Below are 72,089 nucleotides of genomic sequence, written 5' to 3'. Positions count from 1 at the left end.
ACCCGATAGTATTTATCATGAACATAGAACCTTAAACAAATAGCATGCTATCAGAACCTCAACATCATCTGGTATGCCGATTACACTCTGCTCATCCTTTATTTCACCAAGGAGCTGTATACCATTAAAAGAAACCTCTATAAAGGAATAAAAAATGTCACCAACATCTCCAACAAACAAAACAAATCTAAAAAACCACTGCCTCCCTCATGATCAACATTTCCTGTAATACTCATATCACTCACTATATGATACACTTACACTACCTCTATGACAAGTTTAAGTTTTTTTTCATCATAATCACCCTGACTTACAAAGTAATTCTCAGCATCAGATTAACCTTTTTTTACAGCACTAATCTTCCTAGGCCAATTGTTTTCCCTAAAATTTCGGTTCTAAAAACACTAGGTAAGAATTTGGTAAGTCAAAAGGCAAACGTTGTTTAAAAGTTAATTGAGTGTCATTACAATGAGTCCAGCCTTTTGCATATTTTAAGTAAGCTGTATAATGTCCTGATGTTGTAGAAGAACCATCATGGAAAATAATTGCTACAGTTACAAACGTTTTTACTGAAATTGATAATTGAGAAACCACAAACTTTTTAATTAAAGTTGTCAATTTTGTTCCATCAGGTCTGCATCGTTGGAGCATTAAAATTACATACTGTCCATATCTTTGTATAAATAATGTTGATAACATTTCTGAGTTAAATTGGGTACAAACCATGTTTTGATTTGCTTCTCTAACTAGGGGCATATTGCCAACGAGTAGCGATATTTATCGCCAACTAGGCTTTGCAACGATTTTTTTCTCGCTAAGCATCGCCGGAAATTATTGCTGAGATAACTTGCTATTAGCAACGTTTATCTCAGAAGTGATCAAAATCCTCACGCTAACTGCCAAATGAGAGATTATCACTGGAAAACCAACGATAATCTCTGGAAGTTTGGCATTAGCTTGATGATAGGGGCTCACAAACTTAGCCATGATTTCCACCTTCCATAGGATATCATGGCTAAGTCAGGATAATACCAGGTGTAAAAAAAGCAGTGCTAACCGCGGTTAGCGCTGCTTTTTTTTATCGCTAACAGGGTTAACGATATCCTTGATAATAGGAGAAATGTCGCTTAACAACATTTCTCCTATAATTTTTCCCTAGAACGCCCCCTTGGCATCTCATTAGAGATGCAGGGGGAAGCGTAGAGAAAAAGGGTGCTAACATGCAAATTTGCGTGTTAGCACCCTGTTGCTGATAGGGAGATAATTTTATCTCCCCTTTCTTGGCTTTTAAAGCCAAAAGAGCAGAGATAAATCCCTTGATAATATTCCCCTAGATTATTAAAAGTCACTGATTTGCCGTCTGGTAATGTCAAATATATAAATCTTTCTGTGTCTATTTGAGTACTACTTAAAAACGAACAATTATCTCAGTCATGTTGCCATTTATAAAATACACCAAATATATTTTCAATATCTATACCTTCATCTTGCAATACAACAAGCATATACATTAGAAATTCCTGACAATCTTGCTGAATATTCCGTGAAAATTGATTTACTCCAGAACATATGTCTAAAACATTTCGAATATCGGAAACACTTTCTATTTTTGTTTTATCACAGCTACATTTCTCAAAGACAGAATTCAACAAATAACAAAATCTTTGATCCCGATTTTCAACAATCTGCTATTGTAAAGTTTGAAGAAAAAAAACAACATTAACCACTACATTAGTATAGCAGTTGCCACCAGAACTGTTTTCAAACTGAAATCATCCAACAACCTCTTTAATACTATCCTTTTTCTTTTTGCTTACAATTACTGGTTCATCTACTTTTTTTCTTTTCTCTACAACCTCACTACAATTTTTCTCATATCTTCTTTTTTGACCTACCACACGCTTTTCAAACAAAGAATATTGAGGTAAATTTGGAGCATATTCTCTTCTTAACCTATTATACTCTTTCACACAATTTAGATCTGCACTAATCTATGTCTCATCAAAATCAATCAAGAATAATCCAGATAAAGTTCTGACTCGAGATAAAGCAACATATGCCATACCCTCCTTGAACACAGTACTTCCAATTCACCAAAGCACTATCTACACTTAAACCTTGAAATTTATGAATAGTCACCAAACATGCCAAACAAACAGGAAGCTGTTTTCGGCGGACATATAAATCTTTTACAAGCAAAAATCGAGCTGAACAATGACTCAATTGTTGTACTTCTTCAATATCATCAAATTTGATTTTCAAAAATTCAATGTCATCTCTATTTGGGTAATTCACAAAATCAACAACATGACCCATTGCTCCATTTACTAAACCTCTTTCCACATGTAAATTACGTCATAAAATTATCCGACAATTTATACATTCATATAGATTCTTTTCTAAACCAGCAGTTTTAGATATTGGTTACTCTATGAATCCAATTTTGACTTCAACTTTTGTGACAAAATAATAGTAGCTCTTTCATGCTCTATTCTATCAATAGCTTCTAGTTTTATAATTTCTTGTTTTCTAAGTTTAAAATATTTTCATTGAAGATTGAACATTCTTTTTTTTTTTTTTTTGAAGATTGAACATTCGTGCAGAGTTGGCATCAAGCATATCACTATTTTGTTTCTGCAATTTTTCTATATATATATTCTCTGCAGCAACATTATCATTTGGAAACAAATTTGAAAGTAATTGTGCCTGTAAAGCTTCTTTGCCATGTTCACTCACTTTTCCAATTCTTATATCTTGAAGAATACGTTTATAATCAGCATCCTTTGCTTGTCGCATATTTTGAATGAGGTCTGAATATTCAAAATATGACCAAATATTAACATTTCCAATGCTTCCCAGGCACTTCCTGGTATCTTCATGTGTAAGGGTTTTAAACACTGGTTGTCCTTTTACAGAAGTTATCTATAGTAGATCTCCAAAAACAATGACGTGTTTGCCTCCAAATAACACATCATACTCTGTTTTCAGAATTTGTTGCATTCTTAAATGCACAAAGGCAAGCATTAAATTTGATAGCATGCTTACCTCATCAATAATGAGAAGTTTCATTTTTTTCAGGACTCTGGAAACTTCACAACAAGCTTCTCCAGATAGCTTGTGGTATTCTAATTTATTTTTGTGCTCTACCGGCAGCATCAATAAACAATGTAAAGTAATCCCTTTAATGTTATGTGTTGCCAACCCAGTTGGAGCGGTAACAACACAAGAGAGTGACAATTCAGTTCTTTTCTGTAGATAAGTTGTAATTGCTTTATTTAGAAAACTTTTTCCAGTTCCTGCTTCTCCACTCACGTACACTCGGATAGGTTTAAATGACGTACATGAGCACTCTTTTTTCTCATGACATAAACCATGCTCAATCTGCTTTGTCACTTCATCGTATGTTTGTTTTTGCTCAACATTTAGTTGTTTTTCCAATTCTTCTAAGTTTATTACATCCTCCTGAGCTTGTTCCATTGCTCTTTCCACCTCATCCATGGCAGTGGCTGCTTCATTTTGGATAATTGGTTTTCCTAGTGGATCCTGACTCAACGAAGCAGAACTTTGACTGTCTTGAGAACTGTCTCTAGCAATCTCTGCTGCAATTGTAGCTTCTTGCTGTATTTCCTAGTTCAACATTTGGAGATAATTAGTAAAAACAGGACATTCTATAGTATTTTTGATTATGTTGAATGAATCTTCTTAACTGAGAAAATCTCCAAGTAGTTTCTCTTCTGTACGCCATGGCTTAAAGAGTTGCGAAAGAGCTAAATAGTAAAATTCCCTTTTGTCAGGAGTTTCGCAACTCAGTTTTCGATGCATAATCAAATGCCCTTTTCTTTGTTTCGCCAGACATCCTTCAGATCCAATCACAGCATATACTCCTTTATTGATATCTTCTGTAATGTTCTTCTTAAAAGTATAGCTTTGCAGTACTTCATAGAGACAAACATTCTCAAGATGATTACTTCTATTTGGATAGTATATATCCAACATATTTGTCTACAAAATATCTGTACTGTTTGGTTCTCTCTCTGCTAAATACTCAATTTCTTGTACAGATTTCAAAAGTCGGTTTCATGTTCTTGCAAGACCTAAACTCATTCAAATGATTGTTCTAGATTTGGCATATAGACTTGCAGATGATAAGCGATCTGAACATTCGTATGCTCCGATTTCTCGATGAGACAACATCTTCAAACTGTAGCTGTACAATTTCTTGCTTAGGCTCTTTTCATGAGAAATTTCTTCCCACATTTCCTTTAGTTCTGTCTTTTCAGATTTCGTAATGTAAGAAGTTACATATCGAGCCACAGCAATGGAATTGTCTGCAACATATTGAATATCCATGTTTGCATTCCACATGGACAAAATGACTGGGTTATAGTCATTTATATATGTTGACTCTTCATTTCTTCTTAAGTTGTAGGTATTTTTCGGTGATTTTCTTGTCACAGTATGTCGCAAAGATGACATAAAATTGTTCACTCTTCCTTTTGATATTAATGGTTGTGGAAATCCAAAACAACATTTTGTGTAGAACTTGTCCTTTGATTTGTATTTTCGATGACAGTATTTTCCACAATGATGGGTTTGAAACCGCAAGACTTGATGTTTTAAATTCTTTTGTTCTGTGTTTTTAGGAACAGCACATGTAGAATACTGTTCAATAAAACTCATCACTGTCTCATCCAAATCTGTTCCAAATTTGGGGGCATCTTTGATCCATATCAGCATATGTATGTGAGGAGCACCTCTTGCTTGATACTCCTTTCTCCAAAAGAAATCCAGAACCTCTGCAAGAGGAGGATTTTTTGTGTTTGTGATAAAAGACATCATAGCTTCAAATCTATGATTGAAATACCTGCATACATTAACTGGATCCAAAGAGCGCAATTCTCCAGGTGTCTTGTATTCTATATTTTCTATGTTTGCATTTGCCTCTCGAAGAAATTGAAGTAAAGGTTCCCAAGCATACTCAGCACAGCTTAGAGTAAGGAACCATGTAGGAGTTACTAAGTTTCTTAGCATACATTTCAATTCCCCATGACGACGGTACCAACACTCGTTAGTACCACGCTGACATGCCATGAGAATAATCAGCTGAGATTCCAAAACAGTGTCTTTCTCTTGGACTTTATTCATAACTAGCAGCCCGTCCCGACGTTGTCCGGGTATGAATTGCTGCCGGCCAGTACTATATTGTTTTGTAGGATTTCGTTTAGATAGCATTTCTTATCTGTGACAGGCCTGTAAAATGCTCCGATTCACAGTGCATTGCTGATGCACTTAAGAGTGCGCGTTCAGTAGTGTGTGAACTCGAGTTTCCCCACTTTATTTTTCCTTGCAATATTATATAGCGCGAACTCGACAACATGGCATGAGCACAATTTATATTACAGAAGAACACATTCATTTGAGGTAGGCACGTGGAGACAAAGCGATTTCCCTGGAATCACAGGATGTTGAGCTGATGCCGAGATTCGAACGTAGCTCCCCAGCTCTAAAGTTCGCACTTCTAGAACTTTTGGTGGAAGGTGTGTCTAAAAGTGTAAGTCGGTGCTGGCCATCAATGAGAGAGACCTGTGCATTTTTCAAATGGGTGGTGAAAAAATATGAGTATGTTGCTGGAGATGTGGGCCGCCGTGCCACCAATGTACTTACCGGGGGAGGGTAAACACCCATTATTCCGCAACTTTCTTTCCGCATACCACCACTCCGCATACTTTCATTACGAAAGTACCATGACTCCGCAATGCCATTATAACGCATGGCATTATAGTTTATATGCTTTTACCACGCATACATTTACAACAAAATTTGTTGTAAATGCATGAAAGGTATAAGCATGTTTTTTATGTTTGGATACGGTAAGTATGGGTATAGGGGTATATGTTTTGGGGTACTGAGGTATATGTTTTGGGGTGTTTGGGTATTTTAAGGGTTCAGATATAGTTTTGGGTTTTGGGGTACAGGGATAGTTTTAGGGTTTAGGGATAGGTATGGGTTTTGGGGTACAGGGGTATTTTTAGGGTTCAAGGCTAGGTTTGAGTTTTGGGGTATAGGGGTATTTTTAGGGTTCAGGTGTAGGTTTGGGTTTTGGCGTACAGGGGTATTTTAAGGGTTCAGGGCTAGGTTTGGGTTTTGGGGTACAGGGGTATTTTTAGAGTTCAGGGCTAGGTTTGAGTTTTGGGGTACAGGGGTATTTTAGGGTTCAGGGGTAGGTTTGGGTTTTGGGGTGCAGGGCTATTTTTAGGGTTCAGGTTTAGGTTTGGGTTTTGGGGTACAGGGGTATTTTTAAGGTTCAGGGGTAGGTCTCGGTTTTGGGGTACAGGGGTATTTCAAGGGTTCAGGGCAAGGTTTGGGTTTCGCGGTACAGGGGTATTTTAGGGTTCAGGGTAGGTTTGGGTTTTGGGGTACAGTGGTATTTTTAAGGTTCAGGGCTAGGTTTGGGTTTTGGGGTACAGGGGTATTTTTAGGGTTCAGGGCTAGGTTTGGGTTTTTAGGTACAGGGGTATTTTTAGGGTTTAGGGATAGGTTTGGGTTTTGGGGTACAGGGTATATTTATAGGGTTAAAATGGGTTAGTGTTTAAGGGTGTTGGGGTATTTTAAGGAGTAATGGTGGGTTATGATTATGGGGTGCAGGGGTATTTAAAGTGGCAGGGTGGGATTAGCACACTATATGAGACATGGCATAAAGGGCGGAATGTACCACATGCCCCCAGCGTTTTTCATGCCCCCCAGAACACGCCACACAGCACAACGCAGACACGCCCACAAGGGACTACTTTGCTGGCACGGTTCTTTTACCTTTTAAATGTATATGGTGGGCGTCTGCATACCCTATGTCTTTCTGCTGCAAGTGCCCTTTCCAACGCTGTATTGGATTTTGTGATTGGTGCTGTGGTTACCGGCCTCAAAGGTTTGGGCTCTCTCTTGATTATATTAGTATGGAAGTCCCTTGCCGAAACATTCTGCAGATATACTCCACTCTTTATTATGTGGTTCACTGCATAAGAAAGTCCAGACAAATCACTCTCAAACAGAAGATGAAGCAAATATGGAATACATTGTCGAAATCTTGGATCTTCTGCATACAATCTTGATGTCCGGTATTCAGATGCTGGTATTTGCACAGGTCGGTCATCATATCGTCCACCTTGACCTGTTGGAAATAACTGAGGAAAACAACGAGCTTCCAAGCTTTCTTCCCATACACTAATAGGACTTCCTTTTGCTTCTTTCATTTGGAATAACTCAATAGCATTCCCCATTACTTCTTTTGAATGCCGTGGATGAACACTATAATGTTCATACATTTGTTCACTTCTGGATACATCCACTTTTTCAAATTCAGCTGACAAATCACTGTCTTCTTCTATAGTTGTTTCCTCTTCTCCTACATATACATTTTTGTAGAATTGATAGTTTTTTTACAAAATACAACGTTGCCTTTTTGACTTTCCTAACATCCACTAATTCTTGCCAGATTCTCTTACTCTTCAAAGGTACGCCATTAACTAGAATAACTAGAGGTTCCTCTTCCACATTTTCAACACCAATTGTTTCAATATTTTTCTTTAAATCTAGAGGCAAGTATACAACTCTTCCCTTTAATCCTCTCTGTAAATCAGAAGGAGACAATTTCCCTGCCTTAGCTCCATATGAACAAGAGCCTGAAATGGATGCACACATTGAATCAGAATAGACTTATAAATATTTAACTCCATCAGTTCAGAAGGAATATTTACCAACTCAAGATTATTATGTACAGCTCTAGCTGGCATTTTGTTTTCATTTAATTTATTATAACAATATTTACAAATACGTTGATCAGGACCCAAATCTAAACAATCCTCTACCAACAAATAAGTTGCAAATTCCTTCCACTCATTATTATTCTCCTTTTCACTTTTTAAATATAGATCAACTAATCTGGTCTGATTTTTATAATGAATTTGTCTACAACAAATACAAGAAAAATTGGGCCTTTCTTCTGAAATGACCTTAAACCTTGCATTTCTTGGTCATAATTTTCGGTACTAAAATTTTTTACATTTTCGTCCACATTTACTTCTATTACTGTATAAGTTTCTGCACTGTCCTCTTTTTCACAAAAGTAACTAACCTCAATTTCTTCACAAATGTTCTTTACATCTAATACAGATCCATGTAAAAGAGCACAGTTTAACTGTTTTAGTGTAAGTGCTGGACTTTTTTGCATAATACATCCTTCTCACTAATTTCCTCACTTCAGTATGATGCACTGCTAACATCCTAAAATGGTGAAAAACACTCTGGCATACTTTTTTAGAAAGACAGCCAGAGAATGACCTTGCAAACCCATTTTTTCTCTCACTTGGCAGGGGTCTAATTCTTGCAACATCTTAATCTTCTGTTTAATACTTTTCTTAGTATACTTACATAAGAAATTGCAGAAAAAATCAATTGAATCCTGTCGTACACTAGAAATAGTACTACAATTCCAAGTGTACACTGGAGCCTTAGGACGTCTCCCTAAAACTTCATCAGCTAACACCTCTTCTGCATTTCTTGGGACATTTTTCTCTTTTTCAATCGGACAACCATACTTCACCTCATATGCTCGACCACTGGTGTCAACTGCATGCAACAAATCATTAGTGTGAAAGTAAGCCTCTTCATTAAAAAATGGCTCAGAACTTGAACTATTACTTTTCGCTTTCAAAAGATTAATTGTCTTGTCTAGTGTACAAAGTCTATTGATTACTAAAATAAACAATTTCTTTTTTAATTCAAACGCCTGATCAACAGTACTTTCTATTCTTTTTTTTGCTTATAAAAAGCTGTTTTCCTTTTAGAAGTCTTTCCACTTTTCAATAAAGTTAATACTACTCTGTTATAAAACATTCTCTTACCAATTTTAACAAACTGATTTTTGCGTCTATTACTATAGCCATTTTGATCGCCAGACACTTTTGCAACATTTTTCTTTTTACTTCTTTTTTCTTTGTACTTACGGATGTTTTTTTATCTTTTCCACATTATCCACATTTATTTTTCTTTCAGTTAATTTCCTTCTAAAATCCTTTGTTGTCTTACCAGGAGCATTTTTCTTTTTCTCTGTACAATGTTGTTTAGATACATCTTGTAATTGTGTTGTCTTGGAAAACTAAGCCTGTTTATATTTTCTTCTTTTAGCATCCTTGGTAGGCATCTTGGTTTTTCTTTCTGTAGATAATAACAATCTATTGTGAAGAAAAAAAAACATGTTGTAGACCACTACTAACATACTGCATAGCATTTAGAACAACTATATGATGTAAACACTGATTCACTTCATAAGTAAGATGAAGGTACGGCAACAGTGTCTGAGCAGAGTAGGAAATCATGCAGTGAGTGCTGTTTCTGAGTTTATGGCAGTGCAGTAGTGTTTTAACATTGTAGGGTAATTTGCTAAGAATGGTGTTTCAGGGTTCAGAACAGTGCAGTAGTGTTTAGACAGTGTAGAGAGTCATGGTGGGATTGATATTTCTGACTTTAGAGCAATACAGTTGTGCTTCGGCAGTGTATGGTATCATGCAAGGGCTAGGAGTATAAAGCACTGCATGTCCTAAAGTCTAACTCACTCCATGAGTACATGTATTCAGATGTCTTAAAACACATACACCGAGGAAGTGAAATTATTACTACATGCTACAGAGAGAGTTGCTATGGCATTTCTACAACACAGCCAGGATCTTCAGTATACAGCATGGAGACTATTTGCAAATTAAGAGACCTGACAGTCATACTGCATAGCAGTTTCTAGTACTACATACCCTAAACCCTAACACACTTCATCAGAACATGTATTCCCATATTTTTAAACACATCAACGATCCAAATTATTACAATAGTACAAAAAGACTCACTCGAATAATTTTTAATTATAAATGTATTCATCAAACATTTCGTATTCCAATAAAACCTCACACATCACTTCATCCGGTATTTCATTTTGATTTACCTCAATTTCGAAATTTTGATCTTCAAATACAATATCTTGCACCACTTCTAGAAATTCACTGTCCAAAGTCTCATCAAAGAAATCTGTATTTTCTTTATTCATTTCCTCTGCAGAAGGTCCATTTAACTCCTTTATTAGTTTGTTTGAGATGTCAACATTTAAAGCAAAGTTCTCCTGATGCTGTTCCAATGCATCAATATGATAATTTTGTTGCACCTTGCAAAAAAATATAAACACTTAATTATATCATTTTCACTAATAGATAATAAAAACTACTTTTATCAATTTTATAGGTACATCTATTCTCATATTTTTAAACACACTAACTATGCAAATTATTCTGCCACATTCCTCTTAAATGAAAACAGACTCACACTGTGATCTTATACACATAACACTATCCCTTCCAATTCAGTAAAATGATTACTACAATGAAAGGGAGTCTTGCTGGCAATATTCTTTCAGGGTTTACAACACTGCAGTTGTGTTGCAAGAGTTTACAATCTTTTTCTACAAATGGAGTTTCATGATTTAGGATAATGAAGTGAATTTAAAGCAGTGTAGTGAATCAAGGTGTGACTGAGAATGTACAATTGACATTCATTGAAATGATTACTACATGCTACAGACACAGTTGCTTTTGCATTTCAACAGCATGCCAAGCATCTAAATTGCACAGCATAAACACAATTTGAAAATTAAGAGGCCTGAAACTCATACTGCATAGGACTTTCTACAACTACATCACCTCCATGTCACTGCTTCAACTATTTCACCCTCTCTCTGCACCATCTTTTCTGTGACTGCACCATCTGTCCCTCTGTCTGCAGCCCTACACCATCTATCCTCTGATTGTACCAGTTTAATCTCTGCCTGCATTATCTAATTTTTTGTCTGCACCTGCCCTTTCCCACTACCTGCACCCTCTCATCTGCATCTACACAGGCCTATTAAGATATAGCTGCTGGTGTGTATTACATAGCACTAAAATGTTAAATCCTTTCCTTGTCCGCCTATAGTCTAACACCCCCTGCATGTACCATTTCATCGCTGTCTTCACTATTTCCCCCACCTGTGTGCTCAATCACCTCTGCATGTAACATTTCTCAAACTGTTTCCAGCATTTCTTCTCTGTGTGTACCATGACTGTGTCTGCTTGTACTATCTGTGTCTCTGCTTGAACCATCTCGCCCTCTCTCTGCAACATATTTTCTGTGCCTGCACTATCTGTACCTCTGCCTGCAGCCCTGCACCATCTATCCTCTGATTGTACCATGTATGTGTCGACTTGCACCATCTATGTCTCTGCCTGCAGCCCTACACATCTATCCTCTGTGTGTACCCTGTCTGTATCTGCTTGCACTAGCTGTGTCTCTGCCTACGGCCCTCCACCATCTATCCTCTGTGTGTACCATATCTGTATCTACTTGCACTATCTCTCCCTCTGCCTGCAGCCCTACACCATCTATCCTCTGTGTGTACCATGTCTTTGTCTGCTTGCACTATATGTGTCTGCCTACAACCGTGCACCATCTATCCTCTGTGTGTACCATGTCTGTGTCTGCTTGCACTATCTGTGTCTCTGCTTGAACCATCTCACCCTCTCTCTGCAACATATTTTCTATGACTGCACCATCTGTCCCTCTGCCTACAGCCCTGCACCATCTATCCTTTAATTGTACCATGTCTGAGTCTGCTTGTATTATCTGTGTCTCTGCCTGCAGCCCTGCACCATCTATCCTCTGTGTGTACCATATCTGTATCTGCTTGCACTATCTGTCCCTCTGCCTGCAGCCCTACACCATCTATCCTCTGTGTGTACCATGTCTGTGTCTGCTTGCACTATCTGTCCCTCTGCTTGAACTATCTCATCCTCTCTCTGAAACATCTTTTCTATGACTGCACCATCTGTCCCTCTGCCTGCAGCCCCGCACCATCTATCCTCTAATTGTACCATGCCTGAGTCTGCTTGCATTATCTGTGTCTCTGCCTGCAGCCCTGCACCATCTATCCTCTGTGTGTACCATATCTGTATCTGCTTACACTATCTGTCCCTGTGCCTGCAGCCCTACACCATCTATCCTCTGTGTGTTCCATGTCTGTGTCTACTTGCACTATCTGTGTCTCTGCTTCAACCATCTCACCCTCTCTCTGAAACATCTTTTCTATGACTGCACCATCTGTCCCTCTGCCTGCAGCCCTGCACCATCTATCCTCTGATTGTACCATGTCTGAGTCTGCTTGGATTATCTGTGTCTCTGCCTGCAGCCCTGCACCATCTATCCTCTGTGTGTACCATATCTGTATCTGCTTGCACTATTTGTCCCTGTGCCTGCAGCCCTACACCATCTATCCTCTGTGTGTACCATGTCTGTGTCTACTTGCACTATCTGTGTCTCTGCTTCAACCATCTCACCCTCTACATGTTTTTTCTAAACTCCAAGTTTTCAAACTGCCATTTCATTTCCAGAGACCATCTGAGTACAACCAGATCTGCCTTCAAGATGCCTAGAGTCTGGATTGTAGGACATAGCTATATTTTCTGGAGTGAAAGGTATGTAGCAAATGCTTTCTCAACCTTGATTTACCAAATGTGGATATTATGTGTATTGGCCAGAGAGGATTGAGATGTCACCAATTGATGCCATTGGTAAAATCCTTTATGCATCTCCCACACCCAGACTTCATAATTGTGCACTGTGATGGCAATGACCTAGGCACTTTGACTGGGGCAGGTCTGGAAATGCTTTTAAAGGATACCTTTGGGCAATGGATGTCACTTTTTCCACAAACTGCCTTGGTATATTCTAATATATGCTAAAAGCAAAAATGGTACTTGTCCAACCAATATTGTCCACAGATTGAGAAAGCAAGGAAACATGTGAATAAGTCTGTTTCTGCTTTCCTCAGAGACTATGGTATCAATCAATCAATCAATCACAGCATTTGTATAGCGCGCTACTCACCCGGAAGGGTCTCAAGGCGCTTGGGGAAAGGGGTCCGCTACTGCTCGAACAGCCAGGTCTTGAGTTGTCTCCTGAAGGCGAGGTGGTCTTGGATCAGCCGGAGGTGGATGGGGAGGGAGTTCCATGTCTTGGCCGCCAGGTAGGAGAAGGATCTGCCTCCGGCGGTGGCTCTTCGGATGCGTGGTACAGTTGTGAGGGCGAGGCTGGTAGACCGTAGCTGGCGGGTGGGCGTGTAGAAGGTCAGGCGGTCGTTGATGTACTTGGGGCCCAGGTCATGGAGAGACTTGTGTGCGTGGGTGAGGAGCCTAAACGTGATCCTCTTGTCAACGAGGAGCCAGTGCAGGTCTCTCAGGTGGCCGGAGATGTGGATGCGTCGAGGGATGTCCAGAATAAGTCGGGCGGAGGCGTTCTGAATGCGTTGGAGTCTTTTCTGTAGCTTGGCTGTGGTTCCGGCGTAGAGGGTGTTTCCGTAGTCCAGTCGGCTGGTGATGAGGGCCTGGGTGACCATCTTCCTGGTTTCAGTCGGGATCCATCGGAAGATCTTGGGAAGCATGCGAAGGGTGTGAAAGCATGATGAGGATACGGCGTTGACTTGTCTGGTCATCGAGAGGGAGTAGTCCAGGATGAAGCCCAGGTTGCGTGCGTGGTCTGTTGGCTTGGGGGCGGTGCCCAGGGTTGGGGGCCACCAGGAGTCGTTCCAGGCGGAGGGTGATGGTCCCAGGATGAGGACTTCCGTCTTGTCTGAGTTCAGTTTCAGGCGACTGTTTTTCATCCACTCTGCGACGTCTTTCATCCCTATGTGGAGGCTGGTTCTGGCGGTGTCGGGGTCTCTGGTGAGGGAGAGGATCAGCTGGGTGTCGTCAGCGTAGGAGATGATGTTGAGGTTGTGTTGGCGTGCGATGGCGGCTAGAGGTCTCATGTAGATGTTGAAGAGGGTGGGGCTGAGTGATGATCCTTGCGGGACTCCACAGATGACTTCGGTGGCCTCGGATTGAAACGGGGGGAGGCGGACTCTCTGTGTTCATCCAGGGAGGAATGAGATGATCCACTTCAGTGCCTTCTCTTGGATGCCGGTGTTGTCGAGTAACCCTGGGCGAAGCACTACGCTACGCTCACGGAGTTTGCAAAGTTTGCGCAACTTCGCACTACGCGAGCTGCACGTAGCACAGCGCGAACACGCGCAGTGCAGCGTAGCGTAGTGCAGCGCTCATTTTTTGCTTGTTCGCAGTCCTGAACGTCATGTTCGCGACCTCGAGCAAGCAAAATTACATCCCGGCGAGATTCTCAACGTGGGGAGGTAAGGTTTCTCATTGTGAGCGGTTGCGCATGCTCGCACCGCTCTTAATGAGAAACTACCAGTTTGCGTCGAGAAAGCTGCAGCTCGAGTAATAATCTACTCGAGCAGCAGAAAGCTACAGCTCGCACTGTGCAAGATGCCATTTTCAATGATTGCACAGTGCCGGATGCTTTTCCGCACTGTGCAATCATTTAAAACGCATCTTGCACAGTGCGAACATGCTACTACGCAGCTCGCGTAGTGCTACGTGAAGTTCGTGTAGTGCGAAGTGCACTTCGCGTAGCTTCGCGAAGCGCTACTTCGCGAACTACGCCCACCCCTATAATGTCGAGGCGTTGGACTAGGGTGCAGTGGCAGACAGTGTTGAATGCTGCGGAGAGGTCCAGGAGGATGAGTGCCGCTGTTTCCCCGTTGTCGAGCAGGGCTCGGATGTCGTCGGTGGCTGCGATGAAGGCGGTCTCGGTGCTGTGGTTGGCTATGAAACTGGACTGCGAGGGGTCGAGGGATCCGTTCGTCTCGAGGAAGGTGGCAAGCTGTTTGTTGACGATCTTCTCAATGACTTTGGCGGGAAAAGGGAGGAGCGATATGGGTCAGAAGTTTTTGAGGTTGGAGGGGTCCGCTGTTGGTTTCTTCAGTAGGGCGCTGAGCTCGGCATGCTTCCAGCTCTCTGGGAAGGTGGCGGTGTTGAAGGAGGTGTTGATGATGTCCCGGAGTTGGGGTGCGATGGTGGAGTCGGCCTTGTTGAAGACGTGGTGGGGCAGGGGTTGGTTGGAGAGCCGGAGTGGATGGTGTTCATCGTGCAGGCTGTGTCTTCGGTGGTCACCGTGGTCCAGATGCGGAGGGTGGCGGTGGGGTTCGTTGGTTCAGTGGTTGGGTGCGTGGATGGTGCGCTGAAACTGTTGTGGATGTCGGCAATCTTGTGGTGGAAGAACGAGGTGAGGGAGTCGCAGAGATCTTGTGAATGGGTGATGTTGTTGTTGCCGGTGCTGGGGTTGGAGAACTCCTTGACGATGCTGCAGAGTTCCTTGCTGTCGTGGGCGTTGTTGTCCAGTCGCTCCTTCAATGATTTCTTCTTGGTGGTGCGGATGAACTGGTGGTGCTTGCGGGTGGGGTGTTTAAGAGCGCTCATGTTGTCAGTGGTCCGGTCGTGGAGCCAGGCTTTCTCGAGGGTGTGGCAGGTCTTCTTGGAGTCTTTGAGTTCGTCGGTGAACCAGGGGGCTTTCTTGTTTCTGGGTCTGCTGGGAGGGTTCTTCAGTGGTGCGAAGTCATCGGCGCAGGCGGTCAGCCACTGCGTGAAGTTGCGGGCTGCTTCATTGGCGTCTGATGTGCTGGCGGGTGGGTTCTGGCTGAGGGAGGTGGTGAGCTGGTCGGCGGTGATCTTGCTCCAGCTCCTGTGAGGAACCTGTTGCGGGTGGTGGTGGGTTGTGGTTTTTCTGAATCTGAAGTGGACGCAGCTGTGGTCGGTCCAGTGGAGTTCGGTGGAGTGGCTGAAGCTGATGTGCTTGCTGGATGAGAAGACGGGATCAAGCGTGTGGCCGGCGTAGTGGGTGGGGGTGTTGACCAGTTGCTTGAGGCCGAGGTTGGCGAGGTTGTCCAGCAGGGTGGCGGTGTTGCGGTCCTTGTTCTCCAGGTGGAAGTTGAGGTCCCCTAAGAGTATGTAGTCGCGGAGGGGAGGGCGTGTGGGCTGATGAAGTCCGTGACCGTCGGCATCGGTCGCGATGCGGATGGTGTTCTTGTGGACGATGGCGATGCCTCCTCCGGTCTGGTTGATGCGGTCCCTCCTGATGATCTTTTATCCATCCGGGATGGCGATGGCGATGTCGGGGGCTGAGGAGGCGTTCATCCATGTTTCAGTGAGGAAGGCGATGTCTGGTGAGGTTGTGTCAAGCAGGTTCCAGAGTTCGACGGCGTGTCTGTGGACGGAGCGGATGTTGAGCAGGATGCACTTGAAGTCGCTGCTGAAGTTTGGCTTGGCGGGTGCGGTGCCTGTTCGGAGGCAGGTGAACTTGCAGGTTGTGCAGGTGAAGGGTCCGTGGAAGCGTTTTGGGGCGGCCCGGCTGCAGGTGGGCCTCCGGTCGGTATTGAGTGCATTGAGGGTGGCAGCATCGTAGGTTTGTCGGGTAGTCTTGTATCAGCGGGGGCCAGGGGTCCTGGCACTGGGCGCGGTCCAGGCGCGGATGGGCACAGACGGGCTTGCCTTTGGCGCGCCTTCGGCGCACAATCGGCGCGCCCGCTGCGAGTGACCGCTGCGCGTACGCGCGGTTGCCAATTATGGCGAAGTGGGAGGAAGGGAGGAGCAGCTGGGAGGCGGGAGCGGAGAGGGCACAAAATGAAAAGGGGCGTGTCTGCTTGGACGGCGGCAGGAAGCGGGGAGTGGGGCGGGCAGGCATAGGGGGACTGAAGGACAAAAAACAATTCAAAACAACAACGTGCAACGATCAGGCAGCTATCATTGGCTACATCTGACTGGCTTAATTCGTCTCACTGTAATTTACTAGCACTGTGAACATTCAGCAATACAGCACATTGTCTGCTTTGCACTTGAAGTAGCAACCTACAGGCAACCAGAGTGCATACTTATTTTCAGTTTCAGTTGTCCCCCTAAAAAAGCCCTCCTTTGGTTCATCATCATCCTGGCTGGGAGCTATCAGGAGCCTAACATGCAGAGGACAATGCAATGAAGAGAAACAAGGGCACACAGCTTGTTATCACTTCGGAAGTACTTGAAAGAAACTTTTATTTGGAAGCAGGTTTTTGACTTTGTTCAACCCTAGTATGTAAGAGACATGTGGGTGCTGTAAGAATTTCAGATGCAATTGTCTATAAGAGCAACTACTGACAATAATAACAATTTAAATATCACTTACAAATTAGTTTTTTAAATTATTTTATAGCGAACTCATTTCAATGTTGGGTGGCAGAATGCTTTACATCTTACACTCACATTCTACAGAGACATTAAATCCTACAAGTGTGTAAATCAATGCACATGAAATGTTAACTAGGACATAGAAGGCTACAAGGTTTTGGAGTCACATATCGCCCATACTAGGAGTCATTATATGTCAAGAGTGCATAGTCGGGAGAAACACAAAGTCAGGATTCAAAATGGAATGCTGAAGCTTATTTACTTTATTAGTACCTAAAGGAACCCTTTTGTGTAAACTTAAAATAACAAACATTTAAGAAAAAACACTATGAGGGTTATTCACAAATTACTTTTTGCAAAACATATTGTAATACTACAAAATGCTATTCAGAAACCTACACGTGGAGTTCACACCTCCTCCTCAACTATACTTAAATGTTCTGAGTTTTCCACCCAGACTGTGGGGTCTGTGCACACATAAGTATGCGTTTAAGTAGTAAATATGGGACGGACACAGAGGAGTGGTGGGAAAAAGAATACGTAGGAATAAACAGAAGGGGATAATAAAAGAGTACAAAGTGGCTCATGGAATGTTAACGAGGGTCAAAGGGTGGTTTGTAGGAGGCACATAAACTCATCCACAAAAGAAAAAGCCTATCATTCACATACTACACTTCTCTAATTACTATAGCCAAAAATGTATCCCAATAAGTAGTGAAGTACTCCATCTCGAAGCTAGAGAAAGAATAGCACCATACATGGCCAACCAGTGGTATTGTGATCCGCCCCCATAGAAAATAATTAAGTTTAGGGCTTAAAATAAAACCCAATAGGAAACAATGGTAAGTTAAAAGAAACCGCTTTAAATAGTAAAAAATTGGAAAAAACATAATTTAATCATAAAAATTATTTATGAATTTTGTACATATTTACCCTTTAATTAACCATAGGGGGACTACCAAGTTCATGTTGAGATCTTTGCATAGTAAGCAAAAAAATTCTTAAACAAAAAAAGATATTAATATATATATATGAAACCTAATAATGTAAATTAATTGTATATGCACATTTATATAAACAGTCAATCTATCAATCAAGGAATTGTGAAGTGTGTTACTTACCCGTGAGGGTCTCAATGCACTGGGGTCGGGGTGTGCAGCTCTGAGTCAGCCGAAGAGCCAGGTCTTGAGGCTCTTCCTGAAGGTGTGCAGAATAGGAGAACATCTGATATTGACCGGGAGCTCGTTCCAGGCCTTAGATGCGAAGTCGGAGAAGGCTCTCCACCCGCTCTGGTTCTGCAGATGCATGGGGTTTCTGCTAAGACGAGGTCGGCAGAGGTTTCTTTTGGGTGCGTGGAAGGAGACTCTTTTGGTGAGGTAATTGGGTCCGGTGTTGTGGAGAGATTTGTAGGCGTGGGTGAGTAGTTTGAAGGTTACTCTCTTCTCGATAGGGAGTTTGGGTTGCAGAGATTTTTTGATTCCAGCATAAAGGCCGCTTCAGTAGTCCAGTTTGCTGGTTATGAGTATATGGGTGACGGTCTTTCTGGCTTTGGGGGGATCCACTTGAATGTCTTGCCAAGTATGCAGAGGATGTTGAAGCAGGTGGAGGCAACAGCGTTGGTCTGGTGGGTCATGGTGAGGGAGGAATCGAGGTTCAGTGCGTAGCCCGTGGGGATTGGGCGGTTGCCGAGGGTCACCAGGTGTGTCTATATCTACATGGAGGCCTTTCATTGAGAGGCATCCCCTTGCACCGCATGAGGTGGATCCATAAGCCTCAGTATGCACAAACACCAAAGGCAGGTCAGTTCACGAAATTCCTGTGAGAGTAGTGATATAAGCCAGTGCCATGTGGTATGAAAGTGTCGCCTTGCCCTGCAAGTGTAAGGGTGAGTCTCTCCATCCCCAGGACCCCCCATAAGTGGTGCAGCCAATTCAGATGTGTCGGAATGGTGGCAGTCCCCGAAAGTGAGAGAATAGTCTGATGTGCAGCCCCCAGCACTATTCTTATTTGACGTCCTCTGTGGGAAGCAAAGGTGTACGTTAGGGGATTAGGGAGGCCCAGTATGATGTAGGATGAGAATATTGGGAGTTACGTTGAGAAGTGGGTGTCGATGTCATTTAACACCGAAGCCCAACTGGTGCCAGTTTTGTACATTCCTAAAGGATATGTGTAAGTGTGCCTTTCTCACAGCATTGTCTCCAAAATGTGTCACTACGGGCTGGGTTCCCCCTACGGAGTCGTACCGGGGTGAGATAGCAATAGGAGGTGATTTTCAGAGCTGTCTCAGTACTTGCTATGTTATAGGTCATGTGTCTAGCGCTTTGATATATATATTTCCAATCTTTTGCAGAGAGCTGTGACCCCAGCTCCATTTCCCAACGTCGCAAGAGGACTTATAATTCAGATAAGAGTTGTTTATTGGATCTTTTGCTCACCAGCCATTTTTCAAAGGGGGTCAGTTTCCACTCGACTCCGCTCCTCATGGCTGAGTGTAAAAGCCAATGCCTTAACTGGGAGTATCTAAAGTGTTCGCTCTCTGGAAGGGTGTAATCTTTTTTAAGGACCTCGAAAGGTATTGGGCCATCCGTGTCAAAAAGTGACCGGCTGCCTTACATGCAGCTTCCCTCCAGGCCCGAAAGGAAGGTCCGGTCCCAGGTATAAAGGCCATGTTATCAACTACTGATGTCAAAGGAGATAGGAAGGTCGTTATTTGTCCCCTATTTGTGCAGCCATCCTAAACCTTCATAAGAGTTTGTGACAGGAGAAATATATAAGCTGGATGCTCGATGACAGTGCTGTAAAAATGGGACTTTCCCAAGGATGACCCCGCTATCGCCCTATCTATAAACCTTTAGTGTTTTTCTAGACCACTCAATCAGGTAACGTAGCTGGGCCACCTGAAAATATCTAAGGAGACAAGGTATCCCAAGTCCCCCTTCTGCTACTTGGGACCAGCTATGCTCTTTACTCATCCTCTGCCTTTTTCCTAAACCGGTGGAAAGCAGTCTGCAGCACCTGTATAGTTCCCGGTGAGGGAATCATATGCAGAGTCTGGAAATAGAAAAGTTTTCTGGCAAGGGCGATCATTTTTAAGGTAGCATTGCGACCCATCAGGGAGAGTGGATAGCGCTTCCATTGCTCTAGATCCATACACACCTTCTTTGTCAATTTCCAGTAATTGGAATCATTTGTGCGCTCCAATGTAGGGCATTGCTGGACTCTTAGGAATGAGAGAGACCCAGTCGACCACACCAGTGGACACGTGCATTGCAGACTAACCACCATGGCCTGAGGAACTGTGATATTAAGGGCCTGAGACTTCTGAACATTAATTTGAAATCCGAAGGCCTCACCAAGGGCCTTAATTTCTCTCAGAAAGTGGGGAAGGTTCTTCTGGGGATCTTCCAGCATGACCATCACATTGTCTGCGTATAAGCTGATTTGGTGCTCCACCCCCCCTAGAGAAATCCCTGCAATGTCTGGATGGTCTCTCACCCGCTGAGCAAAGGGCTCCATATACAGAGCAAAAAGGAGGGGAAAGAGGGGGCATCCCTGTCTGGTACCTCATTGTATAGGGAATGTATCTGAACCATGCCCATTCAACTTCACCCTTGCTATCGGGGATCTGTAGCCACTAAGGAGGCAAGCTCAGAATTGTTCTCCTATCTCAAAGTGTTCCAGTGGCACATCTAGGAAAGGCCAGCGTACCCAATCGAAAACCTTCTCGGCATCGACCAAAAACGCAACATGCTGGCACCCCCTTTGCAGCACGCTTTATCAATGATGTGAAGCAGCTGCTTGGTGTTATCTGAGCACTGCCTCTGCTGGATATAACTGACTTAGTCAGAGCCGATAAGCCCCTGCATAAAGGTATCCAGTCTGGCCGCTAGGATGCTCGTAAAGAGCTTTGCATCCGCATTCTTGAGTGAAATAGGGTGGTAATTAGCATAGCAGAGTTTTTCTTTCCCTGGCTTAGGAATCACAACTATTTCCACTTCTTGCATTGGGGGAGGCTGCCTGTTGATGCAATCTCGTTAAATAGTCGGGTGAGAACTGGAGCTAAGTCAGATCAAAAGGCTTTATAGAATCCTGCTGAGAAGCTGTCTGACCTTGGGGATTTTAGAGATTTCTGCCTAGAAATAGCAGAGATAATCTCTTCAATGTGAATGGGTGCCTCTAAAGAGGCTGCCTGGTATTCAGTCAGGCGGGTTGTCGCCGCTTGTCGAAGATAATGCGAGGTAACATCAGGCGCAGTTGGCTGTCCGGTATATAGTGATGCATAAAAGCCTCTAAACGTGCTGTAATTTGGCTATCACCTTTTATCTCTTTATCATCTCCATTAAGAAGAACATCTACTCTAACTAACTGCCTCTTGGTGCGAAGTCTGGCCGCGAGCAGCCTCCCACACTTATTCCCATGGCATTAACATAATAGGAATGTTTTAGTATGAGAAGCGAGTATTCCATCCTGTTCAAATCCAGGCTGGCCAACTGTTTCTGCGCAGTTTCCAGTTGGCACCATTTTCTCTGAGCCCCTAGCCATTGGTGCACATGCTCTAGCTCTCTGACCTGCTACTGAAGTTCCATTCGCTTAACCTTACGTTGGCGATTTATTTCTGCCACTATTGCTATAAATACCCCCCGAATAACCGCTTTTAGAGCATCCCACAGAGTGGAGGTAGAAATGTCTGGGATGTCATTAAACTGTAGGTAATCATGAATGGCCAACTGGATCTGTGGGACCACCTCAGGTCTTTGTAGAATTGTCTCTCTGAGTCACCATCTACGCTTGAAGTCCACCCGGGATAAATGCTTAAGTTCCAAGATTAAAGCAGAGTGGTCCAAGAGAGATCGAGGTTCAATCTCTACCAAGTGCATTGATGAGAGTACTTCTCGAGTCCCCAGGAAGTAGTCTAGACGGGCATATGTCCTATGAGCATGCGAAAAAAAGAAATAGTCCGTTGTTTGGGGGTGTAGAGAATGCCATAGATAAGTCAGCCCCATCTCCCTCAACCAGTCCAGCCCCTCTCCCGATAGAGCCCCAGAACCTAAGACTAAGACTAAGTTAAAGTCCCCTCGAATTAAAACCAGCTGATTTTGAGGAGCGAGGGATTCATCTATGGCAGCCCTGATAAAGTGTTCCTGCCCTTCATTGGGTGCGTATGGTGAACCCAGGGATAAGGCCAGGGCCCCCAGCTGCACCTGGTGTACCAGGAGGTGGCCTTTGATCGCCACGAGCTTTGGTCCCACAGTTCCCGCAAACGTATATGCTAAAATTATCGCCACCCCTGCAGTTTTATGCCCAGATGAAGAGTAGATCTGGTGGGGAAATGCTTTGGTCTTTAGCCTATGTGTACCTTTTGCTAAAAGTTGGGTCTCCTGAAGGAGACAAATATCGGCTCCAGTGTGCTCTAGAAATTAAAGGATAGCTTTCCTTTTAACCGGGTTGTTCAGACCCTTCAAGTTCAAAGAAAGTATTTTCAAAGTTTCAAGGGCGATTGTCATGCAGGTAGAAGCAAATGTGGTGCGTTTCACAGTTGTTGACCTGGCCAAGGAGGTATGTTACTATGCATGTTAGGGCCTTACCTCACAACAGAATATACACAATCATTACCGAGCCTGCTAGAGCTAAAGACCCAAGTGATCCTTTGCAATGGTACCAAGTAACAAACAACAATACAACAAAAACACAAAGAGAAAACTGCAAAGTCTCAGGAGTGGGTGAAGGTAGACAGTCCGTTCTTACTATCTCCGGAGTAGAGAAAAGGATGGGGTCCATGGTGGCCAGCAGCTTCCATCAGGGTACCCCCGGAAGTTGGTCTTGTAGTGAATGTTCCCTGGTTATTGTGTGCCTTCAGACTCATTGCCACTCTGATCTTGTGGTAGATCTCCAGAAAGGCAATCTATGACTGCTTTCCTCTCTTGGGCTACTGTGGCTATATCCGATTTAGCTAGGCTCTTTCCTTTTACCCTCCTTCCCATCTCAAGTATCTAACAGGCCCAGTATCTGGCTTTGTGTTGCTCCTGGTAGCCCCCTCCGTAGTATCAGAGGCGGGTCGCAGGCTGCCTGGAAAGAGCGCAACTGATGTGTCTTCCCTTCCCAACTAAAAATTAACTGGAAAGGGTGGCCCCAGGAGTATGAAATGTTATGCTCTCATAGAAAGGCCACCACTTGGTGGAACTCCCTCCTTTTCTCCAGCATGATGGCTGAGAGATCCTGAAAGAGCTGGAGAGGGTGACCTCGGAAGTGCACTGAAACAGTGTCTCTCGTCTTCCGAAGGATGCGCTCCATCAGTGGGAAACCATGGACGCATGCCAGGGTGTCCAGTGGAGGCATGTGTGAAGCTCTAGGTAGACCAGTCCGGTGGACCCTGTCTATCTTTATATCTGAGACCTGTACATCTCCCAGTATTTGTGCAAAGAGCTCTGTCACATGTTCTTCCATGTTCCCTGCTTTGGCAGATATCTACGCATTCCGAATCTTGATGTTATTGCGTCTGGACTTGATTTGAGATCCTCTGCATGTGACTGGAGGTCTATTTACCAATCCGTGGGACGGATGAGTCAGTGCGGGGGCTACACCCAAGTCCCAGAAATCCACCTGCCCAAGGGATTTGGTACGAACCTCAAGGGCGGTGCATTCCTCCGCCACGATCCAGTTTCTCACAAGTACCCCCCTTTGTTCCCCCTGCGTCTCTTTGAGTGCATGTCCAGCGCAATCAATGGTCTTCACAACCAGGAAACAGTTCAAAAGCACACAGGCCTCCACAGGCCATCCGAGGGATCTACTAACCCCGGAGTCTTTCTTGACAGTGGTGGGAGAGGGAGATACAGAGGCTCCCCCTCTCGATCTCAGTAGAAATCTCAGCTGCTCTTCCCTGGGACCGGCCCCAGCCTCAGTCTGGGGCGGCAGCCAGGCGGCACCCAGGCTCAATAGGACTTCAGGAGTTTCCACAGGCCCGGCTCAGGCGTCCCCACCCTCTGCCTCCTGGGCAGGTCTCTCAGCGCTGTGCGATCTAAGGGCCAAGGGGGCCCGGGGATTCACTGACCACCCTCAAATACCACCCTTATGCTGCCTGTGTCCGGGCGCCTGTTACTGCCAATCGGGGTCTCCCCCTCCACCTCTTCCCAAGGGAGGGCCTGCACCATGGCCTTCGCTGCTGGTGGGCCCGCTCCTCCAACCCGATCCTCTCCCCTTGTTGCCTTCTCCCAGGCTCTGGCTTTCAGGCCTCCAGGGACCCTGTCTTTCGGGCGCATCTGGATTACGAGACTTCCAGTGTCTTCCGGACCCACGCGGTTCGTCTCTCCACCCCGCGAGCCGGCGCCGCCTATAAAGGATGCGGATAATCTGTGTCCAGCTCCACTTTACACCTCGGCGCTGCCCTCAGATGGTCACGACCTGCCTTTGCCTCCGGGCGAGTCAGGTCTTCACCGAGGAGACTCGCCCTGCCTCTCTGGCCTCCAGCATCTATGCTCAACACAGGCTTCAGGCAGGGGACTGCTCTCGATCAGGCCCCCAGGATTTGCCCTCTGGGCCTCCAAGGTAAAGTTTCATCCAAGCCCTGCTCTGCAGCAAACCAGCCCCCGGGATGAAGCAATTCAATCTAGGCATACCGGGGTCTTGTCCCCAGGGCTGTTTCTGAACCACCAGGCCTCCAGTGTCTACCGTTCCCCCTCGGCATGGCTCTCTGCCTCACCGCAACCTTCACCAGATGCAAGTGTACTACGCCTGGCTCCTCCTTGTACCTTGGTGCTGCTCCAGGTGCTGGCGGCCTCCCGTCACCTCCAGGGGAGTCAAGTTATCGCTATATGGCTGCAGCCTCGCTTTCCAGGTCTCAAGCATCAGCATTCACCACAGACTCTCCGCAAGGGAACCGCTCTCCATCGGGCCTCCAGATGACACCACTGGTATCTCCAATAAGAAGTCCCATCCAGGCACTGCTCTACAGCAACCAGGCTTCTGGGAGAAAGCTAATAAGTCGATGCTGGTGTGGCGGGAGTAATTTCATGTCCTCTCACGTCGCCATCTTGTCCACACCCCCATGTTGAATGAATGAATGAATGAATTTGAATGAATGAATTTATATTTGTACAGCGCATGGCTACCCCTAGGCCTCCCAGGGCTTGTGGATCAAACAGGCAGAGAAACAGCCACGTTAGAGCAACGCCTTGAAGAGATGGGGTTTCAAGAGTTTGCGGAAGTCCAGCAGACTAGTTTCCTTCCGCAAAGTGGAGGGGAGAGCGTTCTAGAGATTAGTTGCATTAAAGGAAAAGGAGGTCCGCCCCATCTAGTTCTTTGTATTTTCTACGGATTAGCCAGAAAGGAGAGGCTTGAACAGAGATTTCTGGGCGAGTGATAGAGAGTGACAAGGTAGTGAGTGATGATCGGACCGGTCTTCCGAATGGCTCCGTGAGCCAAGCACATGGCTTTGAACTGTATCCTGGCCAAGATTGGAAGCCAGTGGAGGCTCCTTAGTGCCGGTTTCGCAGATTGCCTCCAGGGAATCTGGAGAAGTAGGCAGGCCGCACAATTCTGAATCATTTGAAGTTTATGAATAGTGAACAGGGAAACTCCCAGGTACAGGGCATTCCCATAGTCAAGACGAGACTAAGGGCCTGTACCATAAAATTTCTTGCCTGGAAGGGAAGGAGGGGAATGATCTTACGCAGCATTCTCATCAGGCCATAGCAGGTGGCTGAGAGCTTAGTGGCCTCATAAACATGACAACTTTGTTTCCCAAAGATAAAACGTATCTTCAGAGTCGTAGAAACAATAAATAGATATTTCACTCAGTCAATCGTGCATGCTTCGTTTCACTAGAGGTGCAGAGAAAGTAGAAAGACGGGCGTTTTTAATAAAAGGATTTATTGAACAGTCTTCTTTCTCATTCATATGAAATGAACTGCTATAATCGTAACACTGTTTGTAAAATATTGTCGCAGGGTTTCCGTTCTCCCACAGAACTGTGCATAGAGATCTAGAACCTGGGTGAGTTAGGGTGACCCAAAACTCACCTTTGTTTCAGAAATCCCCTTACCAAGCTAGCTACAGTGTCTCATCAGTAGTAATTACTTCCCAATGACTTAGACAATCCAGAACATGAACTTAGGGTACCTCAGGTATCGTGGAACACATGAACACTCTTTCGTTATATAATCATTACAAACCGAAACTGGGAGGCAAAGAACACACGTGCAAGTTTGAAATGTTTATTTTTCAATGCAAAGTTCTCAAACGCAGTATCTTGTATAATACCAACATACATATTATAAAGAGCAGAGTTAGCAGCATAGTCACTAATCCATAATAAGCAAAAGGTGATAGCATGTTATGATGCAAAAATCTATAGAATTCTGTATCACCTATATTTCGCGCACCCTAATTAGCCTATTATATTATATCTAAGAAGGTCTCATTTGGGTTCTAGCAGGGCGGGCCCATACTTCTAATTCTCAGTAGGAGTAGATCACATCAACAGCTACCAGCTCTCTGCATGCGAAGCATCAAGTGTGTTGATTCATTCCCTGTAACTCTTTATTAAACCCGCGTAGAGCCCAATGTTGGCAGCAACATTATTTGTGTTATGTCTAATGTAGTGCGAGGATCAGGCTTTCAGCAACCTTGTGTTAGGTTATTCTTAGAGGGTGCAGTTCTCAGTGTGCAGACAGTTGTACCAAGCACGACTGATATCAGAGCAATAACATATTATTCTCAAATAAATCACATCTTTCGTCTAGGTGGAAAGCTACAATAACAATTAAGTGTTGTGTGCAAACTGAAGCCGAAGGAAAATATGTCGTTTAAACATTTAATAAACTCATGCTAACTTAACACAATATATAGAAACACAGTAACCATATGACACCCCCCCAATGATCCGAGGACGGTTAAAAAAGGAAGAAAATATAAGCCAATACTATATGAGAGGCCAAACATGAAAGCAGAGTTCAACAATATTGAGCCAAGCTAAATGTATGTAAGTGTATATATTTTTTTTTCAATAATAATAAAAAATGTATGAATGCCTATAGTGGCCACACAAAAATATAAAAATTCGAACTTAAGGCCAACTCCAAGTACATAGGCCTAGAACAAATGAAAGTCGAATGTTCGTAATAAAAAAGGCACCATTCAGAATTACTTAAAAGTCACGTGCCATAATAATGAAAGTCTTCAAAGTCACTCATGGGTTGAATGAATATGCAAAATAGGTAGCTACAGCTTCCAACATGAAATCACTGTCATCATCCGAAAACAGTTCAGCCATCCAATTAAGCAATGGGAAAGAACATACGTGCTCCTCCAGCACTGAATCCTCTAGCAACATCAGAGGACAACTCAGTGGGTTCTCGAGAATGCTATGCGCCAGAAAGTCATGCGCTGCTGCGGATATGTCCCACTGACCCATTAGTCCATGCATCGCTGCCACAGCCACAACCCTTTCGCCAGAACAAACCAACTCGTGAGCGACTACGGGGCTCATTAGCTGATCAAAATCGACGTCAGGAGAAGTCGGTAAGCAGAGACACAAATCAATGGCCCAGTCAAAATCACAGCTCAGGCAATGAAACACAGGCTGGACACATGTGAAATGGGAAAATCAGAACGATAATCCAAAAGCCGTGCTTAAAGTCGCAAGCGGCAAGGAGCCATAGTAATCAAGCATCCGGTTGCGAAACTGCATCAGTAGTGGCTGAGCGTTTCCTTGAGCAGGATGGGCATCCATGTTTTAGAAAGCAAAATATCACCAGAACGCCTGCCGCCAAAGCCAGCAAAACAGGAAATCCGCCAAACAGACTTGCGAATATAGAATGAAAGAACGCAGGGATAATACCAAATACTTTTTCAAACGTAGTCACGAGACCACTGCTAACCAATTTAAAAAAATGTGCCAGACCGGTTGTGGAGGAGGCATTGAAGATTTGATGAACCAGCTCGGAGAAATGAAACGGCAAATCAGTATTTAAAAGTGCCTGCACCTCTGTGCGTCTGTTAGCTATGTGAAGGACATAAGTTTCACGGGCAGAGCTCAGGGCCACTTGCTTCTGAGACAATAGGGCTCTTATATGGCTCAAACCATTGAACTCCGTTCTCAAGGTTGGTATTCGTGGCCAAATTGAAACATCTGAATTCCCATGCGTGGGTGGATATAACACATTCTTGCAACAAACCACCTGTTCTGATACAGTAACCACATATGCCATACCGACCATTAACCCACAACACATTTCGTTATTTAAAAGTAAATAACTACCGTTGGATAATAAAGTGAATGTGGGAACTACTGCAGGAACCGGTGTCCCTTTCAAAACACAGGCTAAATTAGGCTTGTCCTGATTACACGAACCATGCAACTGGATGTGTCTGCATATTAGTGAGCGGTCAGGTGACTGTGTACATTCTTCACCATTCAGATTCACTTAATTCCCCTCCTTTAGGCATCTGTATGTGTATGTTAAAGACCATGTCTCATGGAGGAAAGCACTGCCTAATGGTTCATATCGCCCTATAGCTATATATTTCATACAGTTTGTAAATTTATACAGAGCAAAAGGTAAGGTAATAATACCATGGATAAGCCATGTAGCAGCATTCACCTCAGCCACAGAAAAGGGCAAGGATTCTAATTTTTCAATGTGTAACATAGAAAATGATGCATCTCTCATTGAAAGCATGCGCTGTTTTTCAGTCAAATTAAATGGGGCAAATAGTGATGAGACGTTCATATAACTCCAAGGCACTCGACCAGACTTCAGAGTCTGTAGTGTCCAAGCAAACTGCATCACAGAACGCAATTGATTTTGACCATGATATAACACGGACACCTCATCATGTACAATGTCAACAACAGAAGACACAATATTGTTCAACGTGTAAATTCGGGAAGAAAGCGTGTTAATACTGTTATCGACAACTGCAAGCACTTTTTCTAAATTTGCTTGATCAATAGCTCTCAGGCGCTTAGCAGCCTCAATTTGGGAAACTTTCCAAATTTCATTGTAAATCGCATAAAGCCACCGTTTAGATCTACCTCTAGCTGGGCCTTTTATAAAATCGTTCAAATCCACATTATCATTTAATTGAGACAGATGTAGTTTAACTGCAGCTAATGTGGAATGTTGCAACCAATTCTGACACAGCTTCCCCACAGAATAAGTTGTGACAGTATAATCTTCTTCAAAACCGGGATCAGGTCTGACTTCTGTGAACCCTTCAGCCAAACCCAGAAAACGACGTTGGCAAGAATCAGCACTCCTATGCCACATCAGCCAACCCTTGGAATCCAAACTGGAAACGTTAAAGGATGAATTGTGCAATAGAGCTTGCAACTCATGAATGGACAATTCAGTAAAATTACCCCAACCTGAATATTCCTCTAAATCTGGGATGGTCGGTGTATTTAATTTTTTAGAAGTAGCCAATCCAAAGCATGTTGTTTGGAAAATGGATGAATTTAAAAACAACATGTGATTCGGGATGAGACATGCACGGTGCAAAGCCTCAGTGCCTTGTACCTGCCAATCCTTGGTACCCCAAACCGATTTAAGGTCAATTGTTCCTTTCCAAAACTCGTAGCCATCTACAGCCAACCTGTCTAGAAAGGACTTCGAATACAGTAATTTTGTATCGATAAGTCTAACTTTGGACATGGACTTTTGTGTCATTTTGAAATAAAATGACTCAGGATTCGATTGATTAAAGTCTGTGAAATAAGTGTATTTTTTCAGAAACGTATTGGAGCTGCCACCTAATGGAGCAGGGCAATGTTCCCATTGTGTATAATTTACAGCAACCCTCCTTGAATTTGTCTTATGCAAAAAATGATTACCATAATGTTAAAAACAAAACAAATCACCATAATTAATAGAATCTAAATACAGATCCTCAGCATCGAAGGCAGCATAGTATTTCAAATCAGAGAATAATGCTTCTACGGCCTGAATATCCCAATCATCAGAACATATATTTTGTTTAATCACATCTCCCATATTTACTCTAAGCACATTCGGAACATTAATCACTTCAGTGGGCCCATGTATCTGAAACCTAACCGCATCCCACACAATCCCATCAAGGACAGGCCAAGCAGTAATGTTAACTGTATTTAAGTTTCGTTTCAGTCTGTGCGCTGAATGTGAAGAGAAAAGAGGGGCCAATGTTCCATTAAGGTACCGAATTCCTGTTCTTTCTTTAACGTAGTGACCATCGATCAGTCGGAAAAAATAAAACACCAAACCAATTGACATAAAAAGGTAAAATGAAAATAGTATCAACCAAATGTATGTCCAAGGGGGAATTAAAAAATGTTTTTTAAACAACATGGCATATTTTGCAATAGTTGAGGGTTTCTTTGAAGGTTCCGAAACAGAGTCAAAAGAGAATCTGGACTGGTCGGCCAAACGAGTCTGCAAATCAGGCATCGATAAATCAGCAGGATAGGTGTAGTTCAACTCATCAATGTTAGTTACAGGAATAGTATTTACTAAAGGACTGGATATGGCAGGCATCTCGAGGGACACCTCCTGTTCTGCACCAGATGTAATAGCCAGCACAGAGTGCCTCACCATGAAAGGACAGGATACAGCTGGTGTCATGCTATGAAGAATCGGCCACCCTGTGTGTCTTGACATTGTCAATAGAAATAAATCTGTTTTCCTTACGACCTGGAAGTGGTGGTAAAATGACTGTTCTTGTGCCCTTCACTCCAAGAACTCGAACCGGTGCACGATATGAGGGACCAAACTCTTTCTTGTTATCGATCTTCTCTCGAACCAGTTCTCCAACTTGGGGTAGCCAGCCAACTACCGGGATGTGCAGCGCATCATCCGATGTGGAGGGCAAATGTTCCTTTGCAAGACTGTCTCTGGTCTTTTGTAGATTCTGTAAAACATTGCAATGTTCATCTACGTCAAAGGCCGTGGCCTGGGCCTTGCAGTCTAGCCCATCGAGGTCAGGGACATACATCTTGATACCAAAGAGCATTTCGTACGGGGTCCGCCCACCCAGAGACCTTCTAGGGAGATTATTAAGCGCACGCTGCACGTCATTGAGGTGGGTCAGCCAGTTTCTGCCAGTGCCTATAACTCGAGCTGTCAAAGATTGCTTTAAGTCGCGGTTCATTCGTTCAACTACACTATTGCCCTCGGGCCTGTAGGGACTCAAAAACTTGACTTGGACCCCCAACGAAACCATAGCATCCTTATACGCCTAAGAGGCGAAAGCCGGACCCTGATCCGAATGGAAGGTACGACAGGCAAAAATTCCCACAAAGACTCGCAAATCCTTAATGACAGTCCGTGAATCAGCGCTCCGATGTGGCCATACCCACACAAAGCGTGTGCATGAATCAACTGCTACTAAGAAGTATTTGTATGCAGTATCAGAAGAAAATGGACCGCAGTGATCCAAACAAACGCATCCAAGCGGTTTATTCGAGATGTACAACTGTGTCTGAGGCGGACGCGCAGCAGACGAAGGTTTAATCTGCTGGCAAATGTCACATTGAAGGACATAATCGCGCGTCTGTTTGTACAGTCCCCGCCACCAGAACCTTTGTTGTAGCTGAGTTACAGTGGCTGAGACGCCCGCATGCGCAGACGCCATACCTTCATGAGCCGCTGTAATCAAAGTAGCCCTGCGATCCGAGTTGGGAACTAGACGTTCGCCAACATCAGGAATTTTCACATAAGGAACCTTATCGGGACTTAAGTGGTACGTGTATTTAGAAGGGAACCCCGCATGATATTTACCTCCCTTCTCTGTTGCAGCAACAGCTGCCAAGATGTCATCATCTATTTTGCTTTTGGACCTCGTGACTGCTGCAACTAAGTATTTTGATACCGCTGACTTCGCTGCTTCATCAGCAAGCGAATTACCAACAGCGTGGACCCCCACGCGCTGATGGCCGAGAGTATGAATCACAAACACGAGTGACAACTTCTCTTTAAGTTCCGCCACTCAGACCCAGATCATTTTATGTTTTATTGTGCTACCTTTGGAATCACGAAACTCATTCTGAATCCAAAAGAACAAGTTTTCATTGTAAGACTGGACACAGTAGTAAGAGTCACTTACGATCAAAGTCGTCACACTTGGATCTGCGTACTCCAATGCGAGCATCAGAGCACGAAGCTCAGCTAATTGTGCGGTGCAGTCCCCAAGCGTCTGCGTGTGCACGACACTGGACTTGAACTCGTCGTTCACCATGGCACCGACCACAATGGCGCATGCGGAAACGTAGGCATGTTTAGAGCCATGCGCAACCTGCGCCGAACCATCAGTGTAAATGATGCAATGGAAATCCTCCAACGGCCGCATTGCTAAAGGAGAAGGATGAACAAATTCATACTGTAAATACTCCTGCGACCGTAAAGTGGCGTCAAAAATAAACGTGACATCCTGGGACGTCAAGGATGCAGCCCATTAAATCCACCAAGGGTGCAAAGCTTTGGAATTAGGTACACTGGCTTTCGTAACCGCCTCTAAGGCAGGACACGGGGTAACAACCAACATGCGCTTTCCTTGTGACAGGGCACGTTCCTTAAGAATTGCCATCTGCACAGCCGTTAAAACTTTCTCCACAGTGGAAAAACGCAATTCAGCCGAAGTGTACAAGTGTGACTTGTAAGCAATAGGTACTGTATCTCCTTCATTAAAAGTCAGGTACGTGAAACCCACCGCCCCAGGGATAGTTCTTATCACCAGGTTGGTCTGGTTATCACGAGTCTGTAAGTATTCAGAAGCGAGCAAATCAGCCTGCAAAGATTGCAGAATGGCTGAATGCTCAGGCAGCCAGCATGATTTGGAAAAAGATGGTTGTATCAAAGCATATAAAGGCTTGATACGCTGGGCATATTCCGGAATGTAAGTCCTCCCGAAATTCAAGAAGCCCAGTAGAGATTGTAATTTTTTCAGCGTTGTCGGAGAGCGCAATTGTGCGCATTTCTCCAGGAAGTGAGGTGCTAACCCTTTTCCCTCGTTGTTAAGCTCGTAACCGAGAAACAACACTGTGTACTCTGCAATGTGCGACTTTGCAAAGTTAAACTTGTAACCAATGTCTGCAAAGTTACAAATTATGCTATTTACTCGACACAGATGCTCCCAAAGATCGTCGTCTGTGAGATAAATGTCATCCACATACGAACAAGCAACCGGGTCGATGCCCTCCAGAAGAGAGACAATGCGGGCAGAGAATACTCCAGGACTGTTCTTATAGCCCATTGGGAGACGCCGAAACATTTTTTGCACACCGCCGCATGTAAAACTGGTCCATTGGGAACTTAGAACGTCTAATTTATGTGCATAAAAATCATTGGAAATGTCGAGCGTGGTTTTGAACCGTTTACGCTCAAGACTATTCACTAAAGCAGAGCCATGAGTATTCTGTACTGCGCAGTTACGGCAATGCGAGTTTAAATGCCTATAATCCAAAACCAAACGATACGAGCCGTCCGGCTTGTTTACAGTAAAAAGGGGGTTATTCATCGGTGACACACACGTTTCAATAACACCTTGATATTCCAATTGTTCAAGGATAGCTGCGACTGAAGCTTTGGCTTCACGCCGTATGGGATATTGATGTTGAGGCTGCGGCTGAGACCGTAACGGAATCTCATGGCTTGGAGACAATTTATCCCAGCCACACTGATTGCGGTACACAGCCGGCGCAAGCGCCAGAGCCCACTCTTCTGCAAAATGCAGCGCTTCCACTCTCGATACAGTGTGCGCGAAACTGGGTAGGATTACCTCCTCCCCTCGCGGAGCTGCAAGAACAAAAGGTGGGGGCCAGTCAGCCTCCGAAAGCAAAATGTCATACGTAGACGAGAGATTTTCCCAAAATACCCCTTTTACAGTTCGCTGCATGTCACCTTCAATTAACAGGACAATTTCAAAAAGACGTTCAGGGGGAGCAACATGCGTATCAGCAGTTTCAATCACAACATAAGTATCAGTCGCTGTCACCTTCAACAGTGGACGGAGGGCCTCTCTCACTATGGTAATCTCTGCCGCGCTGTCCAGCAAGGTCAGAGCCCACGTCAGATTCCGAAGCCGCGTTCTCACTATCTGGGGCATAACGATGCGCTGTCAGGGCGGCAACTTTCTTCGTGGCAAACTGTGGTCTCTTGGGCGTAGCGCCTTCCTGCTGCTCTCCACCGTTACGCGGGCGGGGCTGACCACGTCCTTGCTGGCCACCCCGGCCCCTGCCGCCCCCTCCACCACCGGTTGACGGAGCCGATGAGTCCTGAAAGGAACGAGGAGAGCGTTGGTCAGAAGCCTGAAACCTCTCAGGCGATTTAATCATCGCGCGGTCGCGCAAATCATAAACACGATCCGACTGCGCAGGCAACGGAGACGCAGGAGCAGAAACCTGTGTTTGTTGTTGTTGTTGCTTACCCTGATTCTGCTTTTTAGACCAATACTGTTTTTTGGACTTAGGTTGACCACTAGTTTCCGAAGACTGACCCTGGGGCTGCTTTTTCTCTTTATCAGGAAAAGCCTTAAGCCCCTTTGCATTGCGGCCAACCGTTTTATAAGCAGCCACAATAATCCTTGCCTACTGACGGGGTCTCTCGGCCTCGGGAATCAATGCCAAAGCGTTAGCAACCTGAAAGTTCACTGCATCTCTCTTGACATTTGCAAGGATCAGATCGCAAACTACATCAAAGGAGCCACACAGGCGCATACCCAATTCGACCGCCGACTCCGGTCCGTGTTCATCCTGAACCCGTTTAAGGACCGCACCCAGATTGGTCACAGACGGGGTGCCGTAGCACCTCGAATAGACCGCTGCAAAAGTCTTACCCCAGGTCTCACAGTCAACAAGCTCAGGTGCCAAATCTTTCGGTAAACTTAGTGTAAGAATCCGGTGTTTATCATCGGGATTCGTATTAGGAAACACAGCTTCCAGCTGGCCGAATTTCTCTGCAAGCCAGAACGGAAAATCATCCTTGTCCTGCGGCTTTTTGCCCATCACGGAATTCACCATGACAGGATTGATTTTCAAACCAGCCTGTTCTGCAGGAAGCTGTGCACCCCTAGGGGCTACGTCTTGAACATTACGGCTAGTGTAATGAACAAGCGCTCTAATCACTGCCACTGCGCCTTCATGAAGTTGCCACAGATCAGCCACATTGCAAGTGGCGCGATTAGGGTGAGGAGTGAATCCAGCCAAAGCGGGCCAAGGTGTGCCCGGAATGGACAAAGGACCCAACCTCGGAGCGGTTAAAGCGTGCGGTAGGGTGCCACCAAACCAAACTCCATGCTGCCAAGCATCAACAGGAACCTCCAGTGCCCTGTACGGAGCATACGCAGCCGGTACAGCCGTAGCAGTGTAGGAATGGAAAACGCCTGAATTAGCGTTCACCGCCGGAAATGTCACCCACGAATAAAATAGTTCGTACGGGTAAGCATGTTCCGCACTCACCACTAGAACTACAGCCAAGCCTTCAACAGGGACATTATAAGCCCGCAAGTGGTCACGCACCGCAATGCGACTATGCTGCGGGATGTCCACAGCTTGTGCCATGATAGCACAGGAAGATGAAAAAAACAAAGATTACTTTGTAGCACAACTGGGTAGTAATTCAAAGAAACCGTTTTAGATAAAATCAAGCTTGAAAAGACCTATTTCAAAAATAGGTAGGTTTCCAACACCACCGTTTTCCGGAAACGGGAATGAAGGGGTTAAGGTTTGAATGATATACTACTCGAGTGTCATGATATAAGGCCAACAACGTATGGGCGCCATGTCGCAGGGTTTCCGTTCTCCCACAGAACTGTGCATAGAGATCTAGAACCTGGGTGAGTTAGGGTGACCCAAAACTCACCTTTGTTTCAGAAATCCCCTTACCAAGCTAGCTACAGTGTCTCATCGGTAGTAATTACTTCCCAATGACTTAGACAATCCAGAACATGAACTTAGGGTACCTCAGGTATCGTGGAACACATGAACACTCTTTCGTTATATAATCATTACAAACCGAAACTGGGAGGCAAAGAACACACGTGCAAGTTTGAAATGTTTATTTTTCAATGCAAAGTTCTCAAACGCAGTATCTTGTATAATACCAACATACATATTATAAAGAGCAGAGTTAGCAGCATAGTCACTAATCCATAATAAGCAAAAAGTGATAGCATGTTATGATGCAAAAATCTATAGAATTCTGTATCACCTATATTTCGCGCACCCTAATTAGCCTATTATATTATATCTAAGAAGGTCTCGTTTGGGTTCTAGCAGGGCGGGCCCATACCTCTAATTCTCAGTAGGAGTAAATCACATCAACAGCTACCAGCTCTCTGCATGCGAAGCATCAAGTGTGTTGATTCATTCCCTGTAACTCTATCTTAAACCCGCGTAGAGCCCAATGTTGGCAGCAACATTATTTGTGTTATGTCTAATGTAGTGCGAGGATCAGGCTTTCAGCAACCTTGTGTTAGGTTATTCTTAGAGGGTGCAGTTCTCAGTGTGCAGACAGTTGTACCAAGCACGACTGATATCAGAGCAATAACATATTATTCTCAAATAAATCACATCTTTCGTCTAGGTGGAAAGCTACAATAACAATTAGGTGTCATGTGCAAACTGAAGCCGAAGGAAAATATGTCATTTAAACATTTAATAAACTCATGCTAACTTAACACAATATATAGAAACGCAGTAACCATATGACAATATAATGCATACAATATAAATAGTAGAATAAAATAATACTGTCAGAGCATTGTATGGGTTCTAAACCATATATAAATACATACATAAATAACAGAGGTTAAAAGTACTCAACTGGTGCTACTAAAATACGCCTACCCGGGTGTACCTAACCTAAGCTTAGTATGAGGGATGAAGTAAGTAAGGTGTAGCATAAATGTAGTATTCTTTTGCCAAGAATCTGCTCAAGATTCCTCTAAGGGTCTAATCAGCTCCGTACCTTAGTCTAGAATGGAGAAGGTCAGTCTTGGGACTCGATTTCCCAACAACCCGCAAGGGTAGCTTGGAAACATTGGAGCTGGTTTTCTCGGCAGGAGAAAAGACAGCGTCTCTCTCAGTGTGTCTGCTGGAGAGTCGGCTTCCTTTGGCACTTGCTGTAGCAGGGCGCGTCGGGCAAGTAGATAGTCGAACTGCTCCAAACCACCGTGTGTTTGCTTGGGCGAGTGTGGGCATATTTATACCTTGAAGGTGCCGACTTTGACGTACAGTTGGACATAATAACATCATCAAAGAGTCTCAGTTCTTTGAAAACTCCATGAGTTCTTGGACAAATCAATATTCAAGCAAGGGGAAGTCCCCAGCTGCTAAAGCTGAGCTTTCCAAGAAATCGTTGTGGATTTTCGGAACTAGTGGAAGTAGCCCTGCCGTATTTGGACTGCATAAGCTATGCCTAAATATGGTTATGATTTCTATGCCTATATAAGGATATGGTGATTTATACCTACATAAGGGCATGAATCGGGAAACTTACAATAGGGTCCTAAAATGATACATAACAGTCCCCGTTGAGCTTAAGGCATGAGAGTTCCATCCACTCGGTCACCGCCTCTAGGCAAAGACCTAGGGTACAAGATGACCTCTCGGGGTGGTTTAATGCCACTTCGAGCTGGGTATCATCTGTATAGGTGATGATCTTTATGCCAAATGGATGGACAATCTCTGCCAGGGGACCCAAATTGATATTGAATAGCATAGGGCTCAGGGAGGAGCCCTGAGGGACCCCACAGCTAAGCGGCAAACAAATGGACACATCTCCTTCAAAGACTTGGAAGAAGCGGTCCCTGAGGAAGGACTGGAGCCAGGTTAGTGTCGTACCCGTCACTCCCATGTTTTTAAGTCGGCAGGACAAGATGTTATGATTTTCAACATAAAATTATACTTCTTGATCATTTTATTGAATTTAAAATAATTAATGTAAAATTATTTCTGATGGGGTTTTATGTTAAGTTCCTACTCCCTTTATTTATATAGGAGGGTGTTGCACTATCAGTGGCTGGTCATGTGTGGCGCTAGACTTCTTACAATTTTTTTAGAAGTAGCATACACTAGTAAGTCTCCACACCCTTTTTCAGAGGGTGGAGACATGTAATTTGCACTTTTTTAGTAACTGTGAGCTCAGGTTTTGTGAATAGCCAAAAGAAGTACAGTTACTCAAATGTGTATAGGTAAATTACACATGCAAATTTACTCGCAAGTGTAAGTTACCTTGGTGAATAGCCCTAGAAGGCTATCTAAACACATGCCTTGTATGTGCCTGCAGCTCGGAGATGACAGTTCATAGCTCATTTTTCTATATAAGAAGGGTTACAACTTATGAACTGTATAGTAACAAAATGATTTTTATGCCAAAAGCATTCATTCATTCATTCCATCCACCTGCTTATATCTACCATTTCACCTTTACATTCTGTCATCCATTCATACTTTCATCCATCATTCAGTCTTTCATCATTCCATCCTTCTATCCATATCCAAATCTATCCATTAAACTGTCCATCCAGCCACATTTTCACCTGTCCCCCTCTCAATAACCCAGCCACTCATCTGACCATCCTTTTAGTCTTTCACCCTTTAGTTCATCCATCCATCCATCACCCTTTGACTCAGCCATCCATCTTTTCACTAATCCATCTACCCTTCTATCCATCCATTAATATACCCTTTTAATCATCCATTCATCCCTTCACTCATTCATCGACACATGCATTCACTCATCTGTCCATCCATCCAGTCTTTCGATCATCCATCCATCCTTTTATCCATCTTTCTATTGACCCCCTTTCACTCATCAATCCATTGTTTCAATCATCCATCCTCTCATCCATTCACCTTCTGTCCTCCATCCACCTTCTCTCTCATGTGTGTGTGTGTGTGTGTTTGTGTGTGTGTGTGTTTATACTTGTAAAGCGCACTATCACCTAGAAGGTATCTTGGCGCTGTATACGACTGTGGAACCCTTCCTGGCTTTCCCTGTGAGATGCCCCTTACTGGGCAACTCCAAGGTGAGGCCAGGCATCCTAGCGCTTTCGGGGCCGTTGTGGAGATTAAGCAAGCTATTGCCCAGAGTTGCAGAGTGGGACCCATGATTAAAGTAGGCACCTAGGCGAGAATTATCGAGTCCGTGGACATTGAGCCCAAGTCCCTGCCACGTCGGGAATTGAACCCTGGTCCCGGGCCCGATCTCTGCCTCATGGTCTTACGTTCTAAACGGTGAGCCACACTTCTCACACTCTCATCCATCCATCCACCCTCCTTTAACTCATCCCATCCATCCAGCGTATGCCCAGACGTGGGTCCCTTGCTCACTTTGCCACTGGATTCAAGCTAACCTGGGTGATGAGGGCTGTTAGCCCGAAACTGGTCCCCGGATGATTGTTTCCAGACCAGGGAATGCATGGCTTGGCAGTTCAAGCTGGACTGTTCCCATGAGGCACAGGGTCAAGCCTGATTTGCATATAGCTGTGTCTGAACTAGGGTGGCGAAGTGAGCTAAAGATTGATGATGGATTCAACCCAGATCTGTGACTGGGGTGAGAGTCTGAAAAGTTTCAGCGCTCCGTCCATCATCTCCTTGTGTTTGCTTTGTTCACCCTAAGTTGGCAGGGTATGCCCAGACATGGGTCCCTTGCTCACTATGCCACTGGATTCAAGCTAGTCTGGCTGATTTGGGCTTTTAACCTGAAACCGGTTCCAGGATGCTTGTTTTTGGTCCAGGGAAGACATGGCTTGGCAGTTTAGGCTGGACTGTTCCCATGAGGTACAGGGTCAAGACTGATTTGCATATAGCTATGTCTAAACTGGGGTGGCAGAGAGAGCTAACGAACTAAGATGGATTCAACCCAGATCTATGACTGGTGTTGATTGTCTGAAAAGTTTCAGTGCTCCGTCCATCATCTGCTTGTGCTTGCTCTCTTATTTTAAACACCTGTGCCCTGGCACTGTGTTCTTGTATCACGAGGATTGGTATTGTGAAGGAAATAGAGCAGTGTTGTTACAGCATTGTTATTTGATTTCATCTTCTGTTTTTACATGTTGAGGTTAGGAAGAACCCTTTGCATTCTTGCCTGGGAAAGCCGGTCACAAATCAGGCTTTCTCTGATTTAGTTGCATGGTTTAATTGATGATCTTTCTTCCGTCCTAAGTCCATGGTTAGTGAAGGATCATTAGCAACGTGCATGAAGATAAATCACTGCTCTTTCCGCTGGATACAGCTATGGTTGGGCGAAGTGCGCGAGGTTTCCAGTATCAGCCGCACGCTTTTCAGCGCTGTTGCCTTGAATCCAGGTTAAGTGTGACATTTTCATGAAGTAACATTTACTCCTTTCACAAATGAGAACAAAAGCACTGCCCACTGCGGAAAAGAAAATACCAAGGTAGCAAAGTGTTTTCTATTGGTGGGGTCGAGCTCCAACATGTTTCACATTACAAACGTTTCATTCTAACCAAAGGGCACACAAAAGGAATCTGCGAGTGACATGCAATATTCTCTATGGGTCTATCTGGACGCAGCGCCCACTCTGAAAGAAAGACACGTTTAGAAGCAAAGGCATAGCATTGCATATCCAATTCTCCAGTGTTGTAAAATAGCACTTGCAGATGTCCTATTCGGAAGGACAGCTGTATGGTATTTTCGATAATTCTGCTTTATTGTGTGGTACATTAAGATAACAAAACAAGAAAACGTTTTTGTTGAACTTTTAAGTAAACCTAGTTGTAGGTGTGTTGCAGTTTGTTGTGCTGCAAAATCCACTTCTTTGGTTGTCCTCTGCCATTTAAAAAAAATATGTTGAGCGTGGATGTAGCAGCCGTTAGTAAATGTCTCCCAACCTTACTTTCGGATGGAATCATCACAGACACCTTACTGTTGTTGTCACACGGCTGCTTTATTCGGGAGCAAGCTCGGTGCACTTACTACCTACGACCTGCTTATTGCTGCACAGACTAAGGTCCTCACAACACTCTAACAAATATCAACTATCCCATCCTCTGCTGATAAACAATTCCCATCCCCCTTTAACATTTGCCTATTTAACTTCAACGTGACAACTTCCTATAGTCTAGAGCGCTTTTGCCCTTTCTTCTGACTCCAGTGTTTCTTTCCACAAACCCCTGGACCAAGCCTGCCTTCGTTTCATTCCCCTCTTACTTTCCAGTGTTCTTTTTCCTGTTACCTAAACTCAGGGCTTTAAGTGGGAGGAAAAAACTGTGGGGACTCTCAAAGGGGCGTGGCCAATGTAATTAAGTGCGTTGCTTAAAAAAATCTAAGCTAAAAATCAGTGCTTTGCATAGTGTGCTGCCCGAATTGTATTTTGCTGTTTCTGTCATTGTATCCAGATATATGATACAAGTAACATGATACCTACAACTAATCAGGACTATTGGCTTTGTCAATGGTTGTTAGTTGCATACGATAAGCACCAACTATGGCATGTGGTGACACCACAACAATGTTGCTGCTCCCGAGTTTCAAAAAGAGAAGGGAAATCCAGAGAGAAAATGACTCTTAAAGGATTTCCCTTCCCCCACAACGCTCACTTGGCATGACGTCATGCTGTAACTTCTCCACTAGTGAGAAGTGTGAGCATGCGCACATTGATGTGCCTGCTGTCACTGCAGTCCGGAAAAAAACGACCGCCTGTCCCAGGACACAAAACAGAGCCTGAAAGAGAGCTGTTTCAAGCCCCCCTTCAAAAAACTGCCGGCGCTCAGCACAGGTGAGACCTGGCCCACTAAAAAGCCCTGCCTAAACTCAACTTTAGCCTAAACTCATCCTTAGTACCCTTCGATGAGCTTGACCCCTATGACTAATGCATCTTCCCCTGACTGCATCACTTTCCCAATGCTCAGCCTGCTGATGAAGCCTCTTGTCTCTGTACCAGGGTGGGTTGGTAGGCTCAGTGATTCCCTACAGAAACTGCTCGGTTGCGAATCCAGTTCTGTGACACAATTACCACTCCCAAATCTCCCGGGGTGAAGAGGGCAGTGCCTTCCAATTCACCCAGGGACCTGCAACTCACTTAATATATGGTGTGCGTGTAAACTTCATGGGCATTACCACAACTGAATTGATCAATACTGAGTGGTTCTGTACTTCACGCATGTGGTGTATCTTCACCATTACAAGCATTTTAACCACAAGAGTGAGGAATGTATGCACACGTTTTTTCCTCATATCCCCAACACTTTTCTCCAAACATTTCACGGCCAGTGCTTAATTTGAGCCAGTGGTTACTGGCAGGGGCAGTGGATGGTGCATGCTGCAGTGGCCCCTCGCGAGGGCCCTGGCACTCATTCATTTTTTTTTTTGTTGCAATGTAAGCACTGTTCACGGGTAAGATGCATTGGCAGAAACTTCCATGGATGTGCTATTACCACATATAATTATGTTTCGGGCAGAAAATCCAGCACCTACCGGATTCAGGACTACTGAAATTCATGCAATAAAAGTTTAATTATTCATGTGTATGCATCTCAGTGAGTGTAGCTTAAGGACCAAGCGGTAATGTGCCTAAAATCATTCTTATTGGATCTCCAGTTTACACAATTCTGTGACCGGCCAACTCACAACAAAGTCGAAATTCTGGACCTCATCATATCTAAAGGTAATCCCATCACATTGGATAACATTACACCTTGTGATTGGTCTGACCAGTACAGCATCTTCTTCTTTATTAACAGGGAGGTGTACCAGAAGAGGGATCAACCGAAGAAAATTAAGCAATGGAAAAGGGACCTCAGGAATATTGACATGGAAATTCTAGCAACCGAATGTAAATATGCCTTCACCTGTCCGCAACCAGACAAGGCTGAACTGGCCACCTCCCTTAGATTTACAGAGGAAAAGTCCAATGAGAAAGATTTATACTTTTTTGTAGTAATCATCACATCGGGAATAATTGTTTAACAATGGGCAAAAGGAAGCTTGCAGCGAACACCACCGCCAGCAGAAAGTCAATAATCAATAATGTACCAATTACAAACTACTTGAGTGTCATGAGTCTAATTAATAACGAAATTGTACCTGCGGAGGGGCATCTTGCAGCCACCAAAACAGCATTAAATGCTGCTTTGAAAGAGATCTGGGAGGACATAAAGTTAATATAGTTAGACCTAACCAAAACAGATAGTGTCAAACTAGGGGAACTAAATCATTAAGTTCTGAATCTTGCAAAGAGGGCCCATGTGTTTCGTACTTGCACCTGGAAATGACTGTTCTGACAAGTGAATCTGAAATGGTCTCTCCACCCGCCAAAAAGAGTAAACAACAACAGCCTATAAATCTTGAATCTACACTTCCAATACAGATGACGACATCAAAAAAAGAAAGGGACAAAGCAGACTGCTGGGCAAGGGAGGGTAGGGATGGTATTAACGACAAGTGACATTCCAGGCCTTGATTCCCTCTTTAAAAAACTTAACTGGAAAATCGATAACATCGAAAGGAGACAAACGCTGGAAATTAAATCAATTAAAATTTATGTTAATAATCTAACAAAAGTAATTACGGACTCATTGTCTCCTAACAAACACCTGAGTGTAACCCCTGGTAGAGTACCGGTCAAAAAGCAATATGACTGACCTCGTCCCTCTGTGTCAATTAATAAAATCCATACAGTGATCCCGCTCTTAAATACAGAGGCCAATTTTCCACAGCCTGTTTTGCGATCCAACCAGCAAAATTGATTAACTACAACTCGAGCAGGAACTATATCCAATGGCAAAAATAATGGGACCCAACTTGATAAGTAGCACTCCAAGTCTATCAAGAACTCGCTACACCTACCGCCTCAGGCTACTCCCTATATAATTGTCCTAAAAAATGTACTAAAGCTGACGGATAAGCCCATAAAGTCATAAGAGACATTCAAGAATAGGACTGTTCATTGGTTTGCTACTAATTCACACTGTAGTACTAATCTTATCATCCAGGACATTATTATGATTAGACGAGTAGACTGGGTTGGTGGTACGAGGAAGCGCTGTCTAGGTGATTGCATTGTGCTAACTTTCTGCAGCTCTGGGGTCGTAAGGGTTCTGATTGATAAGTTTTCTTTCAAATATGTAGGAGTATTTAACTATGTTGATGAAATCATTACTGCTCTTCCACTGGGGTATTTTTTTAAACCATGTATGCAGGCAGTTAAGTTTAAAATGCTTTATGGAGAATTTAAAACAATGTAGAACATCGGTGCAAATGGTAGCATAATAGGAGAAAGTAACAACATTGAAATATAAAACTAAGCAAGTTGATAAAATGTCCTATAGAAGAAAAATGTACTTAGTGAAAAAGCATTTTGGAGATTTTAACTGAGAAGAAGAGATGAGAAAGAAAAAGAAGAAGAAAAGAAGAAGAGAAGAAGGAGAAGAAAGGGAAAGCAGATAAGAGAAGGAGAGGAGAGCACTCACCCCTTAACAGTAAAAAATCCCCTTGTACTGATTCGCATATACCACTATCCCAGTTCAATAGGTTCTTACCCCTAAGTAGCTGTAGTAAGCTTGACTGACTACCAGAGGAGGAAGAGCAGTCGACAGGCATTAAACATGTAACTATACCCGCCAGCCCTACTAATATCCTTTAAACCAACCTACATTGCATGGAAGTTTGATTATCACAGCTTGGAATGTGGCCGGAGTGAGAAATAAACTAAACAATAGAGAATGGCTTATGGAGATAAAAAATTGCTCACTAATACTCCTCCAAGAAACTTGGCCCACTAAATCTTTTTATATTGACGGTTTTAAAATGATTTCCACCAAAGCTACTCCCTCAAGGGCAGGGAGGTCTAAAGGTGGCTTGGTAGCTTTGGTTTCAGTCACATCAGAATTAATTTTAAAGAAAGTTTACGCTAATTTACAACTTTCATACAAAAAGGAAACAATCTATGATCATTTTTATAATAATATTTTCGATAGTACTAATTACAAGGTAGTAATGTCGCTAGAAGAGGAACTAGATACATTTTTAGACGGCACTAGTGGAGATTATGTTCTCAGCTGGGCGAGTGAATTTAAGAGCAAAAAATGTAAAATCCTTAACGGGAAATACTGTGAACATGGGGATGAAGAGGGTGACCCTTGCTTTCATTTCCCCCATGATGTTCATGGAAATACTTTTAACAGTCTAATTCCTGCAACTACATCAGAGCACACTCTATCACTATATCTATAATCCTATAACCAAATCAGGTCAGTCCAAAGAACAAAAATCACTGTGGGTCAATCTCCCACCAGTGTATTCACAACAATCAAATGTTCCAGTAATCCAGTTTCAGAGGCTCCAAGAAAGTAGTATCAATCAAAATTCAAACAATCAGGTCTTTTTTTCGAACTTTCCACTTTATTTTCAAAATGAGCAGCAGCAGCCGACGCGCGTTTCGCCCACAGGGCTTTTTCAAGGCTCAACAAACGTTAGTGTTCTGCTGAGAAGTGCGCTTATTGCAAATCACATATGTCAGTGTCCAGACTTCTACAATTGAAGTGTGGAACCCCGATTTCCCGTCCCGTCATTAGACATGCCTTGTTGCACCAGAAATGTGACTTGGAGATATCCAAAATGCCTAGTAAATGAATATTGATATTGGAAACTGTGCCACCATCCAAACACTGTTTGCGGCACCATCCGATGCCACTAAGAGGACCTTGATAAGTCCATTCACCTGTCTGTCGGTGATTCTGCTTCCCAAATGCCGATTTTCTAAATCGGGGTTCTACATAAGTTGTTGATGCCCCTAGAATAGGTAATCGCATTACTCCAGTCCTCTTATATGCGGACGGCGCAGTCCTGCTATCAAGGACAGCTAATGAGTCACAATGTCTAATTGTAAATTTTGCATTTTTTATGAATAAGAAAAACTTAAATCTTAACCTTAGCAAAACATTTACAATGACTTGTGGAAGGGGGAAAATAACAAAAACCACCACATGGAAAGTGCACCCATTGAAAAACACCCTCTTTTTCATGCTTAAGCCTTCTTTTGGCTAGCCAGGGAAGTTGTGATACCCACATAGATCGTTGCAAATTGAAATTCATAAGAACAGTTGAAGTCATTTTTAGATTCGCACAAAAAATTGGGAATAAACCAGTTAGAGAAATGTTAACTCTATATAGGAGCAAATGCCTTACAGGTACTTGCTACAGAGCAGCAATATGGGTGAGAGCTAACCATACCTTATTGAAAACTCTGGAAAATAAGTTTTTAAGGAGGCTTTTAGCTGTACCCTACTCTACTCCATCATATATAGTCCATAAGGAACGGTCCGTCCACTACATTAGTGACTACATTAGCATGGCAGCTCTTATGCTTTGGATCTAGACTAAAGAGCAAACAAAATTTACAAAGGAGATCATAATGGATTGCTTAGCCTTAGATCACTATAAAAAAAATTCCATGGCTTCATTATATTTACAATTTTTTAACTGAGTGCAAGGTGGAAGCTGATTTGAAAGATCCCACGATCATCTGGAAATACAGTAAAAGTACTCAAAACAGAGACTTATTAAATCAAGAGACGCATTAAGAGATAGGGTAGTATGCTCTAAACAGACGATAAAATCATATTCGGAAGGGCCAGTATCACTGAGTACCCAACCATATTTACTGTTCACAAGAAATGTACAACACAGATTTTTTCTGACTAGATTACGATTGGGAGAAATGGGGAAAAAGAGAGCAAACTCTCTATAGCAAACTCATGTTTAACAACTGCCCTTTAATTGATCAATATTCAAAAATATCAAAGCGACTTTCAATGATTGATAAATAGATCCAGACCATATTAAAAGTTCAAAGGACTTTGTATTCATTTTTTTTTGTATATTCTTTTTTATATATAAATATATTGAATCATAATTTCATACTGTTTTTTATACTTTATACAATCATTAGCATGTTACAAAAAATACATATAAATACATGACAAGTACATAAAAAATGAGGAACTGAAAAAAACGAAGAGAATATTTTGGTCGATGTAATACTAGGTAGGCAAAGCGGTGGAATAGAACTACGCGCGTTGCGGCCAGTGGCCTTCGTCAGGTGACCGTCATTCGCAAATTACAAGACATGACAATGTGTAACGAGAATCTACAAAAAACACAACATAAAAATATATATATCAGTCGCTTTGTTAAAATTCATGTTATATATTACATTTTCACTCTAACAATTCATTGGGTCAGTATTTTCATTTCTATAACTTATCACAAATGTATAACAGGCAGCACCACTTGACATATTATGATAAATCAAATAAATATATTATTTCTCAACATATAGACTAAACATGGTTACACATTTTTAATTCATCACATTCTGTTTGTTTATTAGTTTTACATTATAAAAGTCTCTTCCAAGGAATATCCTTATAGGTTGCTTTCTTAAATTACTCTAGGTCTGTATCCCTTTCATGTGCAAAAAGTATAGAATAAAGGGAAGGGAGGAGGAAAAAAAGAAGAAGAAGACCGAGTAGCAGCTAGAATTTGATTCCAACCAGCACATTTGTATATTCTTTTCTGTGATTACCAACATTAATCCTTCCTTCTAGTCTAGGAGTTACAGAATTTCAAACTTACTTACATTGAAAATATTTGGATTGATAATTCGTCTTTATAACTTTAATTTTATTCTTTCTCAACTTAAATCCTCCAGTCAAGGCACTCAACTTTTATTTTGTAGTGTATAACCTGGAAAAAGGCTCTGTAAAGGGTAGAAAAACTTTAACTGAGCATCATGTTTTGAGTCTGCTAGACAGTATTAGCCTGATTGTCACTGTGAAGAGTAGCAGAACTTAGGCTAAGCATCATATTTTATTACTTTAGATCTGCTAGAGAATATCGGCCTGACCATCACTGCACATAAAAGTAGAGTCTATATTTATCAAAAACCTTCGATGTACCATCACATATAGGTTTATAGTATAGGCACTAAAAGATAGTTTATCACCAAATTTGCCTTGAGATACACTTACGAATATTATGTCAGTTGTTACGTGATGGCCATAATGGCAAAGTTTAAATTCTAGCCATATGGCCCTCGTAAGTATTTTAGTTTTCCACATGTAACTCATCAATGGTAGCAAAAATTCATATCACCATTCTTTTGTTATACATACATAGACTCTCCTATTATACCTTTATCTACTTTCTGTGTCCCGTTGAAAATATCGAATTTCAATGAGGTTTATTGAGAATTGTTTTCAAAAATAGTACGAAGGGAGTAGAGAGCTGAGCCTATCAGCTCGATAAAGGAGAAGAAAACACAAGAAAAATATATTACTTTCGACTGTTCATTACTATTATGGCCATTAATATTAAAGCCACGATTTTGATTTACCTTAAAAATTGTAGTGTTCAGCCGAACACTTATATGACAGACTATATAACTCCGTCCTAGATGATCAAATACGCCATCTATATTGTTTCTATGGGTTCGGTCTAAAAGGAACCAGAGCAGTAAGTTAAGTATCCGGATTATTGGGATTATTGTTTGTATTCAAGACTCAACTTTAACGTATATATAATGGCAGTACCTTTTGTTATTGATAAGTAAGGTATAGGGCCATCCAGTTTCTTTTTTCTTTATATCTAAAAAAGATGTAAAAGAAAAAAACGCTGTAAGCGTCAATAGATTCATAATACTGTGAGATTATTTGCTATTTAAGGAGTCCCAGCACACGACCCACATTTACGTACCTCTGATCTAATATGGCCTTGCATGCATGACGATACTCCTCTCCGCACTGAAGTGACTGAGGCGTAAAGCTAGGATTAGGTCTATATATATATATAGCTTGACCGGGCCAGCGTTTTTAGATTTATTGGGTTCAGGTGTTAAACGTAACTGGATGACGTATATGTGAAGTCCCTGTGTTTCCTTTTTTTTTTTTTTAATAGGCACTAAAATAAATGATGGACTAAAGTGGCGCAGCTAGATGACGTACATGCTGCGTCACTGTTTTGTCTTTTTTGGGCACCAAAATCAAAAATGGACTAAACAGATGTAGTGAAAAACCACTACCTGCGATGGAATTATTTTGCATTATAGCCTCGTGTCAGTACAGAACATGAATCAGACATGAGTGAACTATATAATCGCTTGTTCCCAAGGAATATCTAAATTCAATCCTGATCCTGTGTCTAAGGTAAAAATCCAGAAAACTTCCCGTTTTCGACGGATTTTGTCAACACATAGTCCTTCTTTCGGGGTAATCTTCTCCAAGATAACCCATTGAATCTCTTCAGGCTTATGTCCATGTTCTACATAATGGGATACTAGTGGGGCATTCATTTTTCTAGTTCGTATCGCAGATTTATGCTCCGTAACTCTCGTATAAATAGAACGAGAGGACTCTCCAACATATCCCAAATTACATGGACATAATAGCAAATATACAATATTTTTTATTTTACAGTTCGTCATATAATTTAGTTGTATGTTGATCCCATTGTGTTGGATCTCCTTAGTTTCAATTGCTTGTGGACAGATTTGACAGATTCCACACCAGGTCCCCGGTAATTACATTTCTTTGTGTGTCTTCCCTAACTGCTGGCATACATGATCTTACAACCATATCCTTTAAATTTTTATTTTTGCGAAATGCAAAAAGTGGCTTAGGTATTTTTTCCTGATTGATTTTGTTAACATTTAGCACATGCCAATTAGAATATATAATTTGACGTACTTGATTGTTTAGAAGAGAGTGTCTTGTTACAAATACTAAACTGGCATCTTGTTTAGTTTTGGTATTAAGCAAAAGATGTTGACGATCGTAATATCTCGTTCTTTTGCAAGATTCATGTATTAATCTGTGAGGATAGCCCCGCTCCTTAAACTTCTCCTTCATTACAGTAGCTCTCTCATCATAATCCGCTACTCTTGTACAATTTCTCCGTAATCTGAGAAATTGACTAAATGGTATGCTGTTTTTCTGTGTAGTAGGATGAAAGCTACTGTAATGAAGGAGAGTATTGCGGGCAGTCGGTTTAACAAAAAGGTCCATAATCAGTTGGCCCTAGTCGTGTTTGATCATTAGGTCCAGGAATTCAATCCCTGTGTTACTTATTTTTTTCAGAGAATTTTAAGTTAGGATCGCAGGCATTTAGCCAAGATATAAATTCTTGTAAAATATCTTCGTTGTCATCCCAGATAAATCTCGACCAGTAAAAAATTGACTCAAAAAATGGAGCTACCTCGTTAAAGATATAGCGGTCTACAAAATGTGCTACATAAATATTAGCGATCGTAGGGGCGCAAGACGCGCCCATGCTTACTCCCTTTACTTGCCTATAGAGGCTACCTCTGAATTCAAAAATATTGTCTTCTAGGATAATTTTAAGACAATCCAGAATAAAATTTGTATTGCAATCGATCTCAAATGACTCAATGAACCACTTAGTTGCATCAATGGCCCCTGCACAAGGAATATTGGAATAGAGACTCTCAACATCCAATGTTACAATCCATTGTCTGTGCGCTTTGAATGGTGTGCCTTCAAGTTGATTAATAATATGTCTTGTATCTTGAATATACCTGGGTATTTTTACAATGTGTGGACGCAAAATTGCATCCAAATACTTGGATACTGGCTCGGTAACACTACCAATAGTTGTAACGATGGGACGAAAAGGAGGATCCCATTCGTTTTTGTGCACTTTCGGGATGCCATATTAACTGGCCATTTTTGGATTATCCACATTAATATAGGCATGTTCTTTAAGGCAAATATCTCCATTATTCAGTGCCTTAGCAGTAAGTTTAGATATCTTATTTTTAATCTTGGTGGTTGGATCTCTAGAGATTTTAACATAAAAGGAAGTGTCGCTTAACATTTCTTCTATTTTATCGACATACTTGTCTGTATCTAAGATGGCAATCCCTCCCCCTTTATCATAACTTTTAACAGTTATTTTGTTAGAATCTCTAAATTCAACCAAGGCTTGATGTTCATCCTTTGAGATATTGTAGGGGGTATGAGGCACTTTTTTCGTGATATTTCTCAGTTTATTGATGACTAATTGTTCGAAAATTCGTACTTCTGGAGCTACCTGATCTAGTGTTGGAGTAAATACTGATTTTGCGGCCAGTCCTGAATTATTGTATTCTAATGAATTGTTTTCTGTGTTAGAGAAGAAACTTTTTAACCGGATCTTTCGAAAAAAGCTCATCATGTCATTAAATAATTCAAATCTGTTCAACCCGGAATGGGGAACAAATGAAAGTCCCTTGGAAAGTATAGAGCAAGTGGAAGCACTGGCCACATGACTGCTCAAGTTGAAAATGGGGATAGTTTTTACTCCCTCCAATACCGGGCATTTCTTGTTTCCAGGTACCTGCCCGAATTCAGTTGATGGTCCTGGAAATGCGGTTGATACTGTCCCTGAGGTTGGTAGGATTGATTTTGTTGGTATTGCCCCTGAGGTGGATACGATTGATTCTGTTGGTGCTGATATTGTTACCGATACTGGGGACGGTAATTTGGTCTCCAATTCCCTCGATTTTGAGGACATCTTCCTAAAAAAGGTCAGTATCCCTGATTGGATCTAAATCTGTTGTCTCTTGGTTGGTATGGTGACATGCTAGAATTACTTCCTGAATCAGAGGAATTGGAGAAGGTAGTATATTTATTAGACCTGAAATTTTACGATTGGGTACTCTCCATCACTTGGTTGCATTCTCAAAGACAGTCCATCCTCCTTCATAATGGCGCCCACCGGTGGAAACCCTCACCAGCTGCTCCGCACCCTGACCAGGTGCCGCAAGCGTGAGGGGTAGGTGATCCACCGTCCCGGCGCGGAACTGAAGGTAAGCCCACGCCACTACCCCCCTAGCTCCTTGAAGTGTTGCCAGGAGCCTAGACTGCGGGACAATTTCCGGGACAAGTCTCCGTTTTTTAGACTGGACCCTCAACGAATCACCTTGATTCTTGCCAGCCTTTCCTCATGTCCCGTTAGTTAGCACCCGTCAGTCTTTAGGCATTAACACGCCATACACGGCCATTACCCTTTCCTGCACCCACGCTGCCAGGCCAATTACCGCATGAAACGAGGGCAGCACCCTGGACTCCTTGCGTTATCCGCATGACCCCAGGCCCTGTCAACCTTCGTTTCGCCTTGCATATTCCACACTGGGTTTGCACTGATTTTCTTCACCAGCGTGGATATTTAGGCACACCGGGTTTTACACATTAAATAGCCAATATCAACCCGTCTGGTTTCTACCCAGTACTATGCTGTGGACTGGAGCGTGTAGTGTATCTCCAGCCCTCCACTACTGTGACACGGGGGGGGTTCGATATAGTAGAGTTAATCCCTCCCTGTCTTTCCCTCCTCCACTGCCTGTGAGTCTCTTTCTGGATAGTGTCTCCTACACTGTCTGGGGGCACTAAAACTTCTTTTCATTTGTACGACCACTCTCCACTGTGCTACTAGCCTTTACCCCAAACCCACACAACCTCTATTTCCAGTTTACCATATACCAATCCATTCCTTCCTTGTATACCCCATAGGTGCATCCAACCTAATAGCGCTGGCCTCACGGGAGTATGCTGCGAGGCCCTTTACAATCCCCTTAGGGTAAGGACATGACTATTGCTGCCTGTATCTGTTGTTTCCTAGGTTTTGGGTGTTATCTTGAAAACTTTGGCGCCACACCACAGTTATGTTTTATACGCACTATGGTAATCCTCCAACTGCGAAACTTTATTCATGTCATATGTAGTATGACTCAGAACGGATTCTGCACCCTAAGTATAAGTGCTCTCCTTTCCAACACATTCCACCCCCCTCACCCTTCACAGTGTGGAGCGTTTGTCACCAAAGTCACGATACACTATCTGAGCATGAAGTCACTATACAATATTTGACCTGACGTGTTCTTTCTTTGTGAAATTTCTTCCCTACCTCCAGGTCGCCTAAATAGATCAGGACCCCCTGGCCCTCTCATCCCTCCGACCCAGCGAGGTTGTATTTGATTTTTTCCAAAGAGATTGAGCATTGAGTTCATACTTGTTTTTGTGTAGTACTGTATTGAGGTCCTGACAAATCGCCGGATGGCGAGAAACATGTTGACCACACTAGGGGGTTGAGTTAGTGCTCTGTACACTTCTACGGTCTCTAACTCCCCTCTCACCCCCTTTTAACTAAGGAACCAGCCACGTTAATAAAGTGGATTGTGGACTGATTACCTTTTTTATTCTCTTCACTCACTTTTGCACTGCCTACACCTCTCTACATCCTCACTTACACCCACCATCGGCAAGGAACAAAAGAACCCCGCCAAAAGAGTACCTTTGGCTACTCCGTCAGACATTGCAGCGCCGGTCTGACGAGGGGCAGTGAGCCGATGATGACACTGGACACCCTCCAGTAACGATGTGTTTCACACCCAATACTCTGGGTGTGTGAGGCTCTCTAAGTTCCGACTAGGGAACCCTTCCATCCACGGTATTGACAATACCAACTTCCCTCTCCACGCTGTCACACTTCCCCGGGGAAACTTTGTACTCTGCTGCTAGCTCTACTTTAGGACATGTACACTGGACCCCATTAAATATTGTCCTCCCTTGTTCCCCTCGTTGTAAAAATTCTCAAAGACAGGCAAGTGGAATTGCACCCTCCCAAATTGCCCCTGTGAAGGAAAATCGCCACAGACGACACTGAACTTTATACTCTTTTGTCATTCTTACATAGATATTAGGAAATATGCTTTACGCCTACTGTTTATCAATAGCAAATTGTATTTCTATAAATGTGCTTTTAATTATATCTGTATTTTGGAAAATGAAATGATTTGTAACGCAGTAATTGTCTTTAGAAAAATGGCGATCAAAAGAGGAATAGATAATTCCCATTTGGAGGCCTTAAGATATGAAAAATTCGGATCCTGAGACAACAAATATTTAATTTTTCTAAAAATTGTTCCCTTTTTCTTTTAGATTTTGTATAATATTCTAACTTACTTAGCTGATTTTGCACCATCTTTTAACCTATTTATTAGTCTTTTTCAATTGTCATACACTTTATGTACTAGAATATCGGATTGATGAAGTAAACTGTGTTTTTAATGGAATAATGTAAACTTTTTTAGGATGCTTTTATGGTTGTATTTTACAAACCGAATAATGCTTGATTGACTAGATTGCTGCACCAAGGCCTGCTGTCATAATAGCTGGTGGCGATTTTAATTGCCAGTTTGAACCATTGTGTGATGAAGGTAGAGCTGGTTTCTATGAAGAAGACATTGGGGCATCCAATTACTTACTCTCCAAATTAATGCTCTGACATTAAACGTAGGCCTTCGAGTAGTGAATGGGAGATCCCTCTCAGACAGTATGGGTAAACACACTTTCAACAGACCATTCAGTACAAGTCTTATTGACTATATTCTATTAGATCTACAATAATGGTCTTTCCTCATTGACTTTATAGTGATAGATTGGTTAGAGAACAACCATAATGCCCTTTCACCAGAAATTGATCTCACAATATTAGACCTGAAGTCTGTCCAGGAGGACAGTATTGATTTATATATAGTTGTAGCTAGTAATATGGGCAAAGTGAAATGACACGTATGAAGGACTCAGAGGTGTAGTTGGGTAACATATGTTCCTGTGTAGCTTCAAGTTTACAAGAGATACTCAACTTGTCATGGGACTGCATAGTGAAGAGGTATTCATCATTCATCTCCCAAATACAAGTTATTTAATGATTTGAGGGATTTATTTTTTTTGTATCTAGAAAATCCAGCAAACCCCCCTTCACACTTGTGGTATAACGTGGATTGTAAAAATGCTGCTAATCCCTTATTTTTAGCCATAAAAAATCTGAAATAGGGGAAAGTAAAGTCCTGAGGAATGCATACAAACTTACCATTAGAAGAGCTGGAGAGGTATGGGAAATGTTATCCTGGCAGCGTATCTTAATGGCATTTAATGATAAAGACCGGTGCAGCTTCTGGAATTTGGTTTTGTGGGGCAGCAAAGGTGGAGTAGGTCCACAAATGTCCAATATCTCTGCTACAGACTGGGTAACACATTTTGCAGCATTATATTTGCTGGAGTGTAGTGGTGATTCGGACCAGCAGTTGACTTTGCTTGAAAGTTTACGGAAGGAAGGGTATGATCGGCCACAGACAAAAATGTTTACATCTATTTCCCTGGAGAAAGTTCATACAGCACTTGGTAAGTTAAGTTCCAATAAAGCTCCAGGATTGGACCAAAAAACTATTTAATAACATTTAAATGGAGCAGCTATTCCCCCAACGTGGACAGGGACTTCCCAAAGGATCCACCTAACTACAGACCAACTAGCTTAATAGATTACTCTCAAAACCTCTTTGGCACCGTACATTAAAATTGGCTACATTACTGGATGGAGGAGCATACAATTGTAACCCATTTCCAAGCAGGTTTTAGAAAGGGTGCAACTGTTGTTGATTTACATTCAGCTTTTGATATGGTCCCACAATATATTCTCTGGCAACTTTTTTCTGATATGGGTGTCCCCTCGGACCTTCCAGCTATGTTATTCAGGCTCCACAAGTGCAGTGCAATATGTCAGGCAACTCAACAGCTTCTTTCTTTGTGATTGTGGGGTGAGGCAGGGATCTGTGCTCGACCACACCCTGTTTTCACTGTACATGAACAATTTAATTTCATTCCTTGATAATTGTGATGGGGATGCACCTAGATTAGTAAACACTAGGGCCCCCAACCTTAATGTTCGCAGATTCTCTATTAATCTTCAAATCTCCTATAGGCCTTCAGAATATTCTACGTCACTTTGAGAAATGTTGTGAACTGCAGATCCTAGAAATAAGTGTAGCAAAAACTAAATTTATTATATTAAACCCAGGACATGCTACAATATAGAATCCTAAACTTCTTTGTGTCCCATTGGAGAGAGTTAAAGCTTTTTGGGGCTGTCCCTTAGTGAAGACATTAACTGGTGTAATCACAGAAATTAGGAGAGCTAAAGTTGTGCGGCATAGTGGGACACTACTCAGAGTTTTTTTAAATCAATAAAACGTCCAATTTCGCCAATTGTGCAAATCTATAAGGCATTGACACTGTGAACTGCAACGCATGGTTCCGAACTCTTTGGTTATAAGAGAATTGTTTTATAAGCCAATTATTAGGCATTCCTAATTGTACACCACTAGTCCCCCTGAGATTTGATTTGGGATTAAGTCCCTTCTCAGGGGAAGTTGGTCTTATGACCATTCTTTACTGCTGATGGATCTGGGCAACGCCTACACTTTCAATCTATTTGGGTGGCCTTAAAGATGTGCTGGGGATTCCAGGGACAAGTAATATACCCTGGTTCAAATATGTGAGAGGTACTCTAGATAAGACTGGATATAGAGATCTGTGGAATGTATGTGATGATGTTTCAGCTACCAGTAAATACTTTATTAAAGCAAGTTACCCCCAGTTTAAACTGGGCCAGATTTTTTCAGCTTCTAAAATAGGTACTGGAGAACCGGGCCTTATGGGCCGGGCGGAGCAGGGCACGCCTTAATCCCCGGGCTCACCTGCCTTGTTACTAACAGAGACACGAGACACTTCGTTGAGCGTGGAACCCAGGTTTATTAGCTGCAGCTAAGCACAGTTATCCTAGAAGTACATGCAAAGTTTAAGTTCTGAGGAGACTGCCACTTCAATCTGTGGCGTACAATCTCTTATACTAAACACATTTAGGATATCCCACTCCCCGCACACACAAAATGAACCAATAGGAAAAGTTGGAAAACAAGTTATCAGGTATTCAAGTATACGCCTCTTTCTCGGACCCTGTGTGTCACCCCTCCCAACAAATTAATCAGTGATGGTATTCACAATCCCCTCTCGCAGGTGGCAGGACATGATGGTGTTTCTCAAAGGATAGTTGTGTAATAGGAGCATACAAGGAGAGAATAGCGAAGGCCAGTTGGATAAGATAGTATAAGAGAAGAATAGGAGAGGGTAAATAGTCGGCTGAGACAGGGATCAATCGAAGCAGACATTGATTAACGAACTCGACCAGACCCTGACATCGGGTTTCATGAACAAGGACAATGGAGTTACTTTTTAACTGAAAGGACACATGGCAGCTGGAAAAGCAAAAATATCACGTTTGCCGTGCCGCCTGAGTGAGGGCAACACAAAATGGCGACAGGACACAAAATGGTGGTTAGATTCGGGCCGAAATCCGAAATCGCAGAACCTCATAACCTCCTTTTGCCATTACTCAGGCAATAAACCAAGGATTCAAGTCAATCTGAATCGATTTCAATGGCCATGAGGTCCTCGAGCTGTTGCTGTAGCATTATTCTTATGTTCTCCGGTTTCTATGATGCAGGCTTCAGGACACACATAGCGGCACAGAGGTCACATATTACAGGTCCACACTGCACACAAAGGCAACAAGAGAAGATGATAGCCAAAATCATTCCAAGGAAAGTTAATATCTTCCATCCCCATGTGGACAGTAGTCCACAAAACCATCCCATCACAGATCAATCTACTGTGTCTCGATGGATAGACTCGGAGATGGTATGTAGCTTAGAGATAGCTTGGTATACTGTAGGGGCATTATCAGGAATGGAAACACAGCAACTAGACCCGATCAATTTACAGACTCCACCCCTATCTGCAAGGATGATATCTAAAACTATCGGATTTTGTAAAGTCATAAGACGATCCGCCTGAAGCTCGGCTGTCACATTACTCAAGGCTCCATAAGTTTCATTTATGGTAGCCTCAACAACACGAGCTAAGTGTCTGATGTCTCTGCTATTGGCCATTGGGCCCCAGAAAGAAAGCAACCCTTTGATGAAGTCAGCTGTCTCCTGTCCGGCTGTGTATTTCTGGTCAAAGACTCCTCCACCATGCCTCTTTTTGTGATGAACTGAAGGAGCGGTATAGGTTGGGGGAAGAAGAAAAGCCACATAACATGTTCCCGAGAAATAAGTAGGAAGCCATGTATAGGCTCTATCATGACAGATAAAATATGTGCCTTGTGATGGCACTAACGGTGAGGGAATCTGAGGTTTATAGACATAGGTATAAGAACAGATACTCCTCTCTTGCTGATTCTTAACGTTCTGACCATTGATTTGTAAGCAGAAATTACCTCGGTGAGGCACAGTCCAGATTGGCGGAGAGCTCCTTAGTTTAGCCTTCTCTGTAAGGCTGGTAACATATTGTGTTATGTTCCATCCATCATATGCTCTCTTCTCATCTACAGGAATCTTACTAATCTGAGTAATCTTAGCCATAGTCACAATTCCCTAAATCAAAGTACTATGACTAAAGTCTGCTCCACCACCATATGGACTGCCAGGAGGATATCGCAACTGATTCTGGTAAAGATTAGAAAACATAGCCAGATATGCCCAGGCGGAACCTTCATAGGAGAATGGAAAAACCAAGTATGGCATGCCTCTCTCTATATTATGAGGCATGAGCCCACAAACCCAACAATCAGTAGTATTCATTACTAACTGGTGTTGATGTAATAACTGAATGAACAAATTGTTGAAATATTCGGTCCTCCTAATCTGTTCGTGTGGTGAAAGTGTATAGAACCGGTGTGGGGAGGCAGTAGCAGAAAAAGATACAGGGACAGAAGTAGGAACAGGTAACGGCTGTAGGACAGAAACAATCCAGCTTCCATACGCTAATAGAGTACATAAGCATATCAAAATACTTAAGGTTATCCCACATGGACTAACCATAAGTTTCTTAAATCGGTGTTTCATGTTTACAATCTGATCATTAACTTCCATTTCCGCACCCATTACTCTGAAGGCGTTGCTCAAGGTAATCTTCCTGGATCACTTAGCTGTGGTTGCTAGCTGTCCTATGACACTGCAAGTGCTGTGGAACTTAGGTCACTACTCAGGTCACAACTTAAGACTCATACCGTGACCCTGCAACTTGATGGATGGTGGAAGACAAATACATACACAAAATGTCTTTGTTTTAAAAACAAAAAGGTATGACAAGAAAAATCATAAAAATTCAATTATTATTGACCCTTCTTGGTCGTAAATTATATCGAGTCTTGTTGGGAATCATCTGGTCCTTAAACACGGTTTCTGGATTCACAGTGTTCAAACGCAGATGTGTTGGGACGGCCTCCTGTAACACATCGTTGTCTTCTTTCTCACAGTTCTTGTGGTCCAGGCGTGCACTACTAAATGGTACAAATCTGGGCACTGTCTCACTTTCGTTGTCCGCTATACCCTCTCGAACCCATTGGTCAAAAGGCAAGGGCAGGGGTATCTTTTTACAGTGCACGCTGTGGACCCAGTTCTTCTTCCCAGAAACCTTCACAGCCGTCCTCTTGGTCAACAGCACTTGACGTAATGGGCCCCAACGAGGTTCTAGATTCCGCTTCCGCTGAAAATTCTTCACACAGACCCAGTCGCCAGGTTGGATGGGATGACCTGGGTCTGCGGAGGCCTTGGGCAAAGCGTTTTGAACCTCTTGGTGAAGAACACGCAATTTAGTGGTGAGGTCATGCAAGTAGTCAATCAACATTGGGTATGGAATATCGGAGTATTTCTTAGGACGAGGCACTCCCCAGACATTTCCTGGTCGCCCAAAGACGTCCTCATATGGACTCAGACCTAAATGGGAATGAGCAGTAGTTCTTGTAGACAGAAGTGCTAATGGTAAGGCATCAGGCCAGGCGAGACCTGTGCTTGAGAGTACCATTTTAACACTCTATCAATCCCGCTGACTGAGGGTGGTTTGCCGCATGAAATTTTTGTTTGATACCGAGATCTACACATACTTTCTGCATGATCTCGCCCACGAATTCACTTCCATTGTCAGACCAGCCAATGCGCGGCAAACCAAACCTCAGGAAAAACGCCTTCAAAAGAAATTTAGCAGTAGATAAAGCATATAAAGCAGATAAAGTCCTTTAGGGGGTAGGCCTCTATCTATCTGGAAAAGGCACAAACCACCACCAGAACATACTTGAGGTTATTGCAACGATCCATGTGAATGAAATCAATTTGCAATACTTCAAAAGGATACGTAGGGGGAGCAAAATGGCCTGCTGGAGTCGGGGTTCCCTTTCCTGGATTATGCATTAGACAAACACTGCAATGCTTCACTACGTTTTCTGCACATTTCGGAATTCCCTCATTCTGCCATACTGGGGCCAAAAATTTACAAATGCCCTTCGCACTAATATGTGCTGGAACATGCGCCATAGTAACTACAGGTAGTACACAGACGTCTGGTAGCAGCCAGCGTTGATGCTCTGACAACTCTGTCCAACACCCAGTCGCGTCCAACATTCCCGTGCTTTCTTTCCACTTGCTCATCTCTTTCTCAGTAGCCTCTTCTTGAATCATTCTCACACTTTCTATTGTGTCCTCGCACATTCCACCTTCTCTGATCCATCTCACAGGGCCCGCAACATACATTCGACTCGTAACGTCTCTCGCTGTCTCTTTTGCTACCTCGTCTGCAAAAGCATTCCCACGACCCACATCATCGATAATCTTTTTGTGAGCGCTACACTTGATTATTGCTATTTGTTTAGGCAAAGCAAGTGAATGAAGAAGATCAGTCACCAACTGACCATGCTGTATTTTAGTCCCATGTGAAGTAAAGAATCCTCTTTCCTTCCACAAGCGACCAAAACTATGAGCTACACCAAAAGCACATTGGCTATCGGTGTAGATGTTTATCCTCCTTCCTTCCGCCAAAACACATGCCCTCGTTAAAGCAATTAACTCAGCTGCTTGGGCTGAATTCTGTGCAATACGTGCTGTCTCCACTACAGTATGCAAAGTAGTGACAGCATAAGCTGCAGTTGTCTCTCCATTCGGAAGCTTGAAACAAGATCCATCAATCCATAAGATCCCATCCGGATCCACGAGTGGTGTATCTTTCAGATCTATTCTGCCTTTCGTCTCCTCCTCTGTTCGGAGAAAACAATCATGCTGTTCCTGAATGCCTTTCTCATCTGGTATGGGCAACAATGTCGCTGGGTTCAAATATTGCACCCCTTGATATGTATATGACTAGCCAAAAGCATTAGCTCATATCCAGACAAGCAAGCACTCGTCCAGTGTTGTGTCTTAGTCCTATTCAAAAGAGTATCTACTGTATGTGGTACCATAACAACAAGGGTGTTGTCCAATACCAATCCAGCAGACTGACGAATAGAAATTGCTGCCGCTGCTGTAGCTCTGAGACAACTAGGCAATGCCTTGGCTACTGGATCCAACGTAGCCTAAAAATAGGTACATGGCCGTTGTTTGTCTCCAAATTGTTGTGTTAAAACTGACAATGCACAGCCTTCTCTTTCATGAATGTAGAGTGAAAAAGGCTTACTGTAATCCGGAGTACCTAACAGAGGTGCGGAACACAAAGCATCACGTAAATCAGAAAAACTCTTTTGGTCTTCATCAGTCCAACGGAGAGGTTGTGGGGTATCTTTCAACATAAGCGCCAGCAAGGGCTTAGCTAACAAAGAACAATTCGGAATCCATTGCCTACAATATGAGGTAATGCCCAGAAAGGCACGTACCTCCCTCTGTGTGGTTGGCTCAGACATTTGCGCAATCGCTTGAATTCGTTCTGGGGTCAATCGTCTTCCCTCCTTCGACAAGAGGTGAACTAAGTAGGTAACCTCTTGGCGACAATATTGCAATTTAGAAGGGGACACTTTATGATGTAAATCTGACAAATGACGCAGCAAAGAAACCGTCACATCCTTACAAACATCCTCTGAATCAGCAGCAATCAGCAAGTCATCAACATATTGTATCAAAGTAGCACCCAAAGGCAAAACAAACGCATCAAGCTGAAATTTCAAAGCTTGGCTGTAGATAGAGGGACTTTCACAATAACCTTGAGGAGCACGCTTGAACCGGAAGCTTCGGCCTCCAAGAGAGAAGCCAAAAATATCTCTGCTTTCCTCAGCAATGAGAATACTAAAGAAAGCAATCTTTAGATCGATAACAGAAAACCATGCCGCTGAGGCAGGTATCATAGTAAGCAAAGCAGTAATATCTGGAACAACAGAGAACTGGGGGACAAGAATCTTGTTGACCTCCCGAAGATCAATCACAAAACGATACACAGGTGGTTGAGAATGATCGCTACGTTTAAGAACGGGGAGAACAGGACTGATGCAAACATTACCTCTTATTTCCTCAACCAGGCCCTTCTGAACCAGATCATAAATAATAGCCATCAAGGCTCACTCACCATCATTAGAAATCTTGTATTGTGGAATACGTGGCAGTTTACCATTAGACTTGATAGTAACCACATAAGGAGGAATCTGTAATAAACCAACATCGTTCGGACCTGTAGCCCAAAGTGTAGAAGGAAGAGACTGCAACTCGGGTGGAAAACTATCCTTAGACAGATATATGGGAGAAACCAATTTCTTACCCAAAGTAAGACGCACACCAGAGGGGGAACAGTACAACGTTGCATGAAGACGTTTCAACAAATCCAGACCCAACAAATTCTCTCCACAACCAGTCGTTCAAATAAGTGGAGCTTTCAGATCGTAAGGACCAATCGAAAGAGGCAAAGGACAAGAAACTGGGTTAGCAACTTGGGCGCCAGAAAATCCTACAGAAACGTTCGTTAAGCCAGACAAAAGTGCCCCAGGGAGTTTTGAATGAATCACAGAACTTCTCATTGCACCCGTATCCGAAAGAAATGGCTCTGCAACACTCAAAGCAACTACCTCAACATAAGGCCCATTTTGATCCACTGGAACTGATACAACTCCCTTTCTTTGTCCATGGCTGTCCTAACCAGAATGAAAATACTGAACCTCACCTTCCAAACAATAATCATCATTGTAATATTACCCAGTCTGAGTTTTCTGCTGGTCGAAATAATTCGAAGAGTTCTGAGGGGGAAAGGAACGTTGGCCCTGAGACAACGCACCTCGCCCTCTACCTCTAGGTGCTGATTGAAAACCACCACGGCCTTGTGGCCCTTGAAATCCACCATTACGCTGCAATAATACCGGACAGATATTCTTAAAATGGCCTTCCTCTTTACTATAGGTGCACTGATTAGGACCCAGGAAAGGTCGCGGAACAAAAGGCTCAGGCTTCTGCAGCAACCTTTGAGACTGAATAGGTTGCTGGAACTGACGCTGACCGGAATGAGGAGGATAAGCCTGCTGAAGAAGAACTTTAGTTTTTAAATCCTTAGTCTTCTTCTCAGCTTTATCTTTTTCCTCCTTGTCCCTATTCTCATAATATTGAGCAGTAGCCAGTATTTGAGCAGATGAAGAAACAGCCCAAGAACTTTCCGAATCTTTTAGTTTATGAGATAATTCAGGAAGCAAATTGAAAACAAATGTATCCACAAATAATCGCTGTCCCCCTTCAGTACTCAAGTCCTGACCACTATGGTCAATAAACGTCTCTTCGAACCGAGTAAAGAAATCGGGAACACTCTCATCCTTCTACTGCTTGCACGCAGCCAACTTATCCCAGTTGACGCGTAAGGCAGGCATCATCGTCTTCATTAAAGTTATAATTCTACCAGGCAACTGTGTAATCTAAATATCTGGCTTAGCACCACCCACTTGTGCTGCATCCGCAGCAACTATATCATTCCAAGTACCACCTAAAGCTTGTTCGTGATCCTCTCTACGAATCCGAGCCCACAATGCTTGTGGAACCACATTCCCCATTAGCATATCAATATCGGCCAAATTCATAAGACATGCATCAACAGTCTGGGACAACTCTTTATAATAACCAGCAGGATTTTTACGAGGGTCCGGCAAAGACTGCTTAAGTGCTAAAACTTCAGCTCTCTTCCAAGGAGCATGTACCCATACACGCTGAAAATGAGCAGGGACAGGTGAAACATAACCTACTTGGGGAACCGCGTCCCTCCAAACTGGAGGAACTTCTCTCATGGGATAATTCTTTGTTTTCTGTCTAACTGCAGGATCAGGTTCAGGAATAGTCCGGGAAGAATACAAGGTCCTAAAAGTAACAAGTGTCTGTATGGCATCCTGAACATCAGGACCCACTATAAGTCCCTTATCAAACTTATCCTGTATCTCCAACAACCCCTGAGGAGTTAGGTCCAACTCCATATCCTCCTATCCTTTAATGAGCGCATCACAAATAACATTAAAAATGTATCTTTGCGTAGGCGCATTCCATTGAAGAAAGGTACTCAATATATCGGGTACACTATATAATGGACCATTCATCATCCATCTATGAGCAAGGGAGTCAAACGCAACCCGTTCCTCAGAATCTGGGAGTTGACTACGAGATTGTCTTCGAGAAAAATCAGGAGCCCTATTAAATGAACCAAAGAGAGGGGAGAAAAGACCAGAAACAGTATCAACTAGCCTATTACGCATCGGAGAAGAAGTGGGGAGTAAAACTGGAGATGAAGTATTAAGCAAAGGCAGAGAAGGGCTACCTGTTCCAAGAGATACAAAAGGCAAAGGAGACTGAGGTACAGAAGATTGTGGCAAAGGAGGTGCTGGTGGTATTACTGGAAGAGCCAAGGGTGAAGGAGCCGGAGCTCCTGGCTGAACAACAGGTTGCTGCGCAGGTGGCAATAATACGGGTGCATTAGCACCTGGCGCATAAGGCGGAGACAATTTCAGTAAATGGGACATTAAAGGATCTTCTTCAAGATCTTTACGTTGTAGGGGTAACACAGGATAGCACCTATCTATTGCCATCCGATCAATCAATCAATCAGAGCATTTATATAGCGCACTACTCACCCAGAGGGTCTCAAGGCGCTTAGGGGAGGGGGTTCCGCTACTGCTCGAACAGCCAGGTCTTGAGTTGCTTCCTGAAGGCGAGGTGGTCCTGGGTAAGGCGGAGGTGGGTCGGGAGGGAGTTCCATGTCTTGGCGGCGAGGTAGGAGAAGGACCGTCCCCCTGTGGTGGCTCGTCGGATGCGGGGGACGGTGGCGAGGGCGTGGCCGGTCGATCGAAGCTGGCGTTTGGGAGCGTAGAAGTTGAGGCGGCTGTTGAGGTATCCTGGGCCTTGGTTGTGTAGGGCTTTGTGTGCGTGGGTGAGGAGTCGGAAGGTGATTCTCTTGTTGACCGGGAGCCAGTGTAGGTCTCTCAGGTGTCCGGAGATGTGGCTGCGATGGGGGATGTCCAGGATGAGTCGTGCTGAGGCGTTCTGGATCCGCTGGAGTCTCTTCTGGAGTTTGGCGGTGGTTCCGGCGTAGAGGGAGTTGCCGTAGTCCAGACAGCTGGTGACGAGGGCCTGGTGACCGTCTTCCTGGTCTCGGTGGGGATCCACCGAAAGATCTTACGTAGCATGCGCAGGATGTTGAAGCACGACGAGGAGACGGCGTTGACTTGCCTGGTCATGGAGAGGGAGGAGTCCAGGATGAAGCCCAGGTTGCGTGCGTGGTCTGTAGGTTTGGGTGCGCTGCCTAGGGCGGGGGGCCACCAGGAGTCGTCCCAGGTGGAGGGTGAGGATCCCAGGATGAGGACTTCTGTCTTGTCCAAGTTCAGTTTCAGGCGGCTGTTCTTCATCCATTCGGCTACCTCTTTCATCCCTTCGTGTAGGTTGGCTCTGGCGGTGTTGGGGTCGTTGGTGAGGGAGAGGATCAGCTGGGTGTCGTCAGCGTAGGAGATGATGTTGAGGTTGTGCTGGCGTGCGATGTCTGCGAGGGGGCTCATGTAGACGTTGAAGAGGGTTGGACTGAGCGAGGAGCCTTGAGGGACGCCGCAGATGACTTCGGTGGCTTCAGATCTGATCCGATGCTGCCTATCCGAGACTTCAATCGCTCGATCTGTCTCATCGTCCTTAAATTGCTGGGCAGCCTGTATCTTTAATTTTCCTATCTCGTTTTGCTTGCTTAATTTCTTTTTGTTTGGCTTCCTTACGCTAAAGGCGGAAATAGTCAAACATAGCCGGCCGGGCTTCTCTTTTAAACAGAATAGATTCTAAATTATCTAACATGTCAGGCTCAAAGCTACCATTTTGTGGCCACCGTAAGACACTATCTTTCTTTGTGTATCAAATCAATGTATCGTTAAAAGCAATAGGACCAACACCATGCTTAGAATAGAGCTCATAAGTGGGAGTTCCAACCGGAGGAATCGCACATGATTCCTCAAGCCGGGAATCCCTAGAACATCAAAAACAGCAGAGTTTCCTAAGTCCGCTCAGACCAGGCATTTCAAGCACCGTTCACTAACTTCGAGGAGTGAAAGCAAAGAACACAGTACAAAAGTACTCACCCCTCGCCTTCTACTATTGCAACAGGCAAATAACAAAAATCAAAAACAAAACAATGAAGTGGGCGCTACCCACGAATACTTAACTAGATGGTCTTCTCACGCCAACGGAGGTCCGTCTAACGTCTTGCGATACCAATCATCACCAGAGGGTCCAGTTCAGTTCAGATTAGCTTTATTCGATTTTGATACATAAAATCATAAAAGCAACATTCATTATATACACATCATTAAGAACCATTTCATTACAATAATTAATAATAAGTTAAGACATTATTAAATCAGTTCAAACGAATTGCTAATCACTGGATACCACTGCTAAAAACACTTCATGGAAAATAATTTGGGATGGGGTTGTTGAAACCATTCTGTGCATACACACTCCGATCCGGACGATAATTAATCTCTAAACTTGTTCTTGCTGAAAAAATTGTGTTTTCTCTCTAGTCTTGTATTTAAGGGCCGAGGGTAGCGGGACCTAGGGTAAAAATCATGGAGTCCCCAGACAGAGACTGGGCCATCCCCATTCTTTTGGAAGAGGGCCGAGCCAACCCACCCTTCTAACACTTCGAATAGCACCATCAATGTTCACTGGCAAGGGTCGGTTCCTGGACAGCCAATAGATGACCTTGTGTTTTAGATCTTCTAATCTCTCGGTTTCTCCCTTTGTAATTGGTAAAACACCAGTGAGAACACAGACAAAGGGGGCGGCCATTGGAGGCAAATGTATATGTTTAGTATAATCTAGGTTAGTAGTTTTCTCCTCATGAGATGTGGGAACGTTTGGCATCCCTACGTCAGCGATGATACTCTTGATGGTAGTGGGCTCGATGTCGGATGACGAGGAGATACATGGGCGGTTCTGTGGGACCGTAGGTCTGTTGAGAGGGATGCTACTTCTTTGATGAGCTAACTTAGAAACCACGGTAGCGGGTAAGGGATGTGGTCGGCTAAGTCCTGCCCGGTTCTTATTAGATTGAGTCTGTGCCCTAATTGAGGTCTCTATATCCCTTAACCTATCCCCTAGGGAGTTGATTCTTGTAGTCAAAGGGGATATTAGAGAGGTGATCAGGCATCTAATCAGGTCCAGAAGAGCTGCCTGGTAGGGGGGTGCAAAGGATTCAATGTTATTGGAGGGTTGGGACTCTGAAAACAGTTACTTTCCTTTTTTGGATTGAATCTGTCTATATCCATCTTCACACTCCCATCTTCACACCCTACGCAATCATTGAAGACTCAAGAGTATTTCCATGGTGTAAACTAATATGCTCACCTTTTTTTGATCTAATGGACCTGTGTTGGAACTGTTCCTCATTTCTTGGAGTAATATCTCTCTTCACGCAAATTATATGTAATAAAAGCTGTGAAAATAATTTCCTTGCCCATGGAATTCCCTAAATATGTAAGTTATTACTACCCGATATGAATGTGAATTTTACCTGTTGGGTTGATTCATTACAACGTTTGAAGTATATGCTATTCATGAATAAAACACGTTTTTCCTCTTTCATATAATCCTATGTTCATACTGTATGCATTATAAAATTATTCATGTTACTAGCTGAAACATTTAAATATTTTGTAGCTTTCCTTTTTTTAGTTTCAGTATAGAACACTATTCCCAGCAGGTCTCATATTAGCTGAGTGCCTGTTGTGTAATTAGTGCCTCGTCCCACTCTTTTAACAGCATTTCCACCTAAATATCTCAGATAAAATATAAATATGCTGCACAAGTTAACACATACAAGTGAATTTGTTCAGGAATACCCGCTAATTTATCCTAAAGCCGAAGTACAATAGATTATAAGTATATATATTTTCAGATTACTCACAGATGGGCGATGTGTTAGAGTATTGGTAAAACAAAGTAGTGGAACACTACTTGAATGTCGTTTGTGCATAATGATTGCACAAACACCTTCATCAGTTATGCAGAAGTATTTTATATGCGTAACTGTTCTTTTTGCTGTGGAGATGGTGAAAGCTATAAGCGGCAATACTCCTTATTTAGTCCAGCCGCGGTCTGTGCTGGTTATAGCGGTGGGGCGGAGCGGCAGTGTGGGGGGTATATCGAGGGACGATGCAGAAGGAAAATGTATTATTAATTTTCCCTCTGCATCGTCTCTCAAAATTCAGAAAAAAATCCTTTGCAATCTGGTTTCAAAAGAACATTGAAACTGAATTCTGATCAAGAAGTTCAGATCGACACATAGTGTATGCAATGCAGGCATAATATAAATGCATAATATCAGACTGACAGCAATAAAAAATATCTGAATGTCTCATCCAATGGGTCCCAATAATGGAACAGCCATTACCAGTCGCAAGGTACTAACCACATAACTAGTGAAACTGAAAACCCAACTTCTGTTTATGGCTTCTGAAAAAACATGTGATATGCAAACCCTCCCAACGCCCTTTGACTGCTATTCTGTAACTTTACCCCATAAACCAGTCATGCATTTCATTGTAAACTTGAAGAACTGTTTATCAGGGGCGGCTTCTCCATTAGCAGTGCAGGAAGCAGAAATATAAAATGGTATTTTAAATAAGCGGCGAGAAAGCAGAAGGGTATGCCTGGTTGGGGGTGGGGGGCGGGTGGGTGAGTTGGGGAGGAGTGGCTTGTCAATGCTGTGGGCCTTGACTGTTTGGTCGGCCCTCTTGGCGCTGACCAAACCAGTCATGCACACTCTGGATTTTCTTTATGTAGGCTGCATGTGGGCATACATAAAGAAAATGGCCTCCCTAAAGGCGCTCAGCTGGGTGCCGTCCTCACCAATCACAACGCTGCCATTGCAGCATTGTGATTGGCTTAGGGGAGGGTAGGGAGGCTGACTTCTTCCCACTCCTGAAAGCAGCAGGAAAACTTGGGACCCGGCCAGGAGCGGAGGCGGAGCGGGACCTCGTAAGGTAAGTTTTATTTTATTTTTCAATTCCCCACTTCGGGAACCCCCGCAAAAACCCCACCACCCACCTCCCCACTTGTCAGTCATGCCAGCTGCGACTGCTGTTTATATTGTCAGATGGCAGAATCTTTATAACCATACATGTTTGCCTTTGTACCTCTATAATAGATATCCTCTTCTCAAGCATATAAGTAATGAAATTATGCTCAACACTCTACAGGCAAATCTGGAAATAAAAATTGATGCAAATCCCCATAATCTTGAAACCCTTTTCCTCATCCACTGATTTATAAAATTGATCTGTTCACATGCAAAATGCTTTGACTTTTTGTTGGTGTGGTGTATGAAATACAAACCCATATCCCTAAAGGGATACAGTGAGATGTGCGTACGGCCTCCCCTTCTCAAGTCCTGCCTAGTCCAAGCACATGGACGGCCAAACTCTTAAAGGAGACAGAAATGCCCATGGCCAGCCTTGTAATTCCATGTACTCAGGAATACATTTAAGTTAGTAAAGGAATGCATTTCCATACTTTGACATGCACATGGACTCCAAAAAAAGCCTAATAGGTCTGTGCTCATTTCAAAGGTAACATGGGTGCAGTATGCAGATATAACTCTGCCCAAGTGACGTTTGAGGAGCCAATGCATGATAGAAAAGTGGGCATAAATTCTGCTGTACAGAGCTTGGAGGAGTGTGTCTCTCTTCGGTGCAAGCTGTGTGCCCATGTAAGAGGGCAACCACCATAGTGCCGCATTCTGGCACATCTCTGTGCACTAGTCACGTGGATCCCCTAGGAGGAGTCCACCAAAGTCCTGCATTTGAGCAGCGTCACTTCTGGCTGACATAGGGCTGGGTCAGGGTACTTATAACTGCCCCTGCCCATTGTCCAAAAACTTTGTCCCTCCCGGTCATGCTGCGTCGAGTCACCTGGTTCAGAGATACTGTGTGTGGGGGTCGGGTAGCCTGGTTCTGAGATACTGCGGGCGTCAGTTTAAATGCAGTATGTGTGGACCCTTATACCTCCCTCATCAAAGTCTTGTGGCTCCAACCTCGGTTGTTACCCTGGCTAGGGGGCTTGGGGATGTCCTGTTGTGTCCGGGTCCCTGCTGGGAGGTGCAAACTGTGCATGTGACTACAGCCACCGCATACTGTACTGTTTTTTGTCCGGTGGTGGGTGGGGGGGGCAAAAGAGCACAACATGAAAGGACCTCAGCCTGGTTGAGACCCGATGGGTGGCTAGATGCCTACTAGCAATGGAGAATAAATGGGTCACGGTGTGCACATGCTGAGATCAATATCCCCCCGGCTGCAACTTTGATCAGAAAGTTTGGTGGTCCAACATGTACATCAAACAGTGATCCCTGCCGGGATGCAATAAGGGCCTGCCCTGCCCAGATAAAAAAGACCCCATATGTAGCATAAATATCAGCCAGATGTTGCCCACGTATAGCCCAATTATAGAATTGTGCAAAACACTTTTTATTTTCAATTTTTTTGCAGTTTTGTATTGCGCAGATTGCTCAGGTATTGGAGCGTTGCATCTTACTTGGACCCTTTATCGCGCATTTTGCACGAAGTACTTCAGATTGATTGTGCAAAACATTCAACTTCACTATTCTGCTGAATTTGCTAAGAGCTGGGCTTTGTAGCACCCGTTTTTACATACGGATTTTAATTCATTCTCATTGTATTGGATTAAGAAAGAGGATTTACTGTTTTGATGTACACTTTATGATCTATGTTTCTAAATCAGATCAAATAGAGTTTATTGAATTGAAGTCTCTCAAGAGGGCCACCAGAGAAAAAGGAGCCCAAATGTAGCACAAATATCACCCAGATGTAGCCCACGTTTAGCCCAACGACAGAAGGATGTAAAACATTTTCTATTTTTTGCTTTTTTGCAGTTTTATATAGTGCAGATTGGTCAGGTATTGGAGTGCTTTTCATGAGCATTGATTACATCACACAAGGACACATTCATTTTGGTTGTATGCATGGGGAAATTAAGTGATTTGACCAGAATAACAGAATGTTGAGCTGAAGCAGAAACTCCAACCTGGTTCCTTAGTTGCAAAGTCTGCAGCTCTGGAAGTAACACCACATCCTCTCCCCTAAGTTCAACATTTAATTAAAGTGGTCAACTGGATAAAAACACATAAAGATAACGAATAATTTAAAAGTGCTTTGTCGCTATATGAGAACTCAGAAAATATGTCCTCGTTTTAGCTTTTTAGAGCACAACCATAATGTTGATGCAAATAAGACCCTCTCGTTTGTATAATTTCTAAAGGAAATGCTTTAGGTATTGCAGTTTTGAATACATCAAGATGACATCAGGAGTGCCACACTTTTGTAATAAATATAGAATTTGAGCAATCTAGTTGTTCATTAGGATACTGTTGAGAGGAAGAGGTAAGGGGCATGGACTCGGAAAATTGAAGGGAGGTAGGAGGGTGTTGAGGCAACAATTTGACCACAACGGGCAGACAGGAAGGGCAGCGGCAGCACAACAGACTATGTCAGGCAGTAGAAAGGGCGGCAGGGGCAACAAACCAACAACGCAGGACAGGCAAGAGAGGCTGTGGCAATATAATAGACCATTGTTGGCATAAGAAAGAGGCAGTGGTAGTACAACCATACATGCCAACAGACCCAATTCAGCAAGGAAACACCCAATGTTTTTAAGCCCAAATGAGCTTTATTTTATCAGTCTCCTGTCTACTATCTCCGATTGTGCAATGTAAGTCAATGGGGAAAATCAATTCCCTGTTTTTTTTTTCCAAAATCTCCCTCTTACCAAGTTCAAAATGTTAGCAAGTATGGTACATTGGATCATGAAAGCCAGGAGG

Source organism: Lissotriton vulgaris, unplaced genomic scaffold, assembly GCF_964263255.1.
Source record: "Lissotriton vulgaris unplaced genomic scaffold, aLisVul1.2 SCAFFOLD_1277, whole genome shotgun sequence".
Classification (NCBI taxonomy): Eukaryota; Metazoa; Chordata; class Amphibia; order Caudata; family Salamandridae; genus Lissotriton; species Lissotriton vulgaris.
This window is presented reverse-complemented; position numbering follows the sequence as displayed.